At 47.7% G+C, this 72,089-nt stretch overlaps 3 protein-coding genes across 4 annotated transcripts in view; all 3 read left to right on the forward strand.

The window, feature by feature from the left end:
• The first annotated feature begins 8,596 nt into the window (after window positions 1-8,596).
• Window positions 8,597-27,833, forward strand: LOC119106971 (muscle-specific protein 20). 2 transcript variants are annotated; one of them, XM_037230325.1, is made up of 5 exons: window positions 8,597-8,646; window positions 25,395-25,501; window positions 25,934-26,038; window positions 26,571-26,691; window positions 27,325-27,833. In XM_037230325.1, exons 1-5 carry the CDS (start codon window positions 8,638-8,640, stop codon window positions 27,514-27,516), a joined length of 534 nt encoding a protein of 177 aa, XP_037086220.1. In that variant the 5' UTR covers window positions 8,597-8,637; the 3' UTR covers window positions 27,517-27,833. The 2 variants fall into 2 exon arrangements, with proteins under 2 accessions (XP_037086220.1, XP_037086214.1); XM_037230319.1 differs by lacking the exon at window positions 8,597-8,646 and adding an exon at window positions 21,697-21,765 and having other exon boundaries at window positions 27,325-27,832.
• A 7,936-nt stretch (window positions 27,834-35,769) lies between these two features.
• Window positions 35,770-54,138, forward strand: LOC119106961 (muscle-specific protein 20). The gene is made up of 5 exons (XM_037230308.1): window positions 35,770-35,792; window positions 39,443-39,549; window positions 52,388-52,492; window positions 53,005-53,125; window positions 53,619-54,138. The coding sequence occupies exons 1-5, from the start codon at window positions 35,784-35,786 to the stop codon at window positions 53,808-53,810; spliced, it is 534 nt and encodes a 177-aa protein (XP_037086203.1). The 5' UTR covers window positions 35,770-35,783; the 3' UTR covers window positions 53,811-54,138.
• A 9,763-nt stretch (window positions 54,139-63,901) lies between these two features.
• LOC119106950 (muscle-specific protein 20-like) overlaps window positions 63,902-72,089 on the forward strand; it is an 8,356-nt gene continuing 168 nt past the window's right edge. Inside the window, exons 1-5 of the mRNA XM_037230298.1 lie at window positions 63,902-63,972; window positions 69,967-70,073; window positions 70,505-70,609; window positions 71,126-71,246; window positions 71,740-72,089. The exon at window positions 71,740-72,089 is cut by the window's right edge and continues 168 nt beyond it. Coding sequence (XP_037086193.1) covers window positions 63,964-63,972; window positions 69,967-70,073; window positions 70,505-70,609; window positions 71,126-71,246; window positions 71,740-71,931 — 534 coding nt within the window. The 5' untranslated portion in view covers window positions 63,902-63,963 and the 3' untranslated portion in view covers window positions 71,932-72,089. The remainder of the gene's footprint in view (window positions 63,973-69,966; window positions 70,074-70,504; window positions 70,610-71,125; window positions 71,247-71,739) is intronic.

Genomic DNA, 72,089 nt, shown 5'->3' on the forward strand with positions numbered 1-72,089 from the left:
TGAAAAGGTTCAGCACACGTTTTTGATACGTTTGGTTTCTGTTTTAGATGGACCTCATGTGAACACGGACTACGACGCGCTTTTTTTGACCGACGTATTTGACTCACTCTTATCCCCCTAGCATATTGAAGACCGCTATCGCAATGACATTTAACGCATATCCCCACCACTCAGAGCTATGAGGGTTATTCTGCTCAGGTCCTCGGTTTGGGGAAGGCGATTATTTAAATATTTTGTCTGCTTTGTTATTGCTCTTAACATCTCCTCCGTCAAACAAAACCTCCGAATAAACGGACGAATTATCCTCTTAGTTTTTTAGACCTTTACTACGATTTTCTAAAAATATTTAATCGGAGCCTTTGAACGGATGGCTTTATGAGATCAGGGCTCGCGATAAGCAGTGCTTGTTGTGTGCGCCTTGACCTCTAACTTCCGTTCGCGCAATCCCAGGTCAACGGAAGAATTCGGTAGAGAAAGTTTATCGTGCCGCAATGCTCAGCACAATTCATTCCGCATTTATATTTGTATTTAACATCAGCTGACACTCCACATACATACGTGGCTATTACGTGTCATTAGTCCGAGAGATAAAACAGCATGTCAAAAAACAACGGATATGGATAAGAGATGCAAACCAAATACAGACATGCACGCATAAACAGAGTAACACCACCTCATTGCACAAAAAATGATGGACGTCACTCTTAGACGTCACCTGACCTTCAGCGCGATCACTGCCGTCGGTCGCGGGCCAAATATGACAATGGCAAATAGCGGACGCCTAAACGACTCAAACCCATCCCGCCACGGGTGTGTGGATCGGAAGACAGGCGCTGAGACAAACTGAGCCCCCGGGGCGAAAAATTCGAACGACAGTGGTGATGTCGCAGACATAACTGATAATACATTTCACCCGCTGATATCACCGCCCTTACGTAAACAAACATGAGTGGTGGCCTGCGCGGCGCCCCGTCCCTCTACCACAGGTCAGCAGGTTACCGTAAATCTACCGCATCACACGTGGCGTTCTGCATCGGCTCTCGCACACTGGCCCCGGCGTAAACAGCATAACACTATCTCAACCGTGAGAGGGGCGCCCGCACAGGACAGCCAGCGACTGCAGACACGCTAACAAAGGTGCGGTCGAACAGGCAGCCATCAGGGACACTGGGCTCCGAACGGCGCACGTCGACAAACCGACAACGCAGAGGACCGATTCAATTGGTGATGTAACCGGAAGTCACACTCGTGTTGTTTCTGGCTGTTTTCGTAAAAGAAGGAAACCGCGAGTTTTAAAAAACTCAGCCTCTACATGCAACAGTTTGTTATGACATGAGAAATGGAGATGGAGTGTGAGGGAAAGTACAGACACGGGGGGTGAACTCTTGCATGCTTGTCTCAGCACCAAGGCGCTCTAACAACTTACTCAACGCCTGGATCGCTACGGCATACGAATATACCAAATAACCGCATGTTTTCTATCGTACAAACTTCAAACCCGTCGATAACGATCATGCCCGTCATCAACGCAGCGCCTTTTGCGCAATATCCCGCAGAACCCTTTTCAATAATCTATGAACGGTTCAAACGTATGAGGTCAACGCACCGCTTTCGACTCACACAGAGCATCACGCGCAGCTTGGGCTTGGGATACGTTACCACATCGTTTTGGTTCCCTCGAAGACGTCAAATATCCCCAGGCAAGGAGGAAACGGTATGCTCGAAGCGGCCATATCATGGACGGCAACAGCGTGTTACATTCGTACCATGTCACTGCCGGTGCAAAATTATCCCAGTAAGGATAACTTGGTGACGATAAGACTCTGCTGAAGTATGGCATAGAAAGAGTACTTTGAATCCATCTGCAGGTTTTTAGTCACAATATCTGATTTGAGTAATAACATTAGTTTTAATCGTCATGTTAGCGTTTGATCACGGGATTAGCTTTTAATCACAGAATCGCTTTTTAATCATGGGACTACCTTTAAAACCCAGAACTAGTTTTTGATCATTATATTAGCTTTTAATAATAAGATAACCTTTAATCAGAAGACGACATGCCGTACGCCAGTTTATCACCAAGGGTTCGGTAATGCAGTCCGATAACTGATAGCTTCCAGTTAAACAGTCGAAGGTATAAGCGCGTTCTTGGCGTTCGGCGGTATCCAGGGTTCCGCGACGTCAGAGAATATTGAACTGTCTTGGCTTCTCATACAATAATACACCACAACAGCAGAACCAACCCCAGTAAACAGTTGTCGCGCGCCGCGCACTCGGTTGGCCGCAGCGCTGAGAGCTCCGCTCCTCCCCGCCTCGCCGCGCTTTGCCTGCCATGCGTGCTTATCGGTGACGGCTGTGTGAGAGTGATCGTCTACGTGACACGCCAGTGTCGTGGATTCTGTGGACAGTCGGAGCCGACGGGCGACGAAACAGTGCTACTTCGGCCGCGACTAAGAAGCGCTGCGATCCCGCCAGGCATCTGGTGCTCCTGGTATTGACTTACTCGTAACCGCTGCGGGACCAGCACCGCAGCCACCACCCGGATTCGGGCCTGCGCCATCGTCACCGGTGCTGTCCCGTAGTGATGCTTCAGCCCATCGGCCCTGTCGACATTCTGGCCGATATTGGGCAGGCCTTACCCCGCAACCCAGCCACGGTGACCTTGCCATGACCTTGACCATGACCGGCCTGCGGCCGCTCGCGCTGCCCGGCGCGGCACGCGCGGTATCAGGGCTGCGGGGCAGGACAAGCGTGGTGGCGCCCTTCTCCGGACGGTCGTCGCCGAGGCCTGATGGTGGGGCATATCGACAGCCAGTTCCCTTAACCAAGCTTTGAACTTCTATACATGTCTTAGCAAAATGTTGCTAGCAAAAATTTCAGGTCAATGATCTTGTTTAACCTCAGCAAGGCCCGGGTGATGAAAAATTGACGAGATTATTATTATTTTTTAATTCAGGCAACCCTTCAGGATTGTGCTAGCCAGCATGCCCCTAGAAAACAGGCCGATCTTGACCATTTGAGGTCAGTGACCTACTCTGATCTATAAGAAGACCATGGAAGATGTCTTTTATGGTCCGTATTATGAAGAAATTTTAAATGATCATCATGAAATTCCCCGTAACCAAGCTCTGTAGTAAAAAAGCAGTTTGATATTGACCTCGTTCTGACCATCACACCCGACACAAGGTCAAGATAATTGATGGTAATCCCAAACTCAGTTGTTTCATTGTCTAGCACATCTACCAGAGATGTATTGCATATTGAACACTCCGTTGTGGTATCAAAATGAACGATGCCCTAGAGACTACTATCGCTCACAGCCACGGACTCACTTTGACCTGCCATCATGGTCATTCACCTTACAAGGTGCATCTGATTTGTTGAAACCACAATATCCATTATTAACTTCCCTATAGCTATACAAAGCTTGACGCGGCTTTGCCGCGCATTTTAGAAATTGTTGGAGAAAAACATTACGGGAATAAAATCGACCACCTTCAGAACGTGCAATGAAAGCAAGTCGGAAAAAACTCTGCAATTTCGATGACTTTAGCACCACGCCATAACAGCTGGACCACGAGTCTTAAAGAATCGTCACTGATATTAAAATGGTAAAAAAACAACACTCGCACTGTAGTATCTGTACTGAACGAGAAAGTGGTGCAGGTGCTCTCTTCATAAAAGAGCGCCTATTGGTTCTCGGCGTACTTTAGTACGCTGATCTCAGGCGTGTAAAACCCGATAAGAGAACTTTCTTTGCTATGCAGGGGGCGATAGCTTCCACTAGTCGCAGTCTCCCTCATCAAAGGTCATAGTTGAGATATTAAGGTCTTTTAACTCACCATGCTCGGTGGCATGATGTTCCTGCCCACGGTTGTGATCCATTTGGGGTGCTCATATGTTGAGTACGATGCGGATTAACTTACAAGCGTGTGTCAGTGATCCAATTCGGGTGCATGATGATATGCGATCAATTCGTGCTCGTGCGTACTCCTTTGGTTTCGGACATGGCGTCAATTCGTTTGCTATCCAGACGGATTATTTTTGGCGCGAGGCATTAGGCGGTGGTGGGTTTTCATTGCCTTCACTTTTAAGCGATAACGTAAATCTGGTAATGTCTAGCGTAACTAGAATGTTCACAGCTCAATTCCAGACGCACAATTTTATGAGAGGCGCACTTCTCCTACAATGACGCCTTCTGTTACGGAGAGCCTATCCCTTCCCCTCAATAAAAAGACACATTAGACAGCCTATGGCCGACATTGGAAGCACTCACGAAGCGAAAGGAGTTGATGAGGAGCCCCAATCAATCACTTAATCATTGGTCTCCTTTTTAGTTCCATTCGGCTGTGGGAGAAATCTCAAGACGGACGAAAGTGTGCGTCGCTGCCGGATCATTTATCCTGCTAAAAGAACAAGGGGTCCGCCCCCGATCCTTAATGCCTACTTCCTACGCCTGCCCCGTCTCCCTCACGCAAGGCCAGACGGTCGCCGCACAGCCCTGCCGCCGGCTGAGGCGAGTCCCACATACCTCACACTCGCGTCTGAGTCACGATGCGTAGGTTTGAAGGCGGCGGGCCCGACGGCCAGACACCCGCCAGAGTTGGGTCACGCTTCTCAGCGGTGAGTCGGCGCCGTGCGGCCGGCCGCCAGCTCCCGCCGCCGGCTCCCGCCACCAGGCGGCGCCGGTCCCGCTGGCGGACATCGGAAAACAAACAGAAGTCTCGTCCCCAGTCAGCTGTCGGTGCTGATGTCAGGGCGGCTATCTGAAATGCGTACAAGACACGAAGAGAACGACCCAATAAGGACAAACGATACATTTTCAGCAATAAAGTGGAAAGCTTTATCATCAGATGATCAAGCCCACTGTCTGAAGCTGACGGCGTCGAAAACGATAACGTTGTTCAATGAACGGTGTCATGATTGTATCCGAGTCCAACAATGTTTGATTGCTTTCTACATCACAGGTAAAATCTCTCGCCAAAGGTTTTGTGTAAAGTGACAGTCGACAGACATCGCCTTTTTCCGTATACGCAGGCTGCATATGCGTAAAATGCTCGCAAAAAACGATATGACGGGAGATACACCAATCGTCGTGGCGGAGGCTCAACTACGGTAAAGCTCTGACGTTATGCTGACCACATTCGTGATGTGGCGAAACGCGTGGTGGCAGGATCGCATTCCAGAATAGGTGCTCGTATATGGCCCGTCAAAGAGGACCAATCGGCTTCTGGCTTGACAGTGTCAGCCTGGCCACATGGGAGCCGACAATCGTGTGGTGGCATCACACGGTAAAGGTCTTTCGTGCTGTTTTGATAAGGTACCGAGGAAGAATGACTCCGTTCAACGTGGATTGCAGTAATGGGATGGTGGGTGCGCAGTGATGACAATTAGTTATGTTCAGCACGGAACTAATTGAAAATTTCCGTATTGTATATTCCGCAGGGCATCACCAAACCATACAAGTCGACAGCCATGACGGGAACTGTTTTAGAAAACACTACATGTATACTCGCGATGTGGGCGTTTTCAGCCAATGCCGATCCTCGCAACTCGGGAAGATTCGAAATTTTACTGTTTTTCTGCCTGCTGGAGCTTGTCATTCCGAGTACGCAATGTCGATTCCCAGGCAGGTTTTTAGTCATGTCTGATTTGAGTAATAACATTGGCTTTTAATCGTCGTGTTAGCGTTTGGTCACGGGATTAGCTTTTAATCACATACTCGTTTTTTAATCATGGGACTTTCTTTTTAATCACAGAACCAGTTTCTGATCATTATATTAGCTTTAATCATCAGGTAACCTTTCATCAGAAGAAGCCATGCCGTTCGCCAGTTTATCACCAATCGTCCGGTAGCGCAGTCCAAAAACTGATAGCGTCCAGTTAAACGGTCGAAGGTCTAAGTGCGTTATTGGCGTTCGGCGATTCGGCGGTTTGGCTTCAATTGTTCATTTTGTGTTCTGAGGACGTTTTCATCGATTAACAGAATATTTTTTTATCAGTAGGTTCTCTGCGATGCGGAATCCCTGGAAATGGTGTTGGCTTCTCACGCCATTTCAGAGCTCTCTTTGTGATCCATGGATAATTTGAGTCCTTGAGCACATTTCAGCGCACTTTCGTCGTCGCGGTAACTTTTTGATTAGTTCAATGACCGGGTCGTCAGGCGGCAGCTCTGAACAGCTTATAGGACCGTTTAATAACCTTGCCTGCTTTCTATGTAGAACCAATCTCGGCCCTCTACACATACAAATCGTTGAAGTATTTGCAAACATCCTTGAATCTCCCTTAAGTACAAGTGCCCAGGATTATTACTCTTAAGGCTTTCAGGGGTGCCAAACCCACAATGTTGACTTGAGTCCCCACCCCTTCCAACACCTTCCGAGCCTTCTCAACGCATGTGAGCAAAAATGGAAACCTGGGATGAAGAAATGCATGTATTTTGTCTCAACTGCTGATACACAGATGCCTGAGCGCACTGTCATCAGTTTTATGTTTGTTTTTTTGTCACCACGTAGAATGTAGAAATCACATAGGAATATGACATCCTTTTCACGCTAGCATTACCTCGACAATGGCCCAGATTTCTGCCAAATGGATAAGCCCTTTTTTGGTACAACCATGAAATACACAACAACTGTTTGAAATCAGATTTAGCCCAGCGCTTGTTGTAAGTCTTATCAAATAGGTATTTGAATTGTTATTGGGAAGCAAGCTTTTATCATCATGTATCTGTGACCTAATTTGCTGTTATAGAAGTGACGATGAAACAAGAGCGCTTTCAGGGTAAATTTACCGGCTATTTGATAGACCTGTCGACATCCAAAACGCATCCCGCCTGTTGATCCTAACTCTCACGCATTCACACATGGTGGCAAATTAGATCTCTCTCTGGTCCTCATCTAACAATGATAGTGCAAAAAGCACTATTATGTTTTGTCAGGCGGCTCATTCGTATGATATTCGCATGATAATTGGGCACGGAAATAATTATGATAAATGTTTGCGCTGTATCTTGATGGTAATTGTACTGGCAGTGCCCAGAGGCATTCTTAGACACATTATTATTAAGTTTTATGAGGTTTCACAAGAATGTGTTTTTAACATGAAACCGAAAATAAGCAACATTACATTTAAGGTCCTGATGTCTCCAGGGTTTTTCATAGTGTAAAGGTTAAATAACAAGGCACCTCAAGAGCATGACACGAGCATCGCGAGCATTGCAATTATTCAGGTTCTCAGACGTTGCCGCCCAATATACATAACCACGCTAAGTGCTGACCAAAACACAACAGAGCCAAAATGTTCTGAATGCCTGTAGCGAGCATTAGGATGCAAACTTGTTTGCGGCGACATCATTCATTGCAAATACTTGCAGAGTATTACTGCGAGACCTCCATAGCTTAAATAATGTCATGCTCACACCAAATTCCAAGAGGATGTTTGAGTGTCCAGTATCCGACGAAGATCACGTATGTGCAACACTTCTAATATGCTGGGATTTGTGTTGTATTTTACTGTCAATAAAATGCCCACTTAGAAGCTGCTATTTGTTGCACAATACTTTTCTTACCCCTGTCAGGCCATCATGCGTTCACCGAATGGTTTCTATGCGTTCCGTAAACGTGCGTCTCCAGTGTGTTCATTATAAGAAATGTTTCGCATTTGAGAATATTGAAACAAGCGTCAGATATGATGAAGCAAACCCACGTGTAACTAATGGTATCCTTTTAAGTGAAAAAGACCGCTCTATACACCACAAGTTTACGTGTAGTTAATATGCTCCTCAATGCGTCATGATTTGATTGTGTCATCGTACCTTGCAGGACATTGATTGAGAGCCAGTTGGCAACGGTTATTTCTGGAAAACACGCTCACGAACCCGCCTCATGGATTATGGAATATGCAATTACCAATATGCAATGGCGTATTTATAAAATGACGTTACCAAGCAAGCGTTAAAAATCGACGTTTCAATCTGTCCCCGTGGGCGGGACAGTTTGATAATGAGGGCTCGAAACCTTACTAACGTTTAATAGCTAATATCGTTTAATCAGCATCCTCAGGCATAAGAAAGGTCAATAACTGTCGGCGCAATAAGTCTGAACACACAATGTTGACACACTTGACTTCTTTTGCTTATATATATTTGGTTAGCCCTTGGACTTCTATTCCAGACTCAGTTATGTGCCGATCGCATTGCATTGCCGCTGACCGAAGTCCCACATTCAGTTTAATATGAACTAAGTTGAAAAGAAGACGGGTCATCTTCAACGACAGCCGACCAATCTCGAGTTGTCTGCAGGCGGGTGGCATGCCAGGTGACAGTGTAATGGCACAAGCAGATGCTAGTGTGCGGCGGACACCTCGACAGTCAGCAGCGGCGTCAGTGCACCTGCCACGCAACGGTGATTCCTACAGCCGAAGCAGTTATTCGGCTCGTATGCCCTTGACTGGCACACCACCAAGCACAGACGAGCACTGGGTGGGTTGCTACGTCGGCCGGGGATTATGTGAAGGTGCCAAAACCGAGCCGAGGCCCGAAATAGACCCAGCAGCGCTCGACCGCCGGCAGCGGCCCCCGACCCAGTCGGCCTGGAAGTTCGCGAGCCGGAACACTACCCCCGAACGAAGGTCAACATGTCCTGGGTGAGTGCACGACGGGTGTTAAAAGGGAGCTTGTTCTTGACTGTTGTTTGTTTACAATCCATCCCCAGCGTACTTATTAACACTATGTCGTTATCACATGAATGGTTGCGATTAGCAGAGTAAGACGGGAGCTAACAAGGGAGCGTTTTTGTGCGATTTATCGAAAAATAACTGGCTCCAATCCTCTTCTGGTTTAGCGAAAAGGAAATCTTCTACATTTTGCAGAAGATGTAAAAGCGTGCGTTGCTTTCGAAAAGTCTGCATGGGAAGAGTTTACGAAAGTTTATTTATAAAACTAGCTGGGCAATGACGATTTTATGACTCGACTAAATGTATCATCATCGTGAAAAGCCCTGGGTGAGCTCCAGGCTATCTATCTTTGGATGAGCAAAATTTTTTTAAAAAAAATAAGCAAATTACAGCGCAATATGTATTTAAACAGATAATTCGAGTACCACGTAAAAACAATTTTATATCGGCATTTCAAATCATAAGTTAACTATATAGCTGGTGAGGATTATGAAACGCATCTATGGAACAACTACCAAGTTTCGAGGAAAGGACCCGGAACATGGAGGGGCATGAGACGAGCGCTCCGCCATCAAAAGCCCGACTGTTGTCGCAAGATAGGAAACATTCTTTACCTGGGGCAGTATTCAGGTAAATTAAGCTTAAACATTAGGCCTGCAACGGTATACGGAAAAACGAAAAGCATAGAACTATCTATTGTTTGAATCCAATCGTTGTTGGATAGCAAACTCCTTATCATATCGGCATATTAAATTTTGTGCAAAGAAGTTAACTGTGCCGCGGTGCAGATTCTGTGATGGCTTGCCTGCGCGTACCCTGGGCTCCTGCAACTTTTCCCGCACGAGAACAAAGGGTTGTTTAAAGGGATGTGTACTGGCAGTAACCATTCGCCACCGAAATACTAATGCAAAAGAAATACCTCGCCTTGATGTAGCTCTTAGAATTTACCACTCGACCGGATGGCCAGTTGAGTACCACACACTCGGAGGTTAATTTGACCCCCTAAGACCCCCAAAATAAGAAGGCTGGAGACATCAAATTCACAGAGCGTTCTGATCCATATGTGAACTTGCCAAAATTACAGGTTCTTAGGTCATAATATTCTCATGAAATAGGGTCGAACAAAGTCGAACTCAAGATTGGTGCTTAAAGCGCCCTTATACCTTTTTATGCAACCACTTTGAGCTTATATCCATGGCTTAGCAAAATGTCACCGGTGCCAATTTCGGGCCAATGATCTTGTTTAACCATAGAAAGTCCTAGACGATCAAAATTATTGAGATTATTATTTTTGAATTCAGGCAACCGTTAAGGATTACGCTAGGCAGCATGCCCTAAAAACAGGCCCATCTTGAACATTTGAGGCCAGTGACCTACTCTGACCTATAAGAAGACCACGGAAGATGTCTTTCATGGTCCATATTACGAAGGAATTTTAAATGATCATCATGAATATCCCTTTAACCAAGTTCTGTAGTAACAAAGCAGGTGGATGTTAACCTCGTTCTGGCCTTCATACTCGACACAAGGTCGTGATAATTGATGGTAACCCTAAATTCAATTGGTTTATTGTCTAGCACATCTTCCAGAGATGTATTGCATTGTTGGACACTCCTGTGTGGTATCAAATTGAACGATGCCCTAGAAACTACTTTCGCTCACAGCCGCGGACTCACTTTGACCTGCCACCATGGACATTGACCTTACAAGGTGCATCTGATTTGTTAAAACCACATTATCCCTTATTAACTTGCCTATAGCTATGCAAAGCTTGACGCGGCTTTGCCGCGCCTTTTACAAGTTGTTGCAGAAAAACATAGGAATCAAATCGACCACCTTCCGAACGTGTGATGAAAGCAAGTCGGAAAAAAGCTCTGCAATTTCGGTGACTTCAGCTCAGCGCCATAACAGCTGGACTGCGAGTCTTAAAGAATCGTCACTGGAATTAAATTGGTAGAAAAAAACGACACTCGAACTGTAGTATCTGTACAGCACGAGACCGTGGTACAGATGCTCTCTTCATAAAGGCGCCCATTGCTTCTCGGCGTACTTTCGTACGCTGATCTCAGGCGTGTAAAACCCGATAACGGAACCGTCTTTGCTAGGAATAGGTAGATAGCTTCCACAGTCGCAGTCTCCCTCATCAAAGGTCATAGTTGAGATATTAAGGTCTTTTAACGCACCATGCTCGGTGGCATAATGTTCCTGCCACGGTTGTGAACCATTTGGGGTGCTCAGATGTTGAGCACGATGCGGATTAACATACAAGCGTGTGTCAGTGATCCAAGTCGGGTGCATGATGATATACGATAATTTCGTGCTCGTGTGTAATACTTTGGTATGGGACATGGCTTTAATACCTTTGCTATCCAGACGGACTATTTTTGGCGCGAGGCATTATGTGGTGGTGGGTTTTCATTGCCTTTCACTTTTAAGCGATGACGTAAATCTAGCAATGTCTAGCGTAATTAAAATGCTCACAGTTCAATGCCAGACGCACAATTTTATAAGAAGCGCACTGCTCCTACAATGACACCTTCTGTTACGGAGAGCCTCTCCCCTCTCCCCAATAAAGAGACACATTTCACAGCCCATGACCGACATTGGAAGCATTCACGAAACGGAAAAAGTTGATGAGGAGCCCCAATCTATCACTAGGTCATAAGTCTCCTTTTTAGTTCCATTCGGATGTGGGAGAAATCTCAAGACGGACGAAAGCGTCCGTCGCTGCCGGATCATTTATCCTGCTAAAAGAACAAGGAGACCGCCCCCGATCCCTAATGGCTACTTCCTGCCCCTGCCCCGTCCCCCTCCCGCAAGGCCAGACGGTCGCCGCACAGCCCTGGCGCCGGCTGAGGCGAGTCCCACATACCTCACACTCGCGTCTGAGTCACGATGCGTAGGTTTGAAGGCGGCGGGCCCGACGGCCAGACACCCGCCAGAGTTGGGTCACGCTTCTCAGCGGTGAGTCGGCGCCGTGCGGCCGGCCGCCAGCTCCCGCCGCCGGCTCCCGCCACCAGGCGGCGCCGGTCCCGCTGGCGGACATCGGAAAACAAACAGAAGCCTCGTCGCCACTCAACTGCCGGTGCTAATGTCTGGGCGGCTGTGTGAAATGCGTGAAAGACACGAAGAAGACGATCCTATAAGGGCGAACGATACATTTCCTGCAATTAAATGGAGAGCTTTATCAGATGATTGAGCCCTTTGTCTGAAGCTGACCGCGTCGCAAACATTTTTAACGCTGACTTACATGGCATCACCGTTCACAACTGGCCACGAAAACCTAATACCGTTGACGTTTTACTGGTTTTCACTTTCTACAAAGCACCAACATGTTGTGCCACAAATAATCATCGACAAAGGTGTTCTTGGGACTGACGCTTGTGATAAATTCTAACGTCGTGAGATGAGTTGGCACATTACCGAATATGGCTCCTTTCTGACGCCACCCCTTTCCTGTTCAGAGAGGCGAAGGTGCAGGTACCCTTCCGGGAGGACACCCTGCAAGTACCATCCATGTGTGAGCCCCCGTCGGCTGCGTGAGATGCAGCACCGCGTCCGCACACACCAGATCGCAAGCGTTAACACGGAGGTCTGGTGCCGGTAGCTCTACAGTGGTCGTGATCGGGCTCAGGAGGCTGAAGTGCAGCACTGGATTGAGGCGGTGACCGGCGAGAGGTGGCCAGAGGGCGCCGACTACGCCGAGTACCTCAGGTCCGGCGCGCCCGCGCGGCCCGCCTCGCCGCCTGGTGACGTTCTGTCGCAGCTCGGGGACGCTTGACTTACATCCGCGTATGTGCTTGACACTTGCTGCCGACTGTAATATCGTAAATTGCGGAGAGCTAGCAAAAATATATTGAGGTAGATCAAAACGTGACGCAGCGTTGGAACTGAACGTGATCGGTTAGAAATATTACTTGAATGGCACCTAAACATCGGGCATTTGCTGCATCTCGTGGTTCAGTAAATGCTTCACAATCAATGATTGCATGAAGCAAACCACTGAGTAGCCTTCGCAGAGCCGGTATGCTTTTGCCATTCACGTGCGATTTATTTGTTTTTAGTTGTATTTTTAGTTTGCGTCATTCGACCTTGAACGGTGAGACAAAATAGGTTCTGTGCTGCACGCAAATCTCACTGTGACAGAGACGGAGTGGCCCTCTGCAAGCTGATGAATAAACTCTTCCCTGGCTGCATCAAGAAGATAAATACGGCTGGCTATTCATTCCACTACATGGACAACATCCACAGGTTTGAGCATTGTGCCTAATCATTAGCGTACCGACATAGTGGACAAATATGTCTTAGCGCTAGGCTAGAAGAATGTGAGCCACAAAATCCTGACATTTTTCTGTGATTCCTCTGGCTTTCTATGAACCGTCTACCGTGGACTGAAACGTATTGGACTGTGGACTGTGCGTATTGCCTTCTGTTCAGGTTGTAGTTCTAACTCCTAGAACTGTGTAATGAAGTGTCAGTAAAGATAAGATCAAACGCATGTGTGCTCAAAAATATAAACCCAGGTTTTGAAACACTCACATCTTTGACACCAGCACTCGGGCCACGACCGCAATGCACCGTGGTACTACAATGGCTGTACAAGCACCACTGGACTGATGTGGTTACCGTCACGGTCACGGTCACGGTCACGGTCACGCCACGTCACGTCACGTCACGTCACGTCACGTCGGCGCGTCACGCCGGCACGCTAGTCCCTTCCTCCCGGTCCCACGCCCGCTCTGCGGCGCTGACGCCGCCCGGTGTGCCCCCAGCTTCCTGGACGCCATGCAGGCATACGGCTGCGCGGACGTGGACCTGTTCGAGGGCTCCGACCTGCTGCAGAAAGGGAAAATCGAGTCGGTAACTCGGGCAGTGCTGGCCGTCGCCAGGCAGGTGAGCAGGCGCCGCGGCTGCCCGACCCCGGCGGCCACTGCCGGAGCAGCGCACCGACAAGCAGAGACAGAGCAGCCAACCGAGCCTGCGCGGCGTGCCAGACGAGCCGCTGCGACGTGCCAGTCGAGCCGCTGCCGGAGCAGCGCACCGACATGCAGAGATAGAGCAGCCAAACGAGCCTGCGCGGCGTGCCAACCGAGCCGCTACGACGTGCCAGTCGAGCCTGCGCGGCGTGCCAGGCGAGCCGCTGCCACGTGCCAGTCGAGTCGCTACAAGGCATTTTTGGAAGACATTGCGGGACGTGCATAGATCTGATCCGTGACTCCCAGCTAGGCCCACGGTCTGTCGCTGTTGTTCATTTCGTCCCTTGCTTGTTGGAGCACTATGCCTTATCGTCAGCACACCAGAGGAGTGCACAAATACGTCATAGCACTGGACTAGAGGCACGTGAGGCACAAACAGTCCCGTGCTGCTGTTGAGCTATAGAGCGGGCAGGTCTGTCTAGCTCTCTGGGCTTCAGCTCTGCTTCCTTCTCACTTGCCTATGCGTATGCTCGCACACGTGTTAGCGGCGCCTGTCTGCCGGCAGGCCCACCTGGACCCGGCGTTCCGGGGGCCGCTGATGGGACCCCGGCCGTCGCAGCAGAACGTGCGACACTTCGACCAAGAGACCATCGCTGCCGGCAACACCGTCATCGGCATGCAGGCCGGCTCCAACAAGGGCGCCACGCAGGCCGGCCTGAGCTTCGGCAAGCCCCGCAGGATCATCATCGGAAAATAGCTGGACTAGCCGGCACTCTGTCCTGGGACACCCGCCGCTCTGTCAGAAGGCTCCTGGCAGCAGTTGGCGCCAGCCCCCAAATTACGGCCGCGCGCTATTCTACGTCATGCACAGCTACAACAATGAATGCTGCTTCACGAGGGTAAGCTCAGTGTATGTCTCCGCTCTTCACCCTCAGTCACGCTCAGTATCGTACACCATGCGTAAATGTTTGAGCATGAAATAACCATTTTAAAGCAATATTATGCATTACTCACGTTGGTTATGCGAAGTCTCTAAGTATCACTAATAAAATGAGAACTCCTTGTTCATCGTCTTTGCAGGTGTACGCACATTTCGACGGCCAGCGCGATCTGCAAACAACAGTGTACGACATTTCAAGGTCTCTGTACACTAAAACCACGCCTCACGTCCTGTTCTGCTTTGATGGTCTAAACGCGTCAACATATAGTTTCAAGATGTTCTGGGCCGGGGCACATTTGAGTTGTCCACACAGCGGTAAAGTGATGTTTCGTTCTGTTCTGTACTGTTTCACATTTATATGTAGTTTTGAACTGAGATGGTCATTTCCCAGATAACTCCCTTCACTTTGCACTTATTCACTTTGTGAGACTTGATATCCTCTCGTTGCTGAGATAGGTGCACGCGAACTTGTGGAGACTTTTTCGCGCCGTCTAATTTGAAATCAAGCAGATGCGCATGACGTCGTAGAAACGGAACACGAATTCCACCTTCTCAATGGACATTTTGTGTTCAACGTAAAGTATCAAATGATCTTTGACTTATTCGTGTGTGAAGCATGCCAGCACGGGATGACGAATGAAAGAGCACTAATGGCCTTCGACCCAAGTTACCCGCAAAATGCAATAATTGATCACAAGCAACGTTTTCTAGTATGAAATACCGGCACTTTGTTAGGCCTACCAGTTGTAAAAGCCATGAAACTTGAAATATAATAGATTAAGACTAGTGCTGTAACCGAGCACGCAAATGAAAGTAATCGCAAACACAGCACGAGAAAGGCCTATAATACGTGCACATAACTATGGTCCTTTTTCACACGCATAAATGAACAAGCTACATTGCGACGATTCTGAGTGCTAGGAGTGAATCAGCCTAATTGTTACCGTGGCAATTCGGACACGGCCAGTCTGGTAGCAGCTCCGACTTCATGAAAACGTTCAATGACGTGATCGAACGATGGCGTACTGAGGAAAAATTTCCTTAGATGGCAAAGTTGTGTTACGTTGAGTAGTCCTCTGCATTAGAAACATGGTGATAGTTACAAGTGAGCTTTTGCAGCATATGTGATGCTTGCCCCAATGTCATCAAATGGGAAACACCCCTTCTAACGAGAGATCATGGCCGGTAGGAGGTGCACGCACCGGGACGGGAAATGGACATGCGTTGGCCGGTCGGCTGAAGTTCCAGATGCGGGTCGCTACGGACTGTCCACTCCCCCCGCCTCATGCCCCGAAAAATGGCGAGAAACCTCCTCTCTGACTCTGAGCTATCAGACAGCCAGTATGTGACTGGTGCACGCAGGCGCCGGCGGTCGCCGGGGCAGAGAGAGTCGCAAAGAGGAGGAAACGTTGGAGCCTTACGTACAGGCACGATGGTAGGCCATCGTCCACATTGGTACCTTACACCGCAAGATTAAATCGTCCATCAGCTGACATTTTCAAGACGTCAGTCACCATACCCAATCATAAACGGGAATATTTTAGAGGCATCTTACAATTTTACCTTCAAAATGTCATGGCTTCTATAACGACGGTAGACATTGGTCAAACGTAGGTTTGCCATACTGATGGCACGATAATAACGCATCAAGACCATCCCGACGGATCAACCAAAGTATGCCGTGCAATATGATATTGGACGCCAACTGGACAATGCGTCGCAGGGGAACTGGGTGGGGAATGAAAACCAAACGATAGCATGCAAACAGAATGGAAAGATACCTGAAGTTGGTTGGATCGGAACGATGGCCTGTCTTGGAAGCTGACAGCACAGTTGTGGCGCTTCATATGCGCAGAGACCAGACCTGTCACAAGTCCGTCACTTACACTGATATAATGCGCTCCAACCAAGGTGAACATTACGCGGTACATTTTTACAGCAACATTGTCTGTAAGTAAACAACGGTAGGCATACGATCTAAGTTATTTCAGAGGTCGCGATGTGAACGCCTCAGGACGTGCCAATCATGATCCGTGGACTGAGATTGGCACCGAAGTCGCTCGGCGGCCAGGTACGTGCCAGTATTTGGCTCCAATCGTCCCGCCAGTGTAGACGCCAGAGGCCTGAGATCACATAGACAGGGCCGCGACGGCAGTATAATCATTAGGCAGAGCTGAATTTAGACCCAAGCACCCGTGACGTTGGGACGCGCTTCCTCAGGTCGCCAAGGGTTCGCTGGAAGCGGTAGCCGCCGCCTGGCGCCCGGCGCGGCAGTCTTGGTTCGCTGGTCGGCCGCGGAGCAGCGCATGGCGCGGTTGAGAAGCGCGGACTGGTTCCTGAAGCGGTAGCACGACAGGCCCGCAGCGGTGCGCATCTGTAGGTCACTGTTAGCGTTTCGTACAATGCGAGACAGGACAGCACCGACAAGACCTGTGGTTTCTAATATCCTCGGCCTCTCTGCATGAGCGGCAGCATGTTTTTCGAGTTGTGGCGACCGGTGGTGTCGATCTTGTAAATGATTGGAGACTGGGCGTAGCGCCGGACGAGCTGCCCCACCTCGCGTCCCTAATTTTTTTCGGTGAATTCAGCTCAATTTCTAGTGAAGAAAACAGCTGATGTTTTACCTTTTACCTAATTAAAAAGTAATAATTTAGGCCGTGTTAAAGGAGGAACAAATCTGGAGTGGGGGGGGGAGGCACTGGAGGTACGTTCGCCTTCTGGTAGGAGAATAAAGGTGCCCCTGTACAGGTCGCCTTAGGGCGCCAAACCCACTCTTCTTTGGCGGCTATGGGCGGCGGCACATATTTTTGTTGCGTGGGACGGAGACTGGGTTAGTTATGAATGACTTGAGGTCATTCCCGTGCTTGGGAGCTTTCCAGTTCACCTATCAACCCTTTCTCCATCCTATGGACCTGGCTGTGTTAAGTTTGTTGCATCGTTTATCCGCTCAGTAGTTATTATTTTTATCTCTCGATGAGCCAGAACACATTTTACTACGAGGGGAAGGTGTTCTTGTATTGGTAGATGCATTGCACTATACGATAAACATATTGGCTTTGTGTCTATGGGGCGGTATAAATACAGGTACATTAACGCATCTAGTTACGGGTTTGGAGGCCGAGCCATTAGGTTAAATCAAATAGCCTTCTCATTTTGTTATCCTTGTATAGAGGCACAGCACCCCGTGTAAAATATTGCTGTTTTATTAAGTTACAATTTTTGCGTGACTCGCGAACGCTGTGCAAATATTTGGGTCTAGATTACGCTGTATCTAGGGTCGTACAACATTTTTTTGAAGTCGACTTGGTCATGGTATTTACCATTGTAATCAACAAGACTATCACAATAAAAAACACTGCAATATTCAACCTTGTTCATTAGCTCATAACGCAACTTACTCACAATTCACGTTGCCCAATATTTGTATTGGATTGAAACTAAAAGCAATCTGCTTCAGTCAGATACATGTAATGCGCTGTATGAATTACGGTGGTCATGTGTTTGGGTTGTAGCTGTGATGCAGAAAATACATGTGCTATTAGGAGGACCACCACATGGATGCCTAACATTAAATCGTTCCGCGTCTAGGGTGTGCGTAAATTTCCGGTGAATGAACGTATGCATCAGTTAAGTTTTGTTGGGGCTGGTTCTTCATCAACATAACAAAGCGCTAAGCGATCAACTTGCAACATAAGTTTCATTTAAATGCAAAGGATTACTTATCAGTAAATTGAGTCACTCTCCATAGTACAAAGCGAAGCGCTTCTCTCTTGTAGTCTAAAAGATTAATTTAATTCATAACTGAGAAATCTCCACAATGGTAGTAGCATGCAGGTTAAGAAATTAAGGCATGTTGGCAAACGGCTTATACATGAAGCTCACACTTCCCCACATTGCGGTACTGAAAAGTGTTTGTGGCGTTGGAAACGATAACGTTGTTCCAATGAACGCACGCACCGCTTTCGACTCACACAGAGCTTCACGCGCAGCTTGGGCTTGGGATACGTTACCACATCGTTTTGGTTCCCTCTAAGACGTCAAATATCCCCAGGCAAGGAAGAAACGCTTTGCTCGAAGCTACCATATCATGGACGGCAACAGCGTGTTACATTCGTATCATGTTACTGCCGGTGTAAAATTATCTCAGTTAGAATAACTTGGTGGTGATAAGTCTCTGCTGAAGTATGGCTTAGAAAGAGTACTTTGGCCCCATCTGCAGATTTTTAGTCATATCTGATTTGAGCAATAGCATTGGCTTTTAATCGCCGTGTTAGCGTTTGATCACGGCATTAGATTTTAATCACAGAATCGCTTCTTGATTGTGGGACTACCTTTAAATCACAGAACTAGATTTTGATCATGATATTAGCTTTTAATCATCAGGTAACCTTTTATCAGAAGAAGCCATGCCGTACGCCAGTTTATCACCAAACGTCTCGTAGCGCAGTCCGATAAGTGATAGCTTCCATTTAAACGGTCGAAGGTGTAAGTGCGTTCTTGGCGTTAGGCGGTTCGGCGGTTTGGCTTCAATTGTTCATTTTGTGTTCTGAGGACGTTTACATCGATCAACAGAATATTTTTCTATCAGTAGGTTATCTGTGATGCGGAATCCCTGGAAATGGTGCAGACTTCTCACGCTATTTCAGAGCTCTCTTTGTGATCCATGGATGATGCGAGTCCTTGAACACATTTCAGAGCATTTTCGTCGTCGCGGTAGCTTTTTGATTAGTTCAATGACCGGGTCGTCAGGCGGCAGCTCTTAACAGCTTATAGGGCCGTTTAATAACCTTGCCTGCTTTCTATGTAGAACCCATCTCGGTCCTCTACACGTACAACTCGTTGAAGTATTTACAAACATCCTTGAATCTTCCTTAAGTTCAAGTGCCCAGGGGTATTACACTTAATGATTTCAGGGGTGCCAAACCCCCAATGTTGACTCGAGTCCCTACCCTTCCAACAACTTCCGAGCCTTCTCAACGCATGTGAGCAAAAATGCAAACCTGGGATGAAGAAATGCATGGATGTTGTCTGAACTCCTGATATACAGATGCCGGAGCGCACTGTCATCAGTTTCATGTTTGTTTTTTTGTCATCACGTAGCATGTAGAAACCATGTAGGAATATAATAACCCTTTTCACGCTAGCATGATCTCGACAATGTCCTAGATTTCTCCCAAATGGATAAGCTCTTTATTTGGTACAACCATGAAATACACAACAACTGTTTGAAATAAGATTTAGCCCATCGCTTGTTGTAAGTCATATCAATATAGTTAGTACATTGTTATTGGGAAGCAAGTTTTTATCATCATGTATCTGCGACCTAATTTGCTGTTATAGAAGTGACGATGACACAAGAGCGCTTTGAGGGTAAAATTTACCCGGCTATTTTATAGACCTGTCGACATCCAATACGCATCCCGCCTGTTGATCCTAACTCTCACGCATCCAGACATGGTGGCAACTTAGATCTCTCTCTGGTTCTCATCTAACAATGATAGTGCAAAAAGCACTATGATGTTTTGTCAGGCAACTCATTCGTATGATATTCACATGATAATTCGGCATCGAAACACTTCTAATAAATGTTTGCGCTGTATCTTGATGGTAATGTACTGGCAGTGCCCAGAGGCATTCTTAGACACATTATTATTAAGTTTTCTGAGGTTTCACAAGAATGTGTTTTTAACATGAAACCAAAAATAGTAGCATTCCATTTCATGTCCTGATGGCTCCAGGATTTTTCATAGTGTAAAGGTTGAATAACACGACACTTTTAGAGCATGACACGAGCATCGCGAGCATTGCAATTATTCGGGCCCTCAGACGTTGCCGCCCAGTATACATAACCATGCTAAGTGCTGACCAAAACATAACCGAGCCAAAATGTTCTGAATGCCTGTAGCGAGCATTAGGATGCAAACTTGTTTGCGGCGACAGCATTCATTGCAAAAACTTGCAGAGTATTACTGCGAGACCTCCATAGCTTAAATAATGTCATGCTCACACCAAATTCCAAGAGGATGTTTGAGTGTCCAGTATCCGACGAAGATCACGTATGTGCAACACTTCTAATATGCTGGGATTTGTGTTGTATTTTACTGTCAATAAAATGCCCACTTAGAAGCTGCTATTTGTTGCACAATACTTTTCTTACCCCTGTCAGGCCATCATGCGTTCACCGAATGGTTTCTACTCGTTCCGTAAACTTGCGCATCCAGTGTGTTCATTATAAGAAATGTTTCGCATTTGAAGATATTGAAACAAGCATCGGATATCATGAAACAAACCCACTTCTAACTATTGGTATCCTTTTAAGCGAAAAAGACCGCTCTATACACCAAAACTTTACGTGTAGTTAATGTACTACTTGATGCGCCAGGACTTGATTGCGTCATCGTACCTTGCAGGACATTGATTGAGAGCCATTTGACGACGGTTATTTCTGGAAAACACTCCCACGAACCCACCTCATGGATTATGGAATATGCAATTACCAATATGCAAGGGCGTGTTTATAAAATGACGTTACCAAGTAAACGTTAAAAATCGACGTTTCAATCTGTCCCCGTGGGCGGGACAGTTTGATAATGAGGGCTCGAAACCTTACTAACGTTTAATAGCTAATATCGTTTAATCAGCATCTTCAGGCATTAGAAAGGCCGATAACTGTCGGCGCAATAAGTCTGAACACACAATGTCAACACAGTTGACCTCTTTTGCAAATATCTAGATGGTTAGCCCTTCGGCTTCTATTCAAGCCTCAGTTATGTGCCGATCGCATTGCAATGCCGCCGACCGAAGTTCCACATTCAGTTTAATATGAACTAAGTTGAAAAGAGGACGGGTCATCTTCAACGACAGCCGACCAATCTCGAGATGTCTGCAGGCGGGTGGCATGTCAGGTGACCGTGTTATGGCACAAGCAGATGCTAGTGTGCGGCGGACACCTCGACAGTCAGCAGCGGCGTCAGCGCACCTGCCACGCAACGGTGATGCCTGCAGCCCAAGGAGTTATTCGGCCCGTATGCCCTTGACTGGCACACCACCAAGCATGGACGAGCACTGCGTGGGATGTTACGTCGGCCGGGGATTATGTGAAGGTGCCAATACCGAGCCGAGGCCCGAAATAGACACAGCAGCACTCGACCCCTGGCAGCGGCCCCCGACGCAGTCGGCCTGGAAGTTCGCGAGCCGGAACACTACCCACGAACGAAGGTCAACATGCACTGGGTGAGTGCACGTCGGGTGTTAAAAGGGGAGTTTGTTCTTGGCTGTTGTTTTGTTTCGATCTTTCCCCAGCGTACTTATTAACACTATGTTGTTATCACAATGAATGCTTGCGATGAGCGGAGTAAGACGGGAGCTAACAAAGAAACGTTTCTGTGCGATTTATGAAAAAATAACTGGCTCCAATCCTCTTCTGGTTAATAGAAAAGGAAATATTCTTCATTTTGCAGAAGATGTATGAGCGTGCGTTGCTTTCGAAAAGTCTGCAAGGGAAGAGTCTACGAAAGTTTAAATTATAAAACTAACTGGGCAATGAGGATTTTATGACTCGACTAAATGCATCGTCAGCGTGGAAAGCCTCGGTTGAGCGCAAGGCTAACTATCTTTGGATGAGCTACAACTTTATTAAAATATTCAGCAAGTTACAGCGCAATATGTATTTAAACAGATAATTCAAGTACCACGTAATAGCAATTTTACATCGACATTTCAAATCCTAAGTTAACTTTATAGCTGGTGAGGATTATGAAACAAATCTGTGGAGCAACTACCAAATTTGGAGGAAAGGACCCGGAACATGGAGGGGCATGAGACGAGCGCTCCGCCATCAAAAGACCGACTGTGGTCGCAAGATAGGAAACATTCTTTTCCGGGGGCAGTATTCAGGTAAATTATTAAGCTCAAACATTAGGCCTGCAACGGTATGCGGAAAAACGAAAAACTTAGAACTACCTATTGTTTGAATCCAATCGTTGTTGGATAGCAAACTCCTTAGCATATCGGCAAATTGAATTTTGTGCAAAGAAATGAACTGTGCCGCGGTGCAGATTTTGTAATGGCTTGCCTGCGCGAACCCTGGGCTCCTGCAACTTTTCCCGCACGAGAACAAAAGGTTGTGTAAAGGGATGTGTAATGGCAGCAACCATTCACCACTGAAATACTAATGCAAAAAAAAAATACTTCGCCTTGATGTAGCTCTTGGAATTTACCACTCGACCGGATGGCCAGTTGAGTGCTACACACTCGGAGGTTAATTTGACCCCCTAACACCCCCAGAATAAAAAGGCTGGAGACATCAAATTCACAGAGCGTTTTGATCCATATGTGAACGCGTCAAAATTACAGGTTCTTAGGTCATAATATTCTCATGAAAAAGGGTCAAACAAGGTCGAACTCAAGATTGGTGCTTAAAGCGTCCCTAGACCTTTTTGTGCAACCACTTTCAACTTATATACATGGCTTAGCAAAATGTCACTGGTGCCAATTTCGGGCCAATGATCTTGTTTAACCTTAGCAAGGCCTAGATGATAAAAAATCAATGAGATTATTATTACTTTTGAATTCAAGCAACCGTTAAGGATTACGCTAGGTAGCATGCCCTAAAAACAGGCCCATCTTGATCATTTGAGGCCAGTACTCTGACCTATAAGAAGACCATGAAAGATGTCTTTTATGGTCCATATTATAAAGAAATTTCAAACGATCATCAAACGATCAATCTGATCAACGGTCAGTTTCATGTCGACCCCGTTCTGACCTTCATACTGGACACAAGGCCAAGAGAACTGATGGTAGCCCTATATTAAAATATTGTATGGTCTGACACATCTACCAGAGATGTATTGCATTGTTGAACACTCCTTTGTGGTATCAGATTGAACGATGCCCTAGAAACTACTTTCGCCCACAGCCACGGACTCAGTTTGATCTGCCACCATGGTCATTGACCTTACAAGGTGCATCTGATTTGCTGAATCCACAATATCTGTTATTAACTTCCGTATAACTATACAAAGCTTGACGTGGCTTTGCGCGCCTTTTAGAAGTTGTTGCAGGAAAGCATTATAGGGATCAAATCGACCACCATCCGAACGTGTGATGAAAGCAAATCGGAAAAACGCTCTGGAATTTCGGTGACTTAAGCTCCACGCCATAACAGCTGAACTGCGAGTCTTAAAGAATCGTCACTGGTATTAAATTGGTAGAAAAAACGACACTCGAACTGTAGTATCTGTACTGAACGAGAGCGTGGTACATATGCTCTCTTCATAAAGGGCGCACATTGGTTGGCGTACTTTCGTACGCTGATCTCAGGCGTGTAAACCCGATAACGGAACCGTCTTTGCTAGGAATGGGGCGATAGCTTCCACAGTCGCAGCCTCCCTCATCAAAGGTCATAGTTGAGATAGTTAAGGTCTTTTAACGCACCATTCTCGGTGGCATGATGTTCCTGCCACGGTGGGGAACCATTTGGGGTGCTCAGATGTTGAGTACGATGCGGATTAACTTACAAGCGTGTGTCAGCGATCCAAGTCGGGTGCATGATGATATACGATCATTTCGTGCTCGTGGTAATCCTTTAGTTTCGGGCATGGCGTCAATACCTTTGCTATCCAGACGGATTATTTTTGGCGCGAGGCATTAGGCGGTGGTGTGTTTTCATTGTCTTTCAACTTTAAGCGATAACGTAAATCTAGTAATGTCTAGCGTAACTAGAATGTTCACAGCTCAATTCCAGACGCACGATTTTATGAGAGGCGCACTGCTCCTACAATGACGCCTTTTGTTACGGAGAGCCTATCCCCTCTCCCCAATAAAAAGATGCATTACACAGCCTATGGCCGACCTTGGAAGCATTCACGAAACGGAAAGAGTTGATGAGGAGCCCCAATCTATCGCTAGGTCATTGGTCTCCTTTTTAGTTCCATTCGGATGTGGGAGAAATCTCAAGACGGACGAAAGTATCCGTCGCTGCCGGATCATTTATCCTGCTAAAAGAACAAAGAGTCCGCCCCCGATCCCTAATGGCTACTTCCTGCCCCTGTCCCGTCCCCCTCACGCAAGGCCAGACGGTCGCCGCACAGCCCTGCCGCCGGCTGAGGCGAGCCCCACATACCTCACACTCGCGTCTGAGTCACGATGCGTAGGTTTGAGGGCGGCGGCCTCGACGGCCAGACACCCGCCACATCTGGGTCACGCTTCTCAGCGGTGAGTCGGCGCTGTGCGGCCGGCCGCCAGCTCCCGCCGCCGGCTCCCGCCACCAGGCGGCGCCGGTCCCACTGGCGGACATCAGAAACCAAACAGAAGCCTCGTCGCCAGTCAGCTGTCGGTGTTGATGTATGGGCGGCTGTGTGAAATGCGTAAAAGACACGACGAGAACGATCCATTAAGGGCGAACGATACATTTCCAGCAATTACGTGGAGAGCTTTATCAGATGATTGAGCCCTTTGTCTGAAGCTGACCGCGTCGCCAACATTTTTAACGCTGGCTTACATGGCATCACCGTTCACAACTGGCCACGAAAACCTAATACCGTTGATGTTTTACTGGTTTTCATTTTCTACAATGCATCAGCATGTTGTGCCACAAATAATCATCGACAAAGGTGTATTTGGGACTGACGCTTGTGATACATTCTAACGTTGTGTGATCAGTTGGCACATTACCGCATCTGGGTCCTTTCTGACACCACTCTTTTTCTGTTCAGAGAGGAGAAGGTGCAGGCACCCTTCCGGGAGGACACCCTGCAAGTACTCATCCGTGTGTGAGCCCCTGTCGGCTGCGTGAAATGCAGTACCGCGTCCGCACACACCAGATCGCAAGCGTTAACACCGAGGTCTGGTGCCGGCAGCTCTTCCGTGGTCGTGATCGGGCTCAGGAGGCTGAGGTGCAGCACTGGATCGAGGCGGTGACCGGCGAGAGTTGGCCAGAGGGCGCCGACTACGCCGAGTACCTCAGGTACGGCGCGGCCGCGCGGCCTGCCCCGCCGCCTGGTTTCGTTCTGTCGCAGCTCGGGGACTCTTGACTTACATCCGCGTATGTGCTTGACACTTGCAGCCGACTGTAATATCGTATACTGCGGACAACCAGCAAAAATACATTGAGGCAGATCAAAACGTGACGCAACGTTGGAACTGAACGTGATCGGTTGGAAAGATTACTTGAATGGCACCTAGAAATCGGACATTTGCTGCATCTTGTGGTTCAGTAAATGTTTCACAATCAATGATTACAGGAAGCGAACCACTGAGTAGCCTTTGCAGGGCCGGTATGCTTTTGCCATTCACGTGCGATTTATTTGTTTTTAGGTGTTTTTTTTTAGTTTGCGTCACTCGACCATGAACGGTGAGACAAAATAGGTGCTGCTGGACGCAAATCTCTCTGTGACAGAGACGGAGTGGCCCTCTGCAAGCTGATGAATAAACTCTCCCCTGGCTGCATCAAGAAGATAAATACGGCTGGCTATTCATTCAACTACATGGACAACATCCACAGGTTTGGGCATCGTGCCTGATCACTAGCGTAACGACATAGTGGACAAATATGTCTTAGCGCTAGACTAGAAACATGTGAGCCACAAAATCCTGACATTTTACTGTGATTCCTCTGGCTTTCTATGAACCGTCTACCGTGGACTGAAACGTATTGGACTGTAGAGTGTGCGTATTGCCTTCTGTCCAGGCTGTAGTTCTAACTCCAGAGCTGTGTAATGAAGTGTCAGTAAAGATAAGATCAAACGCATGTGTGCTCAAAAATATAAACCCAGGTTTTGGAACACTCACATCTTTGACACCAGCACTCGGACCACGACCGCAATGCACCGTGGTACTACAATGGCTGTACAAGCACCACTGGACTGATGTGGTTACCGTCACGGTCGCGGTCACGGTCACGGCCACGGTCACGGTCACGTCACGTCACGTCACGTCACGTCACGTGCCGTCGGCGCGTCACGCCGGCACGCTAGTTCCTTCCTCCCAGTCCCACTCCCGCTCTGCGGCGCTGACGCCGCCCGGTGTGCCCCCAGCTTCCTGGACGCCATGCAGGCATACGGCTGCGCGGACGTGGACCTGTTCGAGGGCTCCGACCTGCTGCAGAAAGGGAAAATCGAGTCGGTAACTCGGGCAGTGCTGGCCGTCGCCAGGCAGGTGAGCAGGCGCCGCGGCTGCCCGACCCCGGCGGCCACTGCCGGAGCAGCGCACCGACAAGCAGAGACAGAGCAGCCAACCGAGCCTGCGCGGCGTGTCAGTCGAGCCGCTGCGTCACGCCAGTCGAGCCTGCGCGGCGTGCCAGACGAGCCGCTGCGACGTGCCAGTCGAGCCGCTGCCGGAGCAGCGCACCGACAGGCAGAGATAGAGCAGCCAACCGAGCCTGCGCGGCGTGCCAACCGAGCCGCTACGACGTGCCAGTCGAGCCTGCGCGGCGTGCCAGGCGAGCCGCTGCCACGTGCCAGTCGAGTCGCTACAAGGCATTTTTGGAAGACATTGCGGGACGTGCATAGATCTGATCCGTGACTCCCAGCTAGGCCCACGGTCTGTCGCTGTTGTTCATTTCGTCCCTTGCTTGTTGGAGCACTATGCCTTATCGTCAGCACACCAGAGGAGTGCACAAATACGTCATAGCACTGGACTAGAGGCACGTGAGGCACAAACATTCCCGTGCTGCTGTTGAGCTATAGAGCGGGCAGGTCTGTCTAGCTCTCTGGGCTTCAGCTCTGCTTCCTTCCCACTTGCCTATGCGTATGCTCGCACACGTGTTATCAGCCGCCCGTCTGCCGCCAGGCCCACCTGGACCCGGCGTTCCGGGGGCCGCTGATGGGACCCCGGCCGTCGCAGCAGAACGTGCGACACTTCGACCAAGAGACCATCGCCGCCGGCAACACCGTCATCGGCATGCAGGCCGGCTCCAACAAGGGCGCCACGCAGGCCGGCCTGAGCTTCGGCAAGCCCCGCAGGATCATCATCGGAAAATAGCTGGACTAGCCGGCACTCTGTCCTGGGACACCCGCCGCTCTGTCAGAAGGCTCTGGCAGCAGTTGGCGCCAGCCCCCAAATTACGGCCGCGCGCTATTCTACGTCATGCACAGCTACAACAATGCATGCTGCTTCACGAGGGTAAGCTCAGTGTATGTCTCCGCTCTTCACCCTCAGTCACGCTCAGTATCGTACACCATGCGTAAATGTTTGAGCATGAAATAACTATTTTAAAGCAATATTATGCATTGCTCACGTTGGTTATGCGAAGTCTCTAAGTATCACTAATAAAATGAGAACTCCTTGTTCATCGTCTTTGCAGGTGTACGCACATTTCGACGGCCAGCGCGATCTGCAAACAACAGTGTACGACATTTCAAGGTCTTTGTACACTAAAACCACGCCTCACGTCCTGTTCTGCTTTGATGGTCTAAACGCGTCAACATATAGTTTCAAGATGTTCTGGGCCGGGCACATTTGAGTTGTCCACACAACCTTAAAGTGAAGTTTCGTTCTGTTCTGTATTGTTTCGCATTTATATATGGCTTCGAACTGAGATGGTCACTTCCCAGATAATTCCCTTCACTTTGCACTTGTGCACTTGGTGAGATTTGACATCTTCTCGTTGATGAGATAGGCGCACGCGAACTTGTGCAGACTTTTTCGCGTCACCTAATTTGAAATCAAGCAGATGCGCATGACGTCGTAGAAACGGAACACGAATTCCACCTCCTCAATGGACATTTTGTGTTCAACGTAAAGCATCAAATGATCTGACTTATTCGTGTGTGAAGCATGCCAGCACGGGTTGACGAATGAACGAGCACCAATTGCATACCACCCAAGTTACCCGCAAAATGCAATAATCGATCACAAGCAGCGTTATGTGGTATGAAATACCGGCTCTTTGTCAGGCCTGCCAGGTGTAAAGGCCGCGAAACTGGAAATATTATAGATTAAGACTAATACTGGACTGGAAGTGTAGCATTGGACCAGAAGTGTATAAGGCACAAACAGTCCCGTTCTCCTGTTGAGCTATGGAGCGGGCGGGTCGGTCTAGCTCTCTGGGCTTCAGCTCTGCTGCCCTCACTCTCACTCTTCACTCTTCACGCACATGCGCAAAATGCTCGCAAAAAAACAATATTGACGGGAGATGCACCAATGGTTGTGGCGGAGGCTCAACTACGGTAAAGCTCTGACAGTATGCTGACCACATTCGTGATGTGGTGAAACGCGTGGTGGCAGGTTCGCGTTCCAGATAAGGTGTTCGCATAGGGCTCGTAAAAGAGGACCAATTGACGTCTGGCTTGACAGTGTCAGCCTGGTCACTGGGCAGCTGACAATCACGTGGTGGCATCACACGGTAAAGGTCTTTCGTGCTATTTTGATAATGTACCGGGGCAGAATGACTCCGTTGAACGTGCGTTGCAATAATGGGATGGCGGATGCGCAGTGATGACAGTTAGTCATGTTCAGCACGGAACTAATCGAAAATTTCCGTATTATTCAAAACTTTTTGGCTGAAATGGCATATCATCTGAACTAGCGATGCCGCGCCAAAAAATTATGTTACCCGCTTTTGTTTTTCATCAGACCTTCTCATAATGCCCCTCGGGCTTCAATTTCAAATCAAACAATGCTGGGTTGGTAGCCCGCCATGGGTAGGGGAACAAATGTCGCTTGGCATAAACAAAAACTCGTGACGGGTGCATTGGTAGCGTCAATATCATATTGGAGCTGTGGGGGAAAACCGCCTGGCCTTACGTTTGGCAAACAAAAAGAAAAAAAAACAGCACAAACCTCAAATACGAAATGTTTCAACGCCAGGTACCTTAACTTGCCCGCCCATTTCATGAAATAATTTTGAGGTTGCGGGGTCAAGTTGCCCCACTTCTCCCTCCATGGCAACTGCACTACGTGTCATGCCCAACTTTTTCTAAAACTTTTCTAATAATTCAGTCAAAAATGTTGGGGGAGGCGCCAAGCCAACATTGGAAGGCTCACAACATGGAGGGGGGGGGGGGGGGCAGGGCATCACCAAACCATACAACTCGACAGCCATGACGGGAACTGTTTTAGAAAACGCTACACCTATACTCACGATGTGGGCGTTTTCAGCCAAAGCTGGTCCTCGCAATTCGGGAAGATTATAGACTTTACTGTTTTTCTGCCTGCTGGAGTTTGTCATTCCGAGTACGCAATGCCGGTTCCCAGGTTGACCTCATTTTGACTCCAAGGCCACGATCGGCGCTCGTATAATGTAAGCGTCTGCCTAATTTGGAAATGTGGTGCTGTAGGTTAGCGAAGACATGTGCCTGCCCGACTGGACTGTTTTGAAAAGGTTCAGCACGCGTTTTTGATACGTTTGGTTTCTGTTTTAGATGGACCTCATGTGAGCATGGATTACGACGCACTTTTTTTGACCGACGTATTTAACTCATTCTTATCCCCCTAACATATTGAAGACCGCTATCGCATTAACATTGAACGTATATCCCAACCACTCAGAGCTATGAGGGTTATTCTGCTGAGGTCCTCGGTTTGGGGAAGGCGATGGTTTGAATATTTTGTCTGCTTTGTTATTGCTGTTAACATTTCCTCCGTCAAACAAAACCTCCGAATAAACGGTCCAATTATCCTCTTAGTTTTTTAGGCCTTTACTACCATTTCCTAAAAAGATTTAATCCGAACCTTTGAATGGATGGCTTTATGGGATCAGGGCTCACGCTAAGCTGTGCTTGCTGTGTGAGCCTTGACCCCTAACATCCGTTCGCACAGTCTCAGGTCAACGGAAGAACTCGGTAGATAAATTTTAACATGCCGCAATGCTCAGCACAATTCATTCCGCATTTGTATTTGTATTTAACATCAGCTGACACTCCACATACATACGTAGCTATTACGTGTCATTAGTCCGAGAGATAAAACAGCATGTCAAAAAACAACGGAAATCCATAAGAGATGCAAACCACATACAGAGATGCACGCATAAACAGAATGACGCAAACTCATTGCACAAAAAAGGATGGACGTCACCCTTAGACGTCACCTGACCTTCAGCGTGACCCCTGCCGTCGGCCGGAGGCCAGATATGGAAATAGCGAATTGCAGACACCTAAGCGATTCAAACCCATCCCGCCACGGGTGTGTGGATCGGAAGACAGGCGCTCAGACCTACTGAGCCACCGGGACGAAAAATTCGAACGACTTGGTGATGTCACAGACCTAATTTATTATACCTTTCACCCGCTGTTATCACCGCCCTTACGTAAAGAAATATGAGTGGTGGCCTGCGCGGCACCCCGTCACTCTTCCATAGGTCAGCAGGTTACCGTAAATCTACCGCATCACATGTGGCGTTCTGCATCGGCTCTCGCACACTGGCCCCGGCGTAAACAGCATAACACTATCTCAACCGTGAGAGGGGCGCCCGCACAGGACAGCCAGCGACCGCAGACTCGCTAACAAAGGTGCGGTCGAACAGGCAGCCATCAGGGTCACTGGGCTCCGAACGGCGCGCGTCGACAAACCGACAACGCAGAGGGCCGATTCAACTGGTGATGTAATCGGAAGTCACACTCGTGTTGTTTCTGGCTATTTTCGTAAAAGAAGGCAGCTGCGAGTTTTAAAAAAACTCAGCCTCTCCATGCAGCAGTTTTTTATGACATGAGAAATGGACATGGAGTGTGAGAGAAAGTACAGACACGTGGGGTGAACTCGTGCATGCTTGTCTCAGCGCCAAGGCACTCTAACAACTTATTCAGCGCCTGGATCGCTACGGCATACGAATATACCAAATAACCGCATGTTTTCTATCGTACAAGCGTCAAACCTGTCGATAACGATCATGCCCGTCATCAACGCGCGCCTTTTGCGCAATATCGCGCAAAACCCTTTTCAATAATCTATGAACGGGTCAAAGGTATGAGGCCAACGCACCGCTTTCGACTCACACAGAGCATCACGCGTAGTTTGGGCTTGGGATACGTTACCACATCGTTTTGCTTCCCTCTAAGACGTCAAATATCCCCAGGCAAGGAGGAAACGGTTTGCTCGAAGCGGCCATATCATGGACGGCAGCAGTGTGTTACATTCGTATCAAGTTACTGCCGGTGCAAAATTATCTCAGTTAGGATAACATGGTGGCGATAAGTCTATGCTTAAGTATGGCATAGAAAGAGTACTTTGACTCCATCTGCAGGTTTTTGGTCATAATATCTTATCTGAGTAATAACATTAGCTTTTAATCGTCATGTTTGCGTGTGATCACGTGATTAGCTCTTAATCACATAATCGTTTTTTAATCTCGGGACTACCTTTAAATCACAGAACTAGTTTTTGATCATGATATTAGCTTTTAATCATAAGATAACCTTTAATCAGAAGAAGACATGCCGTACGCCAGTTTATCACCAATCGTCCGGTAGTGCAGTCCGATAACTGATAGCTTCCAGTTAAACGGTCGAAGGTATAAGTGCGTTCTTGGCGTTCGGCGGTATCCAGGGCTCCGCGACGTCAGAGAATATTGAGCTGTCTTGGGTTTTCATACAACACACCATAACAGCAGAACCAACCCCAGTAACAGTTGCCGCACGCCGCGCCCGCGGTTGGCCGCAGCGCTGAGAGCTCCGCTCCTCCCCGCCTCGCCGCACTTTGCCTGCCATGCGTGCTTATCGACGACTGTTGTGTGAGAGTGATCGTCTACGTGACACGTCAGTGTCGTGGATTCTGTGGCCAGTCGGAGTGGGCGAGCGCCGGAACAGTGCTATTTCTGCCGCGACTGAGATGCGCCGCGATCTCGCCAGGCATCTGGTGCTCCTGGTATTGGCTTACTCGTAACGGCTGCGGGACCAGCACCGCAGCCACCACCTGGATTAGGGCCTGCGCCATCGTCACCGGTGCTGTCCCGTAGTGATGCTCCAGCCCATCGGCCCTGTCGACACGCTGGCCGAACTAGGGGAGGCCTCACCCCGCAACCCAGCCATGGTGACTGCCATGACCTTGATCATGACCGGCCTGCGGCCGCTCGCGCTGCCCGGCGCGGCACGCGCGGTATCAGGGCTGCAGGGCAAGACAAGCGTGGTGGCGCCCTTCTCCGGACGGTCGTCGCCGAGGCCGGGTGGTGGGGCATATCGACAGTCAGTCCCCTTAACCAAGCTTTGAACTTCTATACATGTCATTGCAAAATGTCGCTAGTGAAAATTTCAGGCCAATGATCTTGTTTAACCTCAGCAAGGCCCAGGTGATCAAAAATTAACAAGATTATTATCATTTTTCAATTCAGGCACCTGTTAAGGATTCTGCTAGCCAGCATGGCCCTAGAAAACAGGCCGATCTTGACCATTTGAGGTCAGTGACCTACTCTGACCTATAAGAAGACCATGGAAGATGTCTTTTATGGTCCATATTATAAAGAAATTGTAAATGATCATCATGAAATTCTCCTTAACCAGGCTCTGTAGTAAAAAAGCAGTTTGATGTTGACCTCGTTCTGACCATCATACCCGACACAAGGTCAAGATAATTGGTGGTAATCCCAAACTCAGTTGTTTCATTGTCTAGCACACCTACCAGAGATGTATTGCATTATTGAACACTCCGTTATGGTATCAAAATGAACGATGCCCTAGAGACTACTATCGCTCACAGCCACGGACTCACTTTGACCTGCCATCATGGTCATTCACCTTGCAAGGTGCATCTGATTTGTTGAAACCACAATTACTTTTTTTAATTTTTTTTTTTACACAATTACTGAACAATTACCACAATTACTGAAACCACCGTTATTTCCTTGCCTATAGCTATCAAAGCTTGACGCGGCTTTGTTGCGCCTTTTAGAAATTGTTGGAGAAAAACACTACGGGAATCAAATCGACCACCTTCCGAACGTGTAATGAAAGCAAGTCGGAAAAAACCTGCAATATCGGTGACTTTAGCTGCGCGCCATAACAGCTGGACCACGAGTCTTGAAGAATCGTCACTGATATTAAAATGGAAAAAAACACAACACTCGCACTGTAGTATCTGCACTGAACCAGAAAGTGGTGCAGGTGCTCTCTTCATAAAAGAGCGCCTATTGGTTCTCGGCGTACTTTCGTAACCTGATCTCAGGCGTGTAAAACCCGATAAGAGAACCGTCTTTGCTATGAAGGGGGCAATAGTTTCCACTAGTCGCAGTCTCCCTCATCAAAAGATCATAGTTGAGATATTAAGGTCTTTTCACGCACCATGCTTGGTGGCGTGATGTTCCTTCCCACGGTTGTGAACCATTTGGGGTGTTCAGATGTTAAGTACGATGCGGATTAACTTACAAGCGTGTATCAGTGATTCAAGTCGGGTGCATGGTGATATACGATCATTTCGTGCTCGTGCGTAATCCTTTAGTTTCGGGCATGGCGTCAATGCCTTTGCTATCCAGACGGATTATTTTTGGCGCGAGGCATTAGGCGGTGGTGTGTTTTCATTGCCTTTCAACTTTAAGCGATAACATGAATCTAGTAATGTCTAGCGTAACTAGAATGTTCACAGCTCAATTCCAGACGCACGATTTTATGAGAGGCGCACTGCTCCTACAATGACGCCCTCTGTTACGGAAAGCCTATCCCCTCTCCCCAATAAAATGACACATTACACAGCCTATGGCCGGCATTGGAAGCACTCACGAAACGGAAAGAGTAGATGAGGAGCCCCAATCTATCACTAGGTCATTGGTCACCTTTCTAGTTCCATTGGGCTGTGGGATAAATCTCAAGACTGAGGAAAGTGTCCGTCGCTGCCGGATCATTTATCCTGCTAAAAGAACAACGAGACCGCCCCCGATCCCTAATGGCTACTTCCTGCCCCTGCCCCGTCCCCCTCCCGCAAGGCCAGACGGTCGCCGCACAGCCCTGGCGCCGGCTGAGGCGAGTCCCACATACCTCACACTCGCGTCTGAGTCACGATGCGCAGGTTTGAAGGCGGCGGCCTCGACGGCCAGACACCCGCCACATCTGGGTCACACGCCTCAGCGGTGAGTCGGCGCTGTGCGGCCGGCCGCCAGTTCCCGCCGCCGGCTCCCGCCGCCAGGCGGCGCCGGTCCCGCTGGCGGACATCGGAAACCAAACAGAAGTCTCGTCGCCACTCAATAGGATTTGTGTTGTATATTACTGTCAATAAAATGGTCACTTAAAAGCTGCTATTTGCTGCACAGTACTTTTCTTACCCCTGCCAGGACATCATGCGTTCACCGATTGGTTTCTACGCGTTCCGTAAACGTGCGCCCCCGGGGGGTTCATTATAAGAGATGTTTCACATTTGAAGATATTGAAACAAGCGTCAGATATGATGAAACAAACTCACTTATAGCTATTGGTATCCTTTTAAGTGAAAAAGACTGCTCTATACACCACAATTTTACGTGTAGTTAATATGCTCCTCAATGCGTCATGATTTGATTGCGTTATCGTACCTTGCAGAACATTGAGAGCCAGTTGGCAACGGTTTTTTCTGGAAAACACGCCCACGAACCCGCCTCATGGATTATGGAATATGCAATTAGCAATATGCAAGGGCGTATTTATAAAATGACGTTATCAAGCAAACGTTAAAAATCGACGTTTCAATCTGTCCCTGTGGGCGGGACAGTTTGATAATGAGGGCTCGAAACCTTACTAATGTTTAATAGCTAATATCGCTTAATCAGCATTTTCAGGTCTAAGAAAGGTCAATAACTGTCAACGCAATAAGTCTGAACACACAACGTCAACATACTTAACCTCTTTTCCGTATATCTAGTTGGTTTGCCCTCGGGCTTCTATTCAAGACTCAGTTATATGCCGATCGCATCGCATTGCCGCCGACCGAAGTCCCACATTCAGTTTAATATGAACTAAGTTGAAAAGAAGACGGGTCATCTTCAACGACAGCCGACCAATATCAAGTTGTCTGCAGGCGGGTGGCATGCGAGGTGACAGTGTAATGGCACAAGCAGATGCTAGTTTGCGGCGGACACCTCGACAGTCAGCAGCGGCGTCAGTGCACCTGCCACGCAACGGTGATGCCTGCAGCTGAAGCAGTTATTCGGCTCGTATGCTCTTGACTGGCACACCACCAACCACGGACGAGCACTGGGTGGGTTGCTAGGTCGGCCGGGGGGTGACGTGAAGGTGCCGATACCGAGCCAAGGCCCGAAATAGACCCAGCAGGACTCGACTCCTGGCAGCGGCCCCCGACGCCGTCGGCCTGGAAGTTCGCGAGCCGGGACCGTACCCCGAACGAAGGTCAACATGCCCTGGGTGAGTGCATGACGGGTGTTAAAAGGGGAGTTTGTTCTTGACTGTTGTTTTGTTACGATCCATCCCCAGCGTACCTATTAACACTATGTTGTTATCACAATGAATGCTTGCGATGAACAGAGTAAGACGAGAGCTAACAAGAAAACGTTTTTGTGCGATTTATCGAAAAATAACTGGCTCCAATCATCTTCTGGTTAATAGAAAAGGAAACCTTCTACATTTTGCCAAAGACGTATGAGCGTGCGTTGCTTTCAAAAAGTCTGCAAGGGAAGAGTTTATGAAGTTTAAATTATAAAACTAACTAGGCAATGAGGATGTTATGACTCGACTAAATGTATTGTCAGCGTGGAAAGTCTCGGTTGAGCTCAAGGCTATCTATCTTTGGTTGAGGTACAACTTTATTAAAATATTCAGCAAATTGCAGCGCAATATACATTTAAACAGATAATTCAAGTGCCACGTAATAGCAATTTTACATCGACATTTCAAATCATCAGTTAATCATATAGCTGGTGAGGATTATGAAACGCATCTATGGAACAACTGCCAAATTTCGAGGAATGGACGCGGAAGATGGAGGGGCATGAGACGAGCGCTCCGCCATCAAAAGACCGACTGTGGTCGCATGTTAGGAAGCATTCTTTACCAGGGGCAGTATTCAGGTAAATTAAGCTTAAACATTAGGCCTGCAACGGTGGACGGAAAAACGAAAAGCACAGAACTACCTGTTGTTTGAATCCAATCGTTGTTGGATAGCAAACTCCTTATCATATCGGCATATTGAATTTCGCGCAAAGAAGTTAACTGTGCCGCGGTGCAGATTCTGTGGTGGCTTGCCTGCGCGAACCCTGGGCCCCTGCAACTTTTCCCACGCGAGAACAAAAGGTGGTTTAAAGGGATGTGTAATGGCAGTAACCATTCACCGCCGAAATACTAATGCAAAACAATACCTCGCCTTGATGTAGATATTAGAAATTTACCACTCGACCGGATGGCCAGTTGAGTACCACACACTCGAAAGTTAATTAACCCCCTAAGACCCCCAAAAATAAAAAGGCTGGAGACATCAATTTCACAGGGCGTTTTGATTCATATGTGAACTTGCCAAAATTACAGGTTCTTAGGTCATAATATTCTCATCAAATAGGGTCGAACAAGGTCGAACTCAAGATTGGTGCTTAAAGCGCCCTTAGACCTGTTTATGTAACCTCTTTGAACTTCTATACATGGCGTAGCAAAATGTCACCTTTGCCAATTTCAGGCCAATGATCTTGTTTAACCTTAGAAAGGCCTAGATGATCAAACATTAATGAGATTATTATTATGTTTGAATTCAGGCAACCGGTAACGATTACACTAGGCAGCATGCCCTAAAAACAGACCCATCTTGATCATTTGAGGCCAGTGACCTACTCTGAGCTATAAGAAGACCATGGAAGATGTCTTTTATGGTGCATATTGTGAAGAAATTTTAAATGATCATCACGAATTTTCCCTTAACCAAGCTCTGTAGTAAAAAAAAAACAGTTGGATCTTGACCTCGTTCTGAGCTTCATAATCGACACAAGGTAAAGAGAATTGATGGTAACCCTAACTTGAAGTATTTTATTGTCTAGCACATCTACGAGATATGTATTACATTGTTGAACACTCCTTTGTGGTATCAAATTGAACGATGCCCTAGAAACTGCTTTCGCTCACAGCCAACGACTCACTTTGATCTGCCACTATGGTCATTGACCGTACAAGGTGCATCTGATTTGTTGAAACCATAATATCCGTGATTAACTTGCCTATAGCTATACAAAGCTTGACGCGGCTTTGCCGCGCCTTTTACAAGTTGTTGCAGAAAAACATTATAGGGATCAAATCGACCACTTTCCGGACGTGTGATGAAAGCAGGTCGGAGAAAAGCTCTGCAATTTCGGTGACTTTAGCTCCGCGCCATAACAGCTGGACAGCGAGTCTTAAAGAATCGTCTCTGGTATTCAATTGTTAGAAAAAACGACACTCAAACTGCAGTATCTGTACTAAACGAGACCGTGGCACAGATGCTCTCTTCATAAAGGGCGCCCATTGGATGTCGGCGTACTTTCGTACGCTGATCTCAGGCGTGTAAAACCCGATAACGGAACCGTCTTTGCCAGGAATGGGGCAATAGCTTCCACAGTCGCAGTCTGCCTCATCAAAGGTCATAGTTGAGATATTAAGGTATTTTAACGCACCATGCCCGGTGGCATGATGTTCCTGCGACGGTTGTGAACCATTTGGGGTGCTCAGATGTTTAGTACGATGCGGATTAACTTACAAGCGTGTGTCGGTGATCCATTGCGGGTGCATGATAATATACGATAATTCCGTGCTCGTGTGTAATACTTTGGTTTCCGACATGGCGTCAATACCTTTGCTATCCAGACGGATGATTTTTGGCCCGAGGCATTAGGTGGTGGTGGATTTTCACTGCCTTTCACTTTTAAGCGATGACGTTTATCTAGCAATGTCTAGCGTAACTAAATTGCTCACAGTTCAATTCCAGACGCACAGTTTTATGAGAGGCGCACTGCTCCTACAATGACGCCTTTTGTTACGGAGAGCCTCTCCCCTCTCCCCAATAAAAAGACACATTACACAGCCTATGGCCTACATTGGAAGCACTAACGAAACAGAAAGAGTTGATGAGGAGCCCCAATCTATCACTAGGAAATTGGTCTCCTTTTTTGCTCCATTCGGCTGTGGCAGAAATCTCAAGACGGACGAAAGTGTCTGTCGCTGCCGGATCATTTATCCTGCTAAAAGAACAAGGAGTCCGCCCCCGATCCCTAATGGCTACTTCCTGCCCCTGCCCCGTCCCCCTCACGCAAGATCAGACGGTCGCCGCACAGCCCTGGCGCCGGCTGAGGCGAGTCCCACATACCTCACACTCGCTTCTGAGTCACGATGCGCAGGTTTGAAGGCGGCGGGCCCGACGGCCAGACACCCGCCACATCTGGGTCACGCGCCTTAGCGGTGAGTCGGTGCTGTGCGGCCGGCCGCCAGTTCCCGCCGCCGGCTCCCGCCACCAGGCGGCGCCGGTCCCGCTGGCGGACATCGGAAAACAAACGGGAGTCTCGTCGCCAGTCAATTGCCGGTGTTGATGTCTGGGCGGCTGTCTGAAATGCGTAAAAGACAGGAAGAGAACGATCCAATAAGGCCGAACGATACATTTCCAGCAATTAAATGGAGAGGTTTATCAGATGATTGAGCCCTTTGTCTGAAGCTGAACGCGTCGCAAACATCTTTAACGCTGGCTTATATGGCATCACCGTTCACAATTGGCCACGGAAACCTAATACCGTTGATGTTTTACTGGTTTTCATTTTCTACAAAGCATCAACATGTTGTGCCACAAAAAATAATCGACAAAGGTTTTATTGGGACTGACGCTTGTGATAAATTCTAACGTTGTGAGATGAGTTGGCGAATTACCGCATCTGGCTCCTTTCTGACACCACCCCTTTCCTCTTCAGAGAGGCGAAGGTGCAGGTACCCTTCCGGGAGAGCACCCTGTAAGTACCATTCCGTGTGTGAGCCCCTATCGGCTGCGTGAGATGCAGCACCGCGTCCGCACACACCAGATCGCAAGCGTTAACACGGAGGTCTGGTGCCGGCAGCTCTACAGTGGTCGTGATCGGGCTCAGGAGGCTGAAGTGCAGCACTGGATTGAGGCGGTGACCGGCGAGAGGTGGCCAGAGGGCGCCGACTACGCCGAGTACCTCAGGTCCGGCGCGCCCGCGCGGCCCGCCTCGCCGCCTGGTGACGTTCTGTCGCAGCTCGGGGACGCTTGACTTACATCCGCGTATGTGCTTGACACTTGCAGCCGAATGTAATGTCGTGAATTGCGGACAGCTAGCAAAAACATACTGAGGCAGATCAAAACGTCATGCAACGTTGGAACTGAACGTGATCGGTCGGAAAGATTACTTGAATGGCAACTAAACATCGGGCATTTGCTGCACCTTATGGTTCAGTAAATGTTTCACAATCAATGATTTCAGGAAGCAAACCACTGAGTAGCCTTTGCAGTGTCGCTGTGCTTTTGGCATTCACGTGCGATTTATTTGTTTTTAGTTGTTTTTTAGTTTGCGTCATTCGAACCTGAACGGTGAGACAAAATAGATGCCGTGCTACACTCAAATCTCCCTGTGACAGAGAAGGAGTGGCCCTCTGCAAGCTCATGAATAAACTCTCCCCTGGCTGCATCAAGAAGATAAATACGGCTGGCTCTTCATTCAACCAAATGGACAACATCCACAGGTTTGAGCATTGTGCCTGACCACTAGCATACCGTTAGCATAGTGGACAAATATGTCTTAGCGCTAGACTAGAAGCACGTGAGCCACAAAATCCTGACATTTTTCTGTGATTCCTCTGGCTTTCTATGAGCTGTCTGCCGTGGGCTGAAGCGTATTGGACTGTGGACTGTGCGTATTGCCTTCCGTATTGCATCTAGATGTGAGCTTGGAGGCCGAGCCATTCAACTAACTTACATGGCCTTCTCACTTCTTTATCCATGGACATAAGATAAATCACCTCGTGTAAGGCAGTGCTGTTTTATTAAGTTACAATTTTTGCGTGACCCGCGAGCGGTCTGCAAACATTGGGTTTAAATCGAACATCGTACCACAATTTTCCAACAACGACTACGTCATGGTATTCATTATTGTAGTCAACAAGACTATCAGATAAAAAAAACTCAGCAATATTCAGCCATGTTCACTAGCTCATAACGCAATTAACTCACAATTCACATTGACCAATATATGTATTGGATTGACGCTAAGAGCCAACTGCTTCATTTAGATACCTAGGATGCGCTGTATGAATTACGGCGGTCATGTGTTTGGTTGTAACTGTGATGCAGAAAATACATGTGCTATTAGCAGGACCACCATATGGATGCTTACTACTAAATCGTTCCGCGGCCAGGGTGTTCGTAAATTTCCGTTTAATGTATGAATGCATCACTTAAATTTTGTGAGGGCTAGTTCTTCATCAACATAACAAAGTGTTAAGCGATCAACTTGCAACATAAGTTTCACTTAAATGCAGAAGATTACTTACCAGTAAATTGAGTCACTCTGCGCCCTACACAGCGGAGCACTTCTCTCTTGCAGTCTAAAAGCTTCAATTAAACCAGAATCGAAAATTTTCCACAATGGTAGTAGCAAGCAGCTTAAGAAATTAACACGTGCTCGGGTCGGGAGTTAGCTTAACTCCCCAAAAGTTTTCCAGAATGGTTTCCGAACGGCGTGGCGTAGTCGTGCCAAATTTAGCATAGCTGTTCATAATTGAATAGCAGATCGTTTGGAGTAAGACATTTGGATGTACCTTGTAGGGTCACTGACCTATGGCAGGTCAAAGTCAGGCCATGTTTTCAGCAAAGTCAATTTCTAGGAAATCGTTCATTCTGATGGAAAAACGGAGTGTTTGACGAAGCTATACATCTTTAAGATGCTTTATTAGGCAACACAAGCATTGAATAAGCAAATTAAGTTGGCCTTAGTTCAGGAATGGAGGTCAGACCAATGTCAAAACCAAACTGTTTTATTACTCTAGGGCTTGCTGTATGGGGTATTTTCCGGTACTCATTTTGAATTTATTGATGGAGGGAACCGTATCATACGTCTTCAACTGACTTTTTAAAGGTCATAATAGGTCATTGACCCAAGATGATCCAGGTCGAAATTTTTTAAAGAACATACTGCCAGGCGTAATCTTTGTGCCTTATTCAAATGCAAAACTCAAGACAGTCTCGCATGATTTTGGTCCCCATGACCTTCAGAACGTCAAGCAAGGTTACTGACCTTAAATGAGCTTGAGACCTTTTGCTTAGAGCAGTTATCTAGGTTCTATTGGCGCTTTGGAGACTAACCTGAAATTTGACATTGTCTGACCTTATTTGACCGGAAGGTCATGATCGAGTGCTCTCAAACTTTGACCTGAGGGAGTTTACGTACAGGTTAACACACACTGCAAATTTGGTGTCTCCAGTTTTTTAGTTTCCGAGATCTTAGGGGGGATCAAATGGACCCCCTCGCGAGCGACGGGTATCGTGGCCGGCAAACGGCTTCTACATGAAGCTCACACTTCTCCACATTGCGGCACTGAATAGCGTAAGAGGCGCCGAGAACGACTACATTGTTCCAATGAACGGTGTCATGATTTTATCCGAGTGCGACAATGTTTTATTGCTTTGTACGTCACATGTGAAATCTCTTGCCAAAGGTTTTGAGTAAAGCGACAGTCGACAGACATCGCCTTTTTCCGTATCAGCACGCTGCATATGCGTAAAATGCTCGCAAAATACAATATGACGGGAGACACACCAATCGTCGTGGCGGAGGGTCAACTACGGTAAAGCTCTGACGTTTTGCTGACCACATTCGTGATGTGGCGAAACGCGTGGTGGCAGGTTCGCATTCCAGAACAGGTGTTTGTATATGGCTCGTCTAAGAGAACCAATCGGTTTCTGGCTTGACAGTGTCAGCCTGGTCACGGGAGAGCCGACAATCGTGTGGTGGCATCACACGGTAAAGGCCTTTCGTGCTATTTTCATAAGGCACGGAGGCAGAATGGCTCCGTTTTCCGTGCATTGCAATAATGGGATGGCGGGGGCGCAGTGATGACAATTAGTCATGTTCAGCACGAAACTAATTGAATATTTCCGTATTGTTCATATTTGTTTGCTGAAATGCATATCATCTGAACTAGCGACGCCGCGCACAAAAATCATGTTGCCCGCCTTTGTTTTTCATCATGCCTTCTCGTGATGCACTTCGGGCTTCTATTTCAAATCAAAGTATGCTGGGTTCGCAGCCCACCATAGGTAGGGGACCAAACGTCGCTTGCCATAAACAAAAACTCGAGACAGGTGGATTGGTAGCGTCAATATCATGCTGGAGCTGTGGGGGAAAACCGCCTGGCCTTACTTTGGCACACAAAAAAAACGGCAAAAACCTCGAATACGAAATGTGTCAACGTCAGTACCTTAAGTTGCCCCCTCATTTCATGACATAATTTTGAGGTTGCGACGTCAAGTTACCTCTCTACTCCCTCCATGGACACTGCACAACGTGTCATGCCCAACTTTTCCTAACTTTTCCAACTTCCAACTTTTCCATTGGGGGAAAGGGGGGAGGGGGGCAGGGCATCACCAAACCATACAAACTGACAGCCATGACGGGAACTGTTTTAGAAAACACTACATGTATACTCGCGATGTGGGCGTTTTCAGCCAAAGGTGATCCTCGCAACTCGGGAAGATTCTAAACTTTACCGTTTTTTTGCCTGCTGGAGCTTGTCATTCTGAGTACGCAATGTCGTTTTCCAGGCTGACCTCATTTTGACTCCAAGGCCACGATCGGCGCTCGTATAAAGTAAGCGTCTGCCTCATTTGGAAATGTGGTGCTGTAGGTTAGCGAAGACATGTGCCTGCCCGACTGGACTGTTTTGAAAAGGTTCAGCACGCGTTTTTGATACGTTTGGTTTCTGTTTTAGATGGACCTCATGTGAGCATGGATTACGACGCGCTTTTATTGACCGACGTATTTAACTCACTCTTATGCCCCTAACATATTGAAGCCCGCTATCGCAATGACATTTAACGCATATCCCCACCACTAAGAACGATGAGGATTATTCTGCTCAGGTCCTCGGTTCGGGGAAGGCGATGACTTAAATATTTTGTCTGCTTTGTTATTGCTCTTAACATTTCCTCCGTCAAACAAAACCTCCCAATAAACGATCGAATTATCCTCTTAGTTTTTTAGGCCTTTAGTACGATTTTCTAAAAAAATTTCATCTGAGCCTTTGAATGGATGTCTTTATGGGATCAGGGCTCACGCTAAGCAGTGCTTGTTGTGTGAGCCTGGACCCCTAACATCCGTTCGCGCAATCCCAGGTCAACGGAAGAACTCGGCAGAGAAATTTTACCGTACCGCAATGCTCGGAACAATTCATTCCACATTTGTATTTGTATTTAACATCAGCTGACACTTCACACACATACGTAGCTATTACGTGTCATTAGTCTGAGAGATAAAACAGCATGTCAAAAAACAACGGAAATGGATAAGAGATGCAAACCACATACAGACATGCACGCATAAACAGAATGACACCACCTCATTGCACAAAAAGTGATCAACGTCACGCTCAGACGTCACCTGACCTTCAGCGCGATCGCCGCCGTCGGTCGCGGGTCAAATATGGCAAGGGCAAATAGCGGACGCCTAAGCAATTCAAACCCATCCCGCCACGGGTGTGAGGATCGGAAGACAGGCGCTCAGACCTACTGAGCCACCGGGACGAACACTCGAGCGACATGGTGATGTCACACAGATAATTGGCTGTACCTTTCACCCGCTGTTATCACCGCCCTTACGTAAACAAATATGAGTGGTGGCCTCCCCGGCGCCCCCGTCGCTTTACCATAGGTCAGCAGGTTACCGTAAATCTACCGCATCACGCGTGGCGTTCTGCATCGGCTCTCGCACACTGGCCCCGGCGTAAACAGCATAACACTATCTCAACCGTGAGAGGGGCGCCCGCACAGGACAGCCAGCGACTGCAGACTCGCTAACAAAGGTGCGGTCGAACAGGCAGTCATCAGGGTCACTGGGCTCCGAACGGCACACGTCGACAAACCGATAACGCAGAGGGCTGATTCAACTGGTGATGTAATCGGAAGTCACACTCGTGTTGTTTCTGGCTATTTTCGTGAAAGAAGGCAACTGCGAGTTAAAAAAAAACTCAGAAGGCAACTGCGAGTTTAAAAAAACTCAGCCTCTCCATGCAACAGCTTTTTAGCACATGAGAAATGGACATGGAGTGAGAGAGAAAATACAGGCACGTGGGGTGAACTCTTGCATGCTTGTCTCAGCGCCAAACCGTTCTAACAACTTATTCAACGCCTGGATCGCCACAGCATACGAATATACCAAATAACCGGATGTTTTCTATCGGACGAGCGTCAAACCCGTCAAAAGCGATTATGCCCGTAATCAACGCGCGCCTCTTGCGCAATATCGCGCAAAACCCTTTTCAATAATCTATGAACGGGTTAAAGGTATGACACCAACGCACAGCTTTCGACTCACACAGAGCTTCACGCGCAGCTTAGGCTTGGGATACGTTACCACATCGTTTTGGTTTCCTCGAAGTTGTCGAATATCACCAGGCAAGGAGGAAACGGTTTGTTGGAAGCGGCCATATCATTGACGGCAACAGCGTGTTGCATTCGCATCATGTTACTGCCGGTGAAAAATTATCTCAGTAAGGATAACTGGGTGGTGATAAGTCTATGCTGAAGTATGGTTTAGAAAGAGTACTTTGACCCCATCTGCAGGTTTTTGATCGTGCTATCCGATTTAAGTAATAGCATTAGCTTTTAATCGTCATGTTGGCGTTTAATCACAGGATTAGCTTTAAATAGCATAATCGTTTTTTAATCATGGGACTCCCTTTTAATCACAGAACCAGTTTCTGATCATTATGTTAGCTTTAATCATAAGATAAGCTTTAATCAGGAGAAGGAATGCCGTACGCCAGTTTATCGCCAATCGTCCGGTAGCGCAGTCCGATAACTGATAGCGTCCAGTTAAACGGTCGAATATATAAATGCGTTCTTTGCGTTCGGCGGTTCGGCGGTTTGGCTTCAATTGTTCTTTTTGTGTTCTGAGGACGTTTTCATCGATCAACAGAATATTTTTTATCAGTAATTTCTCTGCGATGCGGCATCCCTGGAAATGGTGCTGGCTTCTCACGCTATTTTAGAGCTCTCTTTGTGATCCATGGATAATTTGTGTCCTTGACCACATTTCAGAGCATTTTCGTCGTCGCGGTAACTTTTTGATTAGTTCAATGACCGGGTCGTCAGACGGCAGCTCTTAGCAGCTTATAGGGCCGTTTAAAAACTTTGCCTGCTTTCTATGTAGAACCAATCTCGGCCCTCTACACGTACAACTCGTTGTAGTATTTACAAACATCCTTGAATCTCCCTTAAGTTCAAGTGCCCAGAGGTATTACTATTAATCCTTTCAGAGGTGTCAAACCCCCAATGTTGACTTGAGTCCCCAGCCCCCTCCAACACCTTCCGAGCCTCCTCAACGCATGTGAGCAAAAATGCAAACCTGGGATAAAGAAATGCAGGTATTTTGTCTGAAGTGCTGATATCCAGATGCCTGAGCGCACTGTCATCAGTTTCATGTCTCTTTTTTGTCACCACGTAGCATGTAGAACTCGTGTAGGAATATAATAACCCTTTTCACGCTAACATTATCTCGACAATGGCCCAGATTGCTGCCAAATGGACAAACTCTTGATTCGGTACAACCATGAAATACACAAAAAACTGTTTGAAATAAGATGTAGCCTATCGCTTGTTGTAAGTCTTATCAAAATAGCTATTAAATTGTTATTTGGAAGCAAGCTTTTATCATCATGTATCTGTAAACTATTTTGCTGTTATAGAAGTGATGATGAAACAAGAACGCTTTCAGGGTAAAATTTACCGGCTATTTGATAGACCTGTCGACAGTCAACACGCATCCCGCCTATTGATCCTAACCCTCATGCATTCAGACATGGTGGCAACTTAGATCTCTCTCTAGTCATCATCTAACAATGAAAGTGCAAAAAGCACTATGATGTTTTGTCAGGCAACTCATTCGCATGATATTCGCATGATAGTTGGACATGGAAATAATTGTGATAAACGTGTGCACTGTATCTTCATGATAATGTATTGGCACGGCCCAGAGACATTCTTATTCTGAGAGACTCATTATTATTAAGTTTTCTGAGGTTTCACAACAATGTGCTTTTGACATGAAACTGAAAATAGTAACATTTCATTTCATGTCCTCATGGCTCCAGGATTTTTCATAGTGTAAAGGTCGAATAACACGACACTTTGAGAGCATGACACGAGCATCGCGAGCATTGCAATTATTCAGGTTCTCAGACGTTGCCGCCCAATATACATTACCATGCTAAGTGCTGACCAAAACATAACCGAGCCAAAATGTTCTGAATGCCTGTAGCGAGCATTAGGATGCAAACTTGTTTGCGGCGACAGGATTCATTGCAAAAACTTGCAGAGTATTACTGCGAGACCTCCATAGCTTAAATAATGTCGTGCTCACACCAAATTCCAAGACGACGTTTGAGTGTTCAGTATCCGACGAAGGTCACGTATGTGCAACACTTCTAATAGGCTGGGATTTGTGTTGTAGTTTACTGTCAATAAAATGCCCACTTAAAGGCGGCTATTTGTTGCACAATACTTTTCTTCCCCCTGCCAGGCCATCATGCGCTCACAGAATAGTTTCTACGCCTTCCGTAAACGTGCGCCTCCAGTGTGTTTATTATAAGAAATGTTTCGCGCTTGAAGATATTGAAACAAGCACCAGATATGATGAAACAAACTCACTTATATTTGTTGGCATCCTTTTTAGTGAAAACGACTGCTCTATACACCACAATTTTACGTGTAGTTAATATGCTCCTCAATGCGTCATGATTTGATTGCGTTATCGTACCTTGCAGAACATTGAGAGCCAGTTGGCAACGGTTATTTCTGGAAAACACGCTCACGAACCCGCCTCATGGATTATGGAATATGCAAATAGCAATATGCAAGGGCGTGTTTATAAAATGACGTTACCAAGCAAACGTTAAAAATCGACGTTTCAATCTGTCCCCGTGGGCGGGACAGTTTGATAATGAGGGCTCGAAACCTTACTAACGTTTAATAGCTAATATCGTTTGATCAGCACCTTCAGGCATTAGAAAGGCCGATAATGTCGGCGCAATAAGTCTGAACACACGATGTTAACACACTTGACCTCTTTTGCAAATATCTAGTTGGTTAGCCCTTGGGCTTCTATTCCAGACTCAGTTATGTGCCTATCGCATCGCATTGCCGCTGACCGAAGTCCCACATTCAGTTTAATATGAACTAAGTTGAAAAGAAGACGGGTCATCTTCAACGACAGCCGACCAATATCAAGTTGTCTGCAGGCGGGTGGCATGCGAGGTGACAGTGTTATGGCACAAGCAGATGCTAGTTTGCGGCGGACACGTCGACAGTCAGCAGCGGCGTCAGTGCACCTGCCACGCAACGGTGATGCCTGCAGCTGAAGCAGTTATTCGGCTCGTATGCTCTTGACTGGCACACCACCAACCACGGACGAGCACTGGGTGGGTTGCTAGGTCGGCCGGGGGGTGACGTGAAGGTGCCGATACCGAGCCGAGACCCCAAATAGACCCAGCAGCACTCGACCCCGGGCAGCGGCCCCCGACCCAGTCGGCCTGGAAGTTCGCGAGCCGCAACACTACCCCCGAACGAAGGTCAACATGTCCTGGGTGAGTGCACGACGGGTATTAAAAGGGGAGTTTGTTCTTGACTGTTGTTTTGCTACGATCCATCCTCAGCGTTCTTAATAACACTATGTTGTCATCACAATGAATGGTTGCGATGAGCAGAGTAAGACGGGAACTAACAAGAAAACGTTTGTGTGCGATTTATGGAAAAATAACTGGCTCCAATCCTTTTCTGGTTAATGGAAAAGGAAATATTCTACATTTTGCAGAAGATGTAAAAGCGTGCGTTGCTTTCGAAAAGTCTGCAAAGGAAGAGTTGACGAAAGTTTAAATTGTAAAACTAACTGAGCAATGAGGGTTTATGATTTGAATAAATGCATCCTTAGCGTGGAAAGCCTTGGCTGTGCTCAAGGCTATCTGTTTTTGGTTGAGCTACAGCTTTATTAAAACATTCAGCAAACTACAGCGCAATATGTATTTAAATAGATAATTCAAGTACCACGTAATAGCAATTTTACATCGACATTTCAAATCATAAGTTAACTTTATAGCTGGTGATGATTATAAAACGAATCTATGGAACAACTACCAAATTTCGAGGAAAGGGCCCGGAACATGGAGGGGCATGAGACGAGCGCTCCGCCATCAAAAGCCCGACTGTGGTCGCGAGTTAGGAAGCATTCTTTACCAGGGGCAGTATCCAGGTAAATTAAGCTTAAACATTAGGCCTGCAACGGTATACGGAAAAACGAAAAACATACAACTACCTATTGTTTGAAACCAATCGTTGTCTGATAGCAAACTCCTTAGCATATCAGCATATTGAATGTTGTGCAAAGAAGCTAACTGTGCCGCGGTGCAGATTCTGTGATGGCTTGCCTGCGCGTACCCTGGGTTCCTGCAACTTTTCCCGCACGAGAACAAAAGGTTGTTTAAAGGGATGTGTAATGGCAGTAACCATTCACCACCGAAGTACTAATGCAACACAAATATCTCGCCTTGATGTAGCTCTTGGAATTTACCACTCGACCGGATGGCCAGTTGAATATCACACATTCGGAGGTTAATTTGACCCCCTAAGACCCCAAAAATAAACAAAGGCTGGAGACATACTATTCACCGGGCGGTTTGATCCATACGTGAACTTGTCAAAATCACAGGTTCTTAGGTCATAATATTCTCATGAAGTAGGTTCGAACATGGTCAATCTCAAGATTGATGCTTAAAGCGCCCTTAGACCTTTTTATGCAACCGTTTTCAACTTATATACATGTCTTTGCAAAATGTCACTGGTACCAATGTCAGGCCAATGATCTTGTTTAACCTTAGCAAGGCCTAGGTGATCAAAAATTAATGAGATTATTATAACTTTGAGCTCAGGCAACCATTATGGATTACGCTAGGCAGCATGGCCAAAAAAAACAGGCCCATTTTGATCAATTGAGGTCAGTGACCTGCTCTGACCTATAATAAGACCATGGAAGATGTCTTTTATGGTCCATATCGTGAAGAAATTTTAAATGATCATAAATTTCCCCTATACCAAGCTCCCTAATAAAAAAGCAGTTTGATATTGAACTCGTTCTGGATTTCATACCCGATACAAGGTCAAGAGAATTTATGGTAATCCTAAATTCCATTGTTTTATTGTCTAGCACATCTATCATGCATGTATTGCATTGTTCAACACTCTGTTGAGGTATGAAATTGAACGATGCCCTAGAAACTACTTTCGCTGACAACCACGGACTCACTTCGAGCTGCCATCATGGTCATTGACCTTACAAGGTGCATCTGATTTGTTGAAACCACAATATCCGTTATTAACTTCTCTATAGCTATTCAAAGCTTGACGCGGGTTTGCCGCGCCTTTTAGAAGTTGTTGGAGACAAACTTTGTGGTGATCAAATCGACCACCTTCCGAACGTGTGATGAAAACAGGTCGAAAAAAGCTCTGCAATTTCGGTGACTTTAGCTCCGCGCCATAACAGCTGGACTGCGAGTCTTAAAGAATAGTCACTGGTATTAAATTGGTAGAAAAACGACACTCGAACTGTAGTATCTGTACTGCACGAGACCGTGGTGCAGATGCTCTCTTCATAAAGGGCGCCCATTGGTTTCCGGCGTACTTTCGTACGCTGATCTCAGGCGTGTAAAACCCGAAAAGAAAACCGTCTTTGCTAGGAATGGGGCGATAGCTTCCACAGTCGCAGTCCCCCTCATCAAAGGTCATAGTTGAGATATTAAGGTATTTTAACGCACCATGCTCGGTGGCATGATGTTCCTGCCACGGTTGTGATCCCTTTGGGGTGCTCATATGTTGAGTACGATGCGGATTAACTCACAAGCGTGTATCAGTGATCCAAGTCGGGTGCATGATGATATACGATCATTTCGTGCTCGTGCGTAATCCTTTAATTTCGGGCATGGCGTCAACACCTTTGCTATCCGGACGATTATTTTTGGCGCGAGACATTACGTGGTGGTGGGTTTTCATTGCCTTTCACTTTAAAGCTATAACGTAAATCTAGCAATGTCTAGCGTAATTAGAATGCTCACAGTTCAGTTCCGGACGCACAATTTTATGAGAGGCGCACTGCTCCTACAATGACGCCTTCTGTTACGGAGAGCCTCTCCCCTCTCCCCAATAAAAAGACACATTACACAGCCTATGGCCGGCATTGGAAGCACTCACGCAAGGGAAAACGTTGATAAGGAGCCCCAATCTATCACTAGGTCATTGGTCTCCTTTCTAGTTCCATTCGGCTGTGGGAGAAATCCCGAGACCGTCGAAAGTGTCCGTCGCTGCCGGGTCATTTATCCTGCTAAAAGAACAAAGAGACCGCCCCCGATCCCTCATGGCTACATCCTGCCGCTGCCGCTGCCCCTTCCCCCTCACGCAAGGTCAGACGGTCGCCGCACAGCCCTGCCGCCGGCTGAGGCGAGCCCCACATACCTCACACTCGCGTCTGACTCATGATGCGCAGGTTCGAAGGCGCCGGCCTCGACGGCCGGACCCCCGCCTGAGCTGGGTTACGCGCCTTAGCGGTGAGTCGGTGCCGTGCGCCGGCCGCCGGCTCCCGCCGCCGGCTCCCGCCACCAGGCGGCGCCGGTCCCGCTGGCGGACATAAGAAAACAAACAGAAGTCTCGTCCCCAGTCAGCTGTCGGTGCTGATGTCTGGGCGGCTAACTGAAACGTGCAACAGACACGAAGATGACGATCCAATAACGACGAACTATACATTTCCAGCCATTAAGTGGAGAACTTTATCAGATGATTGAGCCCACTGTCTGAAGCTGACGGCGTCGCAAACATTTTTAACGCTGGCTTACATGGCATCACCGTTCACAACTGGCCACGGAAACCTAATACCGTCGATGCTTTACTGGTTTCCATTTTCTACAATCAAAGCATCAACATGTTGTGCCACAAATAATAATCGAAAAAGGTATTCTTCGAACTGATTGTTGTGATAAATTCTAACGTTGTGAGATGAGTTCGCACATTACCGAATATGGCTCTTTTCTGACACCACCCCTTTCCTGTTCAGAGAGGCGAAGGTGCAGGTACCCTTCCGGGAGAGCACCCTGCAAGAACTATGCGTGTGTGAGCCCCTGTCTGCTGCGTGAGATGCAGCACCGCGTCCGCACACACCAGATCGTAAGCGTTAACACTGAGGTCTGGTGCCGGCAGCTCTTAAGTGGTCGTGATCGGGCTCAGGAGGCTGAAGTGCAGCACTGGATCGAGGCGGTGACCGGCGAGAGGTGGCCACAGGGCGCCGACTACGCTGAGTACATCAGGTACGGCGCGGCCGCACGGCCTGCTCCGCCGCATGGTGACGTTCTGTCGCAGGTCGGGGACGCTTGACTTCATCGGCGTATGTGCTTGACGCATGCAGCCGACTGTAATATCGTAACTTGCGGACACCTAGCAAAAATATATTGAGGCAGATCAAAACGTCATGCAACGTTGGAACTGAACGTGATCGGTTGGAAAGATTACTTGAATGGCACCTTAACATTGGGCATTTGCTGCATCTTGTGGTTCAGTAAATGTTTCACAATCAATGATTACATAACGCAAACCACTGAGTAGCCTTTGCAGCGCCGGTGTGTTTTTGCCATTCACGTGCGATTTATTTGTTTTTAGTTGTTTTTTTAGTTTGCGTCATTCGACCCTGAACGGTGAGACAAAATAGATGCTGTGCTGCACGCAAATCGCACTGTGACAGAGACGGAGTGGCCCTCTGCAAGCTGATGAATAAACTCTCCCCTGGCTCCATCAAGAAGATAAATACGGCTGGCTCTTCATTCAACCACATGGACAACATCCACAGGTTTGAGCACTGTGCCTGATCATTAGCATATCGGCATAGTGGACAAATATGTCTTAACGCTAAAACAGAAGCATGTGAGTTACAAGATCCTGCCATTTTTTTCTGTGATTCCTCTGGCTTTCTATGAGCCGTCTGCCGTGGACTGAAGCGTATTGGACTGTAGAGTGTGCGTATTGCCTTATGTCCAGGCTGCAGTTCTAACTCCAGAACTGTGTAATGAAGTGTGAGTAAAGATGACATTAAACGCATGTGTGCTAAAAAATATATACCCAGGTTTTGGAACGCTCACATTTTTGACACCAGCACTCGGACCACGACCGCAATGCACCGTGGTACCACAATGCCTGTACAAGCACCACCGGACTGTCGTGGTTACCGTCACGGCCACGGTCAGGGTCACGGTCACGCCACGTCACGTCACGTGCCGTCGGCGCGTCACGCCGGCACGCTAGTTCCTTCCTCCCAGTCCCACGCCCTCTCTGGGGCGCTGACGCCGCCCGGCGTGCCGCCAGCTTCCTGGACGCCATGAAGGCATACGGCTGCGCGGACGTGGACCTGTTCGAGGGCTCCGACCTGCTGAAGAAAGGGAAGATCGAGTCGGCGACTCGGGCAGTGCTGGCCGTCGCCAGGCAGGTGAGCAGGCGGCGCGGCTGCCCGACCCCAGCGGCCACTGCCGGAGCAGCGCACCGACAAACAGAGACAGAGCAGCCAACCGAGCCTGCGCGGCGTGCTAGGCGAGCCGGTGCGACAAGCCAGTCGAGCCTGCGCGGCGTGCCAGTCGAGCCGCTGTGACGTGCCAGTCGAGCCACTGCGAGGCATGTTGGGAAGACATCGCAGCACGTGCGTAGATTTGATCCGTGACTCCCAGGCAGGCCACGGTCTGTCGCTGTTGTGTATTCCGTCCATTGCTGGTTGGAGTATCATGCATGATCGTCAGCACACCAGAGGAGTGGACAGATACGCCTTAGCACTGGACTAGAAGCGTATGAGGTACAAACAGTCCCGTGCTCCAGTTGAGCTATAGAGCGGGCAGGTCGGTGTAGCTCTCTGGGCTTCAGCTCTGCTTTCTGCCCTCCTGCCTGTGCGTATGGTCGCACACGTGTTAGCGGCGCCCGTCTGCCGCCAGGCCCACCTGGACCCGGCGTTCCGTGGGCCGCTGATGGGACCCCGGCCGTCGCAGCAGAACGTGCGACACTTCGACCAAGAGACCATCGCCGCCGGCAACACCGTCATCGGCATGCAGGCCGGCTCCAACAAGGGCGCCTCGCAGGCCGGCCAGAGCTTCGGCAAGCCCCGCAGGATCATCATCGGAAAATAGCTGGACTAGCCGGCACTCTGTCCTGGGACACCCGCCGCTCTGTCAGAAGGCTCTGGCAGCAGTTGGCCCCAAACCCAAATTACGGCCGCGCGCTATTTTACGTCATGCATCGCTACAACAGTGAAGGCCGCTTCACGAGGGTGAACTCAGAGTACGTCTCCGCTCTTCCCCCTCAGTCACGCTCAGTATCGTTCACCATGACTCAATATTAGAGTATGAAACAACCATTTTAAAGAAATGTTATGCATTACTCACGTTGCTGATGCAAAGTCTATAAATGACACTAATAAAATGGGAACTCCTCGTTAGCCGTCTTTGTAGGTGCTGTACGCACATTTCGACGGCCAGCGCGATCTGCAAACAACAGTGTACGACACTTCAAGGTCTTTGTGCACTAAAACCACGCCTCACGTCCTGTTCTGCTTTGATGGTGTAAACGCCCCAACAAAAAGTTTCAAGATGGACTGGGCCGGGCACATTTCAGTTGTTCACACAACCTTGAAGTAAAATTTCGTTCTGTTCTGTACTGTTTCACATTTATATATGGTTTGAAACTGAGATAGTCATTTCCCAGATCATTCGCTTCACTTTGCACTTATTCACTTTGTGAGACTTGACATCCTCTCGTTGTGCAGACTTTTTCCCGCCGCCTAAATTGAAATCAAGCGGAGACGCATGACGTCATAGAAACGGAACACGAATTCCACCTTTTCAATGGACATTTTGTGTTCAACGTAAAGCATTAAATGATCATTGACTTATTTGTGTCTGAAGCGTGGCAGCGCGGGTTGACGAATGAACGAGCTTAGTTGCCTGCCACCCAACTTACCCGCAAAATGCAATAATCGATCACAAGCAGCGTTTTCTGGTATAAAATACCGGCACTTTGTAAGGCCTACCAGTTGTAAAAGCCATGACACTGGAAATTTAATAGATTAAGACTAGTTCTGTAGCCGAGCATGGAAATGAAAGTAATCGCAAACACAGCACGCTCAAGGCCTAAAATACGTGCACATAACTATGGTCCTTTTTCACACGCATAAATGAACAAGCTACGTTGCGACGAGTCTGAGTGCTAGGAGTGGATCAGCCTAATTGCTACAGTGGCAAATCGGACACAGCCAGTCTGGTAGCAGCTCCGACTTCATGAAAACGTTCAATGACGTAATCGAACGATTACGCACTGAGGACAATTTTTCTTTGATAGTGAATCTGTGTTACTTTGAGTAGTCCTCTGCATTAAAAATATGCTAATAGCTACAAGTGAGGCTTTTGCATCGTATGTGATGCTTGCCCCAACGTCGTCAAATGGGGAACACTGCTTCTAACGAGAGATCATGGCCGGTAGGAGGTGCACGCACCGGAGCGGGAAATGGACATGCGTTAGCCGGTCGGCATAAAGTTCCAGATGCGGGTAGTCGCGGACTGTTTCCTCCACCGGCCTCATGCCCCGAAAAATGGCGAGAAACCTCCTCTCTGGCTCTGAGCTATCAGACAGCCAGTACGTGACGGGCGCACACTGGCGCCGGCGGTCGCCGGGGCCAAGAGAGCCGCATTGAGGAGGAAATGTTGAAACCTTACGTACAGGCACGATGGTGGGCCATTGTCCATAGCTGCCATAACGACGGTAGGCATCGGTCAAACGTAGGTTTGCCATACTGATGGCACGATACTGACGCATCAAGACCATCTCGACGGAGCAGCCAAAGTATGCCGTGCAATATGACATTGGACGCCAACTGGACAATGCGTCGCTGGGGGACTGGGTGGGGAATGAGAACCAAACGATAACATGAAAAAAAAATGGAAAGATACCTGAACCTGGTTGGATCAGAACGGTGGCCTGCCTTGGAAGCTGACAGCACAGTTGTGGCGCTTCATATGCGCAGAGACCAGACCTGTTACAAGTCAGTCAATTACACCGATACAATGCATTCCAATCAAGGGGTCAACATTTCACGGAACAATTGTATAGCAACATTGTCTGTAAATAAATAACGGTAGGCATACGATCTAAGTTATTTCAGCGGTCACGATGTGCACGCCTCAGGACGTGCCAATCATGATCCGTGCACTTGAGACTGGCACCGAAGTCGCTCGGCGGCCAAGTACGTGCCAGTGTTTGGCTCCATTCGTCCCGCCCGTGTAGACGCCAGAGGCCTGAGATCACATAGACAGGCCCGCGACGGCAGTATAATCATTAGGCAGAGCTGAATTTAGACCCGAGCACCCGTGACGTTGGGACGCGCTTCCTCAGGTCGCCGAGGGTTCGCCGGAAGCGGTAGATGCCGCCTGGCGCCCGGCGCGGCAGTCCTGGTTCATTGGTCGGCCACGGAGCAGCGCATGGCGCGGTTGATAAGCGCGGGCTGGTTCATGACGCGGTAGCACGCTAGGCCCGCAGTGATGCGCATCTGTAAATAAACTGCTAGTGTTTCGTACAATGCGACACAGGACAGCAGTGACAAGACCTGTGGTTTCCAATATCATTGGCTTCTCTGCATGAGCGGCGGCATGTATTTCCAGTTGTGGCGGCCAGTGGTGTCGATCTTGTAAATTATTGGAGACTGCGCGTAACGCCGCACGAGCTGCCCCACCCCGCATCCCTAATTTGTTTTTCTCGGTGAATACAGCCCAATTTCTCGTGGAGAAAAGCAGTTGATGTGGTACGAAAAACACTTAATTTAAGCATTTCGGGTGTCAAAGGAGGAGCAGATCTAGAGAGGGGGGGGGGGGGGGGGCACTAGAGGTACGTTCACCTTCTGATTGGAGAATAAAGGTGCCTCTGCAGAGGTCGCCTTAGGGCGCCAAACCCACTCTTCTTTGGCGGCTTTGGGCGGCGGCACATATTTTTGGTTGTGGGGGACGGAGACTGAGTTAGTTACGATTGATTTGAGATCATTCCCGTGTCCCGGAGCTTCCCAGTTCACGTATTAAACCTTTGCCTATCCTATGAACCTATGTGTGTTAAGTTTTACTCAGTAATTATCATCTTTAGCTGTGGATGAGACAGAACACATTTTATTACAAGGGGAAAGGTGTTCTTGTGTTGGTTGATGCACTGCGCCTTACGATAAACATTTTGGCTTTGTCTATGGGGCGGTACAAATACAGGTACATTGACGCATCTAGTTGCGAGTTTGGAGGCAGAGCCATTCGACTAAATTACATAGCCTTCTCACTTTTTTATCCTTGGACATAAGATAAATCACCTCGTGTAAGGCACTGCTGTTTTATTAAGTTACAATTTTTGCGTGACCCGCGAGCGGTCTGCAAACATTGGGTTTAAATCGAACATCGTACCACAATTTTCCAACTTCGACCACGTCATGGTATTTATTATTGTAGTCAACAAGACTATCACGATAAAAAAAACTCAGCAATATTCAGCCATGCTACTAGCTCATAACGTAACTAACTCAAAATTCGCATTGACCAATATTTGTATTGGATTGAAGCTAAGAGCAAACTGCTTCAATTAGATACCTAGGATGCGCTGTATGAATTACGGCAGTCATGTGCTTGGTTGTAGCTGTGGTGCAGAAAATACATGTGCTGTTAGCAGGACCACCACATGGATGTCTAGTACTAAATCGCTCCGCGACCAGGGTGTTCGTAAATTTCCATTGAATGTATGAATGCATCACTTAAATTTTGTTAGGGCTAGTTCTTAATCAACATGACAAAGTGTTAAGCGATCAACTTGCAACATAAGTTTCATTGAAATGCAGAACATTACTTACCAGTAAATTGCGTCACTCTCCGCCGTACACAGCGGAGCACTTCTCTCTTGCAGTCTAAAAGTTTCATTTGAACCAGAATCGAGAATTTTCCACAATGGTAGTAGCAAGCAGCTTAATAATTTAACACGCGCTCGGGTCGAGAGTTAGCTGAACCCCCCAAAGGTTTTCCAGAATGGTTTCCGAACGGCGTGGCGTAGTCGCGCCAAATTTCGCATAGCCGTTTATAATTGACTAGCGGATCGTTTGGAGTAAGAAATTTGGATGTACCTTGTAGGGTCACTGACCTATGGCAGGTCAAAGTCAGGCCATGTTTTCAGCAAAGTCAATTTCTAGGAAATCGTTCATTCTGATGGAAAAACGGAGTGTTTGACGAAGCTATACATCTTTAAGATGCTTTATTAGGCAACACAAGCATTGAATAAGCAAATTAAGTTGGCCTTAGTTCAGGAATGGAGGTCAGACCAATGTCAAAACCAAACTGTTTTATTACTCGAGGGCTTGATGTATGGGGTATTTTCCGGTACTCACTTTGAATTTATCGATAGAGGGAACCGTATCATACATCTTCAACTGACTTTTTAAAGGTCATAATAGGTCATTGACCCAAGATGATCAAGGTCGAAATTTTTCGAAGAACATACTGCCAGGCGTAATCTTTGTGCCTTATTCAAATGCAAAACTCAGGACAGTCTCGCATGATTTTGGTCCCCATGACCTTCAGAACGTCAAGCAAGGTTACTGACCTTAAATGAGCTTGTGACCTTTTGCTTAGAACAGTTATCTATGTTCTATGGGCGCTATGGAGACTAACCTGAAATTTGACATTGTCTGACCTTATTTGACCGGAAGGTCATGATCGAGTGCTCTCAAACTTTGACCTGAGGGAGTTTACGTACAGGTTAACACACACTGCAAATTTGGTGTCTCCAGTTTTTTAGTTTCCGAGATCTTAGGGGGGATCAAATGGACCCCCTCGCGAGCGACGGGTATCGTGGCCGGCAAACGGCTTCTACATGAAGCTCACACTTCTCCACATTGCGGCACTGAATAGCGTAAGAGGCGCCGAGAACGACTACATTGTTCCAATGAACGGTGTCATGATTTTATCCGAGTGCGACAATGTTTTATTGCTTTGTACGTCACATGTGAAATCTCTTGCCAAAGGTTTTGAGTAAAGCGACAGTCGACAGACATCGCCTTTTTCCGTATCAGCACGCTGCATATGCGTAAAAGGCTCGCAAAAAAACAATATGACGGGAGACACACCAATCGTAGTGGCGGAGGGTCAACTACGGTAAAGCTCTGACGTTATGCTCACCACATTCGTGATGTGGCGAAACGCGTGGTGGCAGGTTCGCATTCCAGAACAGGTGTTTGTATATGGCTCATCATAGAGGACCAATCGGTTTCTGGCTTGACAGTGTCAGCCTGGTCACGGGGCAGCCGACAATCGTGTGGTGGCATCACACGGTAAAGGCCTTTCGTGCTATTTTCATAAGGTACCGAGGCAGAATGGCTCCGTTTAACGTGTATTGCAATAATGGGATGGCGGGTGCGCAGTGATGACAATTAGTCATGTTCAGCACGAAACTAATTGAAAATTTCCGTATTGTTCATATCTTTTTGCTGAAATGCATATCATCTGAACCAGTAATGCCGCGCCCGCAAATTATGTCGCCCGCCTTTGTTTTTCATCATGCATTCTCATAATGCATTTCGGGCTTCAATTTCAAATCAAAGTATGCTGGGTTCGCAGCCCACCATAGGTAGGGGACCAAACGTCGCTTGCCATAAACAAAAACTCGAGACAGGTGGATTGGTAGCGTCAATATCATGCTGGAGCTGTGGGGGAAAACCGCCTGGCCTTACTTTGGCACACAAAAAAAACGGCAAAAACCTCGAATACGAAATGTGTCAACGTCAGTACCTTAAGTTGCCCCCTCATTTCATGACATAATTTTGAGGTTGCGACGTCAAGTTACCTCTCTACTCCCTCCATGGACACTGCACAACGTGTCATGCCCAACTTTTCCTAACTTTTCCAACTTCCAACTTTTCCATTGGGGGAACGGGGGGAGGGGGGCAGGGCATCACCAAACCATACAAACTGACAGCCATGACGGGAACTGTTTTAGAAAACACTACATGTATACTCGCGATGTGGGCGTTTTCAGCCAAAGGTGATCCTCGCAACTCGGGAAGATTCTAAACTTTACCGTTTTTTTGCCTGCTGGAGCTTGTCATTCTGAGTACGCAATGTCGTTTTCCAGGCTGACCTCATTTTGACTCCAAGGCAACGATCGGCGCTCGTATAATGTAAGCGTCTGCCTCATTTGGAAATGTGGTGCTGTAGGTTAGCGAAGACATGTGCCTGCCCGACTGGGCTGTTTTGAAAAGGTTCAGCACACGTTTTTGATACGTTTGGTTTCTGTTTTAGATGGACCTCATGTGAGCATGGATTACGACGCGTTTTTATTGGCCGACGTATTTAACTCACTTTTATGCCCCTAACATATTGAAGCCCGCAATCGCAATGACATTTAACGTATATCCCCACCACTAAGAACAATGTGGGTTACTCTGCTCAGGTCCTCGGTTTGGGGAAGGCGATGATTTAAATATTTTGTCTGCTTTGTTATTGCTCTTAACATTTCCTCCGTCAAACAAAACCTCCCGATAAACGACCGAATTATCCTCTTAGTTTTTTAGGCCTTTAGTACGATTTTCTAAAAAGATTTCATCTGAGCCTTTGAATGGATGTCTTTATGGGATCAGGGCTCACGCTAAGCAGTGCTTGTTGTGTGAGCCTGGACCCCTAACATCCGTTCGCGCAATCCCAGGTCAACGGAAGAACTCGGCAGAGAAAGTCTACCGTGCCGCAATGCTCAGCACAATTCATTCCGCATTTGTATTTCTATTTAACATCAGCTGACACTTCACACACATACGTAGCTATTACGTGTCATTAGTCTGAGAGATAAAACAGCATGTCAAAAAACAACGGAAATGGATAAGGCATGCAAACCACATACAGACATGCACGCATAAACAGAATGACACCACCTCATTGCACGAAAAGTGATCAACGTCACGCTCAGACGTCACCTGACCTTCAGCGCGATCGCCGCTGTCGGTCGCGGGCCAAATATGGCAAGGGCAAATAGCGGGCGCCTAAGCGATTCAAGCCAATCCCGCCACGGGTGTGTTTCCTGGAAGACGTCGAATATCCCCAGGCAAGGAGGAAACGGTTTGCTGGAAGCGGCCATTTCATTGACGGCAACAGCGTGTTGCATTCGCATCATGTTACTGCCGGTGAAAAATTATCTCAGTAAGGATATCGGGGTGGTGACAAGTCTATGCTGAAGTATGGCTTAGAAAGAGTACTTTGACCCCATCTGCAGGTTTTTGACCATGCTATCTGATTTAAGTAATAACATTAGCTTTTAATCGTCATGTTAGCGTTTAATCACAGGATTAGCTGTTAATAACACAATCGTTTTTTAATCATGGGACTTCCTTTTAATCACAGAACCAGTTTATGATCATTATATTAGCTTTAAGCATGGGATAAGCTTTAATCAGGAGAAGGCATGCCGTACGCCAGTTAATCACCAATCATCCGAGAGCGCAGTCCGACAACTGATAGCATCCAGTTAAACGATCGAAGATATAAATGCGTTCTTTGCGTTCGGCGGTTCGGCGGTTTGGCTTCAATTGTTCTTTTTGTGTTCTGAGGACGTTTTTATCAATCAACAGAATGTTTTTTTATCAGTAAGTTCTCTGCGATGCGGCATCCCTGGAAATGGTGGCTTCTCACGCTATTTTAGAGCTCTCTTTGTGATCCATGGATAATTTGAGTCCTTGAGCACATTTCAGCGCACTTTCGTCGTCGCGGAAACTTTTTGATTAGTTCAATGACCGGGTCGTCAGACGGCAGCTCTTAACAGCTTATAGGGCCGTTTAATAACCTTGCCTGCTTTCTATGTAGAACCAATATCGGCCTCTACACGTACAACTCGTTGAAGTATTTACAAACATCCTTGAATCTCCCTTAAGTTCAAGTGCACAGGGGTATTACTATTAATCCTTCCAGAGGTGTCAAACCCCCAATGTTGACTTGAGTCCCCAGCCCTTTCCAACACCTTCCGAGCCTCCTTAACGCATGTGAGCAAAAATGCAAACCTGGGATAAAGAAATGCATGTATTTTGTCTGAAGTGCTTATATCCAGATGCCTGAGCGCACTGTCATAAGCTTCATACTTGTTTTTTTGTCACCACGTAGCATGTAGAACTCGTGTAGGAATATAAGAACCCTTTTCACGCTAGCATTATCTCGACAATGTCCCAGATTTCTGTCAAATGGACAAGCTCTGTACTTGGTACAACCATGAAATACACAAAAAACTGTTTGAAATAAGATTTAGCCCATCGCTTGTTGTAAGTCTTATCAAAATAGCTATTAAATTGTTATTGGTAAGCCAGCTTTTATCATCATGAATCTGTGAACTATTTTGCTGTTATAGAAGTGATAATGAAACAAGAACGCTTTCAGGGTAAAATTTACCGGCTATTTGATAGACCTGTCGGCAGTCAACACGCATCCCGCCTGTTGATCCTAACCCTCACGCATTCAGACATGGTGGCAACTTAGATCTCTCTCTCCGGTCCTCATCTAGCAATGATAGTGCAAAAAGCACTATGATGTTTTGTCAGGCAACTCATTCGTATGATATTCGCATGACAATTGGACCTGGAAATAATTGTGATAAATGTGTGCGCTGTATCTTCATGATAATGTATTTGCACTGCCCAGAGACATTCTTATTCTGAGAGACTCATTATTATTAAGTTTTCTGAGGTTTCACAACAATGTGTTTTTAACATGAAACCAAAAATAGTAACATTCCATTTCATGTCCTGATGGCTCCAGGATTTTTCATAGTGTAAAGGTTGAATAACACGACACTTTGAGAGCATGACACGAGCATCGCGAGCATTGCAATTATTCAGGTTCTCAGACGTTGCCGCCCAATATACATAACCATGCTATGTGCTGATCAAAACACAACAGAGCCAAAAAGTTCTGAATGCCTGTAGCGAGCATTAGGATGCAAACTTGTTTGCGGCGACATGATTCCTTGCAAAAACTTGCCGAGTATTACTGCGAGACATCCATAGCTTAAATAATGTCATGCTCACACCAAATTCCAAGAGGATGTTTGAGTGTTCAGTATCCGGCGAAGATCACGTAGGTGCAACACTTCCAATAGGCTGGAATTTGTGTTGTATTTTACTGTCAATAAAATGCCCACCTAAAAGCTGCTATTTGTTGCACAATACTTTTCTTTCCCCTGCCAGGCCATCATGCGTTCACAGAATAGTTTCTACGCCTTCCGTAAACGTGCGCCTCCAGTGTGTTCATTATAAGAAATGTTTCGCGCTTGAAGATATTGAAACAAGCATCAGATATGATGACACAAACCCACTTGTATTTGTTGGTATCCTTTTAAGTGAAAAAGACTGCTCTATACACCACAATTTTACGTGTAGTTAATATGCTCCTCAATGCGTCATGATTTGATTGCGTTATCGTACCTTGCAGAACATTGAGAGCCAGTTGGCAACGGTTATTTCTGGAAAACACGCCCACGAACCCGCCTCATGGATTATGGAATATGCAATTACCAATATGCAAGGGCGTGTTTATAAAATGACGTTACCAAGCAAACGTTAAAAATCGACGTTTCAATCTGTCCCCGTGGGCGGGACAGTTTCATAATGAGGGCTCGAAACCTTACTAATGGTTAATAGCTAATATCGCTTAATCAGCATCATCAGGCATTAGAAAGGCCGATAACTGTCGGCGCAATAAGTCTGAACACACAATGTCAACACACTTGACCTCTTTTGCAAATATCTAGTTGGTTAGCCCTTGGGCTACTATTCAAGGCTCAGTTATGTGCCTATCGCATCGCATTGCCACTGACCGAAGTCCCACATTCAGTTTAATATGAGCTGAGTTGACAAGAAGACGGGTCATCTTCAACGACAGCCGACCAATCTCGAGTTGTCTGCAGGCGGGTGGCATGCCAGGTGACAGTGTAATGGCACAAGCAGATGCTAGTGTGCGGCGGACACCTCGACAGTCGGCAGCGGCGTCAGTGTATCTGCCACGCAACGGTGATGCCAGCAGCCGAAGCAGTTATTCGGCCCGTATGCCCTTGACTGGCACACCACCAAGCACGGACGAGCACTGGGTGGGTTGCTAGGTCGGCCGGGGGGTGACGTGAAGGTGCCGATACCGAGCCGAGACCCCAAATAGACCCAGCAGCACTCGACCCCGGGCAGCGGCCCCCGACCCAGTCGGCCTGGAAGTTCGCGAGCCGCAACACTACCCCCGAACGAAGGTCAACATGTCCTGGGTAAGTGCACGACGGGTGTTAAAAGGGGAGTTTGTTCTTGACTGTTGTTTTGCTACGATCCATCCTCAGCGTACTTAATAACACTATGTTGTCATCACAATGAATGGTTGCGATGAGCAGAGTAAGACGGGAACTAACAAGAAAACGTTTGTGTGCGATGTATGGAAAAATAATTGGCTCCAATCCTCTTCTGGTTAATGGAAAAGGAAATATTCTACACTTTGCAGAAGATGTAAGAGCGTGCGTTGCTTTCAAAAAGTCTGCAAAGGAAGAGTTTACGAAAGTTTAAATTGTAAAACTAACTGGGCAATGAGGGTTTATGACTTGAATAAATGTATCATTTGTGTGGAAAGCCTTGGTTGTGCTCAAGGCTATCTATTTTTGGTTGAGCTACAGCTTTATTAAAATATTCAGCAAATTACAGCGCAAAATGTAGTTAAATAGATAATTCAAGTACCATGTAATAGCAATTTTACATCGACATTTCAAATCATAAGTTAACTTTATAGCTGGTGATGATTATGAAACGAATCTATGGAACAACTACCAAATTTGGAGGAAACGACCCAGACCATGGAGGGGCATGAGATGAGCGCTCCGCCATCAAAAGCCCGACTTAGGAAGTTAGGAAGCATTCTTTACCAGGGGCAGTATTCAGGTAAATTAAGCTTAAACATTAGGCCTGCAACGGTGCACGGAAAAACGAAAACATACAACTACCTGTTGTTTGAATCCAATCGTTGTTGGATAGCAAACTCCTTAGCATATCGGCATATTGAATTTCGTGCAAAGAAATGAACTGTGCCGCGGTGCAGACTCTGTGATAGCTTGCCTGTGCGAACCCTGGGCTCCTGCAACTTTTCCCGCACGAGAACAAAAGGTTGTTTAAAGGGATGTGTAATGGCGGTAACCATTCACCGCCGAAATACTAATGCAAAACAATACCTCGCCTTGATGTAGATCTTGGAATTTACCACTCGACCGGATGGCCAGTTGAGGACCACACACTCGAAAGTTAATTTAACCCCTTAAGACCCCAAAAATAAAAAGGCCGGAGACATCAAATTCACAGGGCGTTTTGATTCATATGTGAACTTGCCAAGATTACAGGTTCTTAGGTCATAATATTTTCATCAAATAGGGTCGAACAAGGTCGAACTCAATATTGGTGCTTAAAACGCCCTTAGACCTGTTCATGCAACCTCTTTGAACTTATATACATGGCTTAGCAAAATGTCACCTTTGCCAATTTCAGGCTAATGATCTTGTTTAACCTTAGAAAGGCCTAGATGATCAAACATTAATGAGATTATTATTATTTTTGAATTCAGGCAACCGGTAATGATTACACTAGGCAGCATGCCCTAAAAACCATCTTGATCATTTGAGGCCAGTGACCTACTCTGACCTATAAGAAGACCATGGAAGATGTCTTTTATGGTGCATATTGTGAAGAAATTTTAAATGATCATCACGAATTTCCCCTTAATCAAGCTCTGTAGTAAAAAAAAAACAGTTGGATCTTGACCTCGTTCTGAGCTTTATAATCGACACAAGGTAAAGAGAATTGATGGTAACCCTAACTTGAAGTATTTTATTGTCTAGCACATCTACGAGACCTGTATTGCATTGTTGAACACTCCTTTGTGGCATCAAATTGAACGATGCCCTAGAAACTACTTTCGCTCACAGCCAACGACTCACTTTGATCTGCCACCATGGTCATTGACCGCATAAGGTGCATCTGATTTGCTGAAACCACAATATCCGTGATTAACTTGCCTATAGCTATACAAAGCTTGACGCGGCTTTGCCGCGCCTTTTAGAAGTTGTTGAAGAAAAACGTTATAGGGATCAAATCGACCACTTTCCGGACGTGTGATGAAAGCAAGTCGGAGAAAAGCTCTGCAATTTCGGTGACTTTAGCTCCGCGCCATAACAGCTGGACAGCGAGTCTTAAAGAATAGTCTCTGGTATTAAATTGGTCGAAAAAACGACACTCAAACTGCAGTATCTGTACTAAACGAGACCGTGGTACAGATGCTCCCTTCATAAAGGGCGCCCATTGGATGTCGGCGTACTTTCGTACGCTGACCTCAGGCGTGTAAAACCCGATAACGGAACCGTCTTTGCCAGGAATGGGGCAATAGCTTCCACAGTCGCAGTCTGCCTCATCAAAGGTCATAGTTGAGATATTAAGGTATTTTAACGCACCAAGCTCGGTGGCATGATGTTCCTGCGACGGTTGTGAACCATTTGGGGTGCTCAGATGTTTAGTACGATGCGGATTAACTTACAAGCGTGTGTCGGTGATCCATGGCGGGTGCATGATAATATACGATAATTCCGTGCTCGTGTGTAACACTTTGGTTTCCGACATGGCGTCAATACCTTTGCTATCCGGACAGATTATTTTTGGCCCGAGGCATTAGGTGGTGGTGGATTTTCACTGCCTTTCACTTTTAAGTGATGACGTAAATCTAGCAATGCCTAGCGTAACTAAAATGCTCACAGTTCAATTCCAGACGCACAGTTTTACTAGAGGCGCACTGCTCCTACAATGACGCCTTTTGTTACGGAGAGCCTATCCCCTCTCCCCAATAAAAAGAAACATTACACAGCCTATGGCCTACATTGGAAGCACTAACGAAACGGAAAGAGTTGATGAGGAGCCCCAATCTATCACTAGGTCATTGGTCTCCTTTGGAGTTCCATTCGGATGTGGGAGAAATCCTAAGATGGAAGAAAGTGTCCGTCGCTGCCGGATCATTTATCCTGCTAAAAGAACAAGGAGTCCGCCCCGATCCCTAATGGCTACTTCCTGCCTCTGCCCCGTCCCCCTCCCGCAAGACCAGACGGTCGCCGCACAGCCCTGCCGCCGGCTGAAGCGAGTCCCACATACCCCACACCCGCTTCTGAGTCACGATGCACAGGTTTGAAGGCGGCGGGCCCCACGGCCAGGCACCCGCCACATCTGGGTCACGCGCCTTAGCGGTGAGTCGGCGCTGTGCGGCCGGCCGCCAGCTCCCGCCGCTGGCTCCCGCCACCAGGCGGCGCCGGTCCCGCTGGCGGACCGGCGCAAGTTAGGAAACATTCTTTACCAGGGGCAGTATTCAGGTAAATTAAGCTCAAACATTAAGCTTGCAACGGCATACGGAAAAGCGAAAAACATACAACTACCTATTGTTTGAATCCAATCGTTGTTGGATAGCAAACTCCTCAGCATATCGGCATATTGTATTTTGTGCAAAGAAGTTAACTGTGCCGCTGTGCAGATTCTGTGATGACTTTCCTGCGCGTACCCTGGGCCCCTGCAACTTTTCCCGCACGAGAACAAAAGGTCGTTTAAAGGGACGTGTAATGGCAGTAACCATTCACCACCGAAATACTCATGCAACACAAATACCTCGCCTTGATGTAGCTCTTGGAATTTACCCCTCGACCGGATGGCCCGTTGAGTATCACACATTCGGAGGTTAATTTGACCCCCTAAGACCCCACATGGTCAATCTCAAGATTGGTGCTTAAAGCGCCCTTAGACCTTTTTATGCAACCGCTTTCAACATATATACATGTCTTAGCAAAATGTCACTGGTGCCAATGTCAGGCCAATGCTCTTGTTTAACCTTGGCAAGGCCTAGGTGATCAAAATTTAATGAGATTATTATAATTCTTGACCTCAGGCAACCATGAAGGATTACGCTAGGCAGCATGCCCTAAAACAGGCCCATCTTGATCATTTGAGGTCAGTGACCTACTCTGACCTATAAGAAGACCATGGAAGATGTCTTTTATGGTCCATATCTTGAAGAAATTTTAAAAGATCATCATAAATTTCCCCTAAACCAAGCTCCCTAATAAAACAGCAGCTTGATATTGACCTCGTTCAGGCATTCATACCGATAGAAGGTCAAGAGAACTGATGGTAGTCCTAAATTCCATTGTTTTATTGTCTAGCACATCTATCAGGCATGTATCGCATTGTTCAACACTCTGTTGTGGTATGAAATTGAATGATGCCCTAGAAACTACTTTCGCTGACAACCACGGACTCACTTTGACCTGCCATCATGGTCATTGACCTTACAAGGTGCATCTGATTTGTTGAAACCACAAGATCCGTTATTAACTTGTCTATAGCAATTCAAAGCTTGACGCGGCTTTGCCGCGCCTTTTAGAAGTTGTTGCAGACAAACTTTATGGGGATCAAATCGACCACCTTTCGAACGTGTGATGAAAACAGGTCGAAAAAAGCTCTGCAATTTCGGTGACTTTAGCTCCGCGCCATAACAGCTGGACTGCGAGTCTTGAAGAATAGTCACTGGTATTAAATTGGTAGAAAAAAGACACTCGAACTGTAGTATCTGTACTGCACGAGACCGTGGTACAGATGCTCCCTTCATAAAGGGCGCCCATTGGTTGCCGCCGTTCTTTCGTACGCTGATCTCAGGCGTGTAAAACCCGATAAGAGAACCGTCTTTGCTAGGAATGGGGCGATGGCTTCCACAGTCGCAGTCTCCCTCATCAAAGGTCATAGTTGAGATACTAAGGTCTTTAAACTCACCATGCACGGTGGCATGATGTTCCTGCCCACGGTTGTGAACCATTTGGGGTGCTCAGATGTTTAGTACGATGCGGATTAACTTACAAGCGTGTATCAGTGATCCAAGTCGGGTGCATGATGATATACGATCATTTCGTCCTCGTGCGTAATCCTTTAGTTTCGGGCATGGCGTCAATACCTTTGCTATCCAGACGGATTATATTTGGCGCGAGACATTACGTGGTGGTGGGCTTTCATTGCTTTTCACTTTAAAGCTATAACGTAAATCTAGCAATGTCTAGCGTAACTAGAATGCTCTCAGTTCAGTTCAGCACAATTTTATGAGAGGCGCACTGCTCCTACAATGACGCCTTCTGTTACGGAGAGTCTCTCCCCTCTCACCAATAAAAAGACACATTACCCAGCCTATGGCCGGTATTGGAAGCACTCACGCAAGGCAAAACCTTGATGAGGAGCCCCAATCTATCACTAGGTCATTGGTCTCCTTTTTAGTTCCATTCGGCTGTGGGAGAAATCCCGAGACCGTCGAAAGTGTCAGTCGCTGCCGGGTCATTTATCCTGCTAAAAGAACAACGAGACCGCCCCGATCCCTCATGGCTACTTCCTGCCGCTACCGCTGCCCCGTCCCCCTCACGCAAGGTCAGACGGTCGCCGCACAGCCCTGCCGCCGGCTGAGGCGAGCCCCATATACCTCACACTCGAGTCTGAGTCACGATGCGCAGGTTTGAAGGCGCCGGCCTCGACGGCCGGACCCCCGCCAGAGCTGGGTCACGCGCCTTAGCGGTGAGTCGGTGCTGTGCGGCCGACCGCCAGCTCCTGCCGCCGGCTCCCGCCACCAGGCGGCGCCGGTCCCGCTGGCGGACATAAGAAAACAAACAGAAGTCTCGTCCCCAGTCAGCTGTCGGTGCTGATGTCTGGGCGGCTATCTGAAATGTGCAACAGACACGAAGACAACGATCCAATAACGACGAACGATACATTTCCAGCAATTATGTGGAGAACTTTATCAGATGATTGAGTCCACTGTCTGAAGCTGACGGCGTCGCAAACATTTTTAACGCTGGCTTTCATGGCATCACCGTTCACAACTGGCCACGGAAACCTAATACCCTCGATGTTTTACTTGTTTCCATTTTCTACAATCAAAGCATCAACATGTTGTGACACAAATAATTATCGAAAAAGGTATTCTTTGAACTGACGGTTGTGATAAATTCTAACGTTGTGAGATGAATTGGCACATTACCGAATATGGCTGTTTTCTGACACCACCCCTATCCTGTTCAGAGAGGCGAAGGTGCAGGTACCCTTCCGGGAGAGCACCCTGCAAGTACTATGCGTGTGTGAGCCCCTGTCGGCTGCGTGAGATGCAGCACCGCGTCCGCACACACCAGATCGCAAGCGTTAACACCGAGGTCTGGTGCCGGCAGCTCTTAAGTGGTCGTGATCGGGCTCAAGAGGCTGAAGTCCGGCACTGGATCGAGGCGGTGACCGGCGAGAGGTGGCCACAGGGCGCCGACTACGCCGAGTACATCAGGTACGGCGCGGCCGCACGGCCTGCTCCACCGCATGGTGACGTTCTGTCGCAGGTCGGGGACGCTTGACTTCATCGGCGTATGTGCTTGACGCATGCAGCCGACTGTAATATCGTAAATTGCGGACACCTAGCAAAAGTATATTGAGGCAGATCAAAACGTCATGCAACGTTGGAACTGAACGTGATCGGTTGGAAAGATTTCTTGAATGGCACCTTAACATCGGGCATTTGCTCCATCTTGTGGTTCAGTAAATGTTTCACAATCAATGATTACATGACGCAAACCACTGAGTAGCCTTTGCAGCGCTGGTGTGTTTTTGCCATTCACGTGCGATTTATTTGTTTTTAGTTGTTTTTTTAGTTTGCGTCATTCGACCCTGAACGGTGAGACAAAATAGATGCTGTGCTGCACGCAAATCGCACTGTGACAGAGACGGAGTGGTCCTCTGCAAGCTGATGAATAAACTCTCCCCTGGCTCCATCAAGAAGATAAATACGGCTGGCTCTTCATTCAACCACATGGACAACATCCACAGGTTTGAGCACTGTGCCTGATCATTGGCATATCGGCATAGTGGACAAATATGTCTTAACGCTAAAATAGAAGCATGTGAGCCACAAAATCCTGACATTTTTTCTGTGATTCCTCTGGCTTTCTATGAGCCGTCTGCCGTGGACGGAAGCGTATTGGACTGTGGACTGTGCGTATTGCCTTATGTCCAGGCTGCAGTTCTAACTCTAACTCAGAACTGTGTAACGAAGTGTGAGTAAAGATGACATTAAACGCATGTGTGCTAAAAAATATAAACCCAGGTTTTGGAACGCTCACATCTTTGACACCAGCACTCGGACCACGACCGCAATGCACCGTGGTACCACAATGCCTGTAAGAGCACCACCGGACTGTCGTGGTTACCGTCACGGTCACGGTCAGGGTCACGGTCACGCCACGTCACGTCACGTGCCGTCGGCGCGTCACGCCGGCACGCTAGTTCCTTCCTCCCAGTCCCACGCCCTCTCTGGGGCGCTGACGCCGCCCGGCGTGCCGCCAGCTTCCTGGACGCCATGAAGGCATACGGCTGCGCGGACGTGGACCTGTTCGAGGGCTCCGACCTGCTGAAGAAAGGGAAGATCGAGTCGGCGACTCGGGCAGTGCTGGCCGTCGCCAGGCAGGTGAGCAGGCGTCGCGGCTGCCCGACCCCAGCGGCCACTGCCGGAGCAGCGCACTGACAAGCAGAGACAGAGCAGCCAACCGAGCCTTCGCGACGTTCCAGGCGAGCCGGTGCGACGTGCCAGTCGAGCCTGCGCGGCGTGCCAGTCGAGCCGCTGTGACGTGCCAGTCGAGCCACTGCGAGGCATGTTGGGAAGACATCGCAGCACGTGCGTAGATTTGATCCGTGACTCCCAGGCAGGCCACGGTCTGTCGCTGTTGTGTATTCCGTCCATTGCTGGTTGGAGTATCATGCATGATCGTCAGCACACCAGAGGAGTGGACAGATACGCCTTAGCACTGGACTAGAAGCGTATGAGGTACAAACAGTCCCGTGCTCCAGTTGAGCTATAGAGCGGGCAGGTCGGTGTAGCTCTCTGGGCTTCAGCTCTGCTTTCTGCCCTCCTGCCTGTGCGTATGGTCGCACACGTGTTAGCGGCGCCCGTCTGCCGCCAGGCCCACCTGGACCCGGCGTTCCGTGGGCCGCTGATGGGACCCCGGCCGTCGCAGCAGAACGTGCGACACTTCGACCAAGAGACCATCGCCGCCGGCAACACCGTCATCGGCATGCAGGCCGGCTCCAACAAGGGCGCCTCGCAGGCCGGCCAGAGCTTCGGCAAGCCCCGCAGGATCATCATCGGAAAATAGCTGGACTAGCCGGCACTCTGTCCTGGGACAACCGCCGCTCTGTCAGAAGGCTCTGGCAGCAGTTGGCCCCAAACCCAAATTACGGCCGCGCGCTATATTACTCCATGCACCGCTACAACAATGAATGCCGCTTCACGAGGGTAAGCTCAGAGTATGTC

The sequence above is a fragment of the Pollicipes pollicipes genome, unplaced genomic scaffold (genome assembly GCF_011947565.3).
Source record: "Pollicipes pollicipes isolate AB1234 unplaced genomic scaffold, Ppol_2.1 Scaffold_2555;HRSCAF=2994_pilon_pilon_pilon, whole genome shotgun sequence".
In the NCBI taxonomy this organism is placed as follows: Eukaryota; Metazoa; Arthropoda; class Thecostraca; order Pollicipedomorpha; family Pollicipedidae; genus Pollicipes; species Pollicipes pollicipes.

What these genes read in the sequence shown, in the direction of transcription:
- LOC119106971 (XM_037230325.1), top strand. An exon ending in GACTACGCCGAGTACCTCAG is followed by an intron (nt 25,502 to 25,933) that starts GTACGGCGCGGC and finishes TCTCTGTGACAG; the next exon opens with AGACGGAGTGGCCCTCTGCA. An exon ending in TACATGGACAACATCCACAG is followed by an intron (nt 26,039 to 26,570) that starts GTTTGGGCATCG and finishes GTGTGCCCCCAG; the next exon opens with CTTCCTGGACGCCATGCAGG.
- LOC119106961 (XM_037230308.1), top strand. An exon ending in CACATGGACAACATCCACAG is followed by an intron (nt 52,493 to 53,004) that starts GTTTGAGCACTG and finishes GCGTGCCGCCAG; the next exon opens with CTTCCTGGACGCCATGAAGG. An exon ending in TGCTGGCCGTCGCCAGGCAG is followed by an intron (nt 53,126 to 53,618) that starts GTGAGCAGGCGG and finishes GTCTGCCGCCAG; the next exon opens with GCCCACCTGGACCCGGCGTT.